Below are 72,089 nucleotides of genomic sequence, written 5' to 3'. Positions count from 1 at the left end.
CTTAATCACTGAAACAAATGTGTTTATAACACATTTGTTTCAGTGATTAAGAAAATGTTTCTTAATTCTTTGTCCTAGAGGGCTCATTCTCACACATAATAAAAACAGAATGGAGTAAAATACAATAATCATATATGAAATATATATTTGGATTTTTATGTCATAACTGTTTGCTTTGTTACTTTTAGGTCAAAGATTATTTGATCATCATGCATTATTCAAAATTGATGCTCTGCTTACTTTAGGAGTTCTTCTTTAGACAAGTTGTTCAGCAGCAGCAAAAGCGATGATAGCTGTGATATTACTAATCCCCTGCCCCAACCAGCACCTGCTGTGTGGATGTAAATTCAGATATGGCGGCGGTAGAAGTTCTTTTGGCATTCCCCAGACACCCAATATAACCCAGATGTCACAGTGTTGTTCCAAAACTACAATCACAAAACATATGGTAATGGCTGCAGAATGGATTGGAGCTGGAGTTTGGGAATAGAGCAGGGAGCCACCAATAAAATCAAGAATTCAGCTACTGGCTCTGTCCAGAGCAAGTGCTGGCCAAATCCAACGTCCGAAATATCCGATCCAGGTAAATCCATTAAAGGTCCTGAATTTATTCCTTGTCTTATTTAATCAAATTGTCTTTTCTGAATTCTTTAATTATCAGCATCAGTTACACAACAACACATAGCTAAGTGTATCTACCATTAATTTACCAACCACAACAATCACAGTTTACCACACACTTTATACCACAGAGTTTACCAACAATGAATTTTTTTTAAAGAGTAAAACCTTACATTCTTTATTCAATCTAATTACATTTAGCTGGTCTTTCTCTGAAAATTCATTAGAAAATAAAATGCACCAACGATAGCATTTTCTATCACAAAACTGCAAGTAACACAAAATCCTCTGTCATGAACATAAGTTCTTTGTATTGCCCTTAATCCAATGTACTGTGATAAACTGCTGACAGTGAAGACTCCTTTTATAAATGTTTCCTCACAGATCAATCACTCAAGTTATTTAATTAATTATTATTAATTATTTGCCTGTGAATAAGCTGTTCTTATAGATAAAAAATAATTATTCAACACCTTCTAATCAGATCTAGGATTTAACAGCACTGTGGTGTTTAAAGGTGATACATGAAATAGATGATTTTGACCCAAGTATGAGGGTTACAAGAAGCCGGAGAAAACGAGTTCTGTGGCAATTTATTCAGCAGATGTTCGTGAAGATGTCAGTGTGTTTGTAAGGTTTAATAGGCACTGCGCTGTTGTGTTGATACGTTTACCTGAGACATACTTGTGGCAAGATGGCAGGAGAGGGAGTAATAATAAAAGACAGTGGAAAAGTTATCAGTGTGTGTGTATATGTGTGTGTGTGTTATGCATACGTAAACGTGTGTACATATTTGGGTATGATCTGCAAAAGCTTTTACCACTTGTGTCTTTAATTGAACACAGGACACAAGTGTGTGTAAACTCAGCATGTTGTTTCTCAAAGCAAATCCCATCATACTCAGAGTCCATAATGTAATTCACTCAAAAGCAAACAAGGACAATTGAGGACCATTCAAAATGAGAACACTAGATAATGTGTAGAGTCAGTTGATCAGAGGGCCACCGTTTATCTCATCTTTTTTTAATTCATTTAGTTTTAAGTGTGCCTTTAGACAAATCATTTCTTGGCTCCATGTATTAATTTTGACACATGATCTATATTTACACAAAATTTTTTACAATGATTACTATTTTTAACGTGTGATTAAGTGAAATTATTTATTTATTTCTAGACGTGACTTTTGGTATTTATTAATAATTATTATAATATTAATATACTTATTAAGTATTTGAAAGATTCCATCTGATCACAAGTTCAATTCTTATTGTGAATTAACTTGTGAATGTACAAACACTTAGTTGTTATTATATCATATGTGACCTTTTAGCACACAATTTGTGAATAATTTATTCTTGAATTTATTTACACTGTTTAGTGATTTATTTTGATTTGTTTTACGCATGATTTACTGTGTAATAATATTTTACACATTATTTCATATAATTCATTTGACACTTAAAATCTCTTGATTTTTAAAACAGATTTTATTTCCTCACGTGATGAGTTTGATTCCTTTTTGACACAAGATTAATTTATTTTCACATATGTTTACATAGTTTAATCTTCATGAGATTATTTGACCCATGATCTATTTAAAAAATTTCTTTTTTCACACCCGATGGTACACGATACATTCCTTTTTTTTTACACATTTTTTTTTATATGAAAAATCACATTTGCCGAATGCAACATTCATTTTTATGCATGATTCATTAAAACATGATATAATGATTAATTTATTCACATTATTTATATTTCCATTACATATTTTTAACAATATGACTTGTAACAGTTTCACATGTTTTTATATATACTTAATGCATGGGTAGTTCACACATGGCTGCTTTCCAATTATTCTTTTATTTTATCTATGACTTTTATCATTTATTCACCTATTACTTTTTTTTTCCGAATGCATGATCCATTCACATGCACTTTTCGTTTAGTTTCTTCAATGCAATCATGCATTTCCTGCCTAAAGTCTCGGGTGTATATTTTCAGTCCTTACATTGAAGTGTGGATTTACATGTTTTGCACATGTGATCATGTACTCTATTACTCTCATGAAACAATTACAAGTGTGTGTTCCATCATGGCAGCCAGGTTAATATTCTTGGTGTAATAAGAGGGTGTTTATTTGACACTTTTAGTCCCTGTGCAAAACTTTGCCCAAATAACACATATTTCATAGCAGAGATGCTTCTGTGGCTTGGGCTGTGTTCAGCAAGATGATTGAGCTGAAGTCGGCCTTACTCGAAAAAAATGGCAGGGTGCCGGCAACACACGCACCGAGGCAATCTCACACTGCCGCTGTGTGTGTGTGTGTGTGTGTGTGTGTGTGTGTGTGTGTGTGTGTGTGTGTGTGTGTGTAATGGCAGGCAAGGTTGTTGATTTTCTCTGTCTGTGAGTGAGCAGTGTGATTCTGTTTCTGCACAGCTGAATCTGCGCATTATTCATCCTCACCTCCTCCTAAGCCCAGCGGCGGAGATGAAAATGAGAACTGTTTTCTGCTTCTTCAGTCAGGAGTTTTGCACACACACACACACACACACACATACATACACACAGGCCCAAACTCAGGCACTACAGTCAGTTTCTTTTGATTTTGTGGCGCCACCATTTGGCTGTTTTCATCCTGACAAGAAATCCAGAAAATCTAACCATTTGTAGAAATAAAGAAATATAAAAATGTCTATAATACAATTTTATAACTGTAAGAGAATAGAATAATTTTTATAAATTATAATGTATTTTTTGTTATTGTTCTAAATGTTCATGAATATATATATATATATATATATATATATATATATATATATATATATATATATATATATATATATATATATATATATATATATATATAATATGTATTTATTTGGTTGATATATATATTTTATTATTTCATTTATTCTTATTTATTTTTGCACATATGAAGAAAATACTTCCCAAAAGTATTATTTCATTTAATCACACTTTAATTTATAGCCAAAACAATTAGGTAAAAAAATGATGTAAATTTTCTCCATTTTCTGTATGTATGTGAAAAGTCAGTTCAGAATAAATATTTATAGTCGAGTTATTGTTGTGAATTGTAGCTAATTCTTATTTATACAAGCAGGTTTTTTTTTCACTTAGTATAATGCTGCATGCCTCCATCAGCTCGGAAAAGTCTGGCTTCATGGATTTATTGATCACTTGCTGATGAAAATGCCACGAAAATGTCAATTGTTAAGTCCTTTGATTAAACAGTAAACTTGGGAAATCCTGTTTACCCTGTGGGAATCTGCAACACTAAAATAAATTTGATTTATTTTAATGAAGCACAAAATAAAAATGATATGTTAAATACAGATGAGGAAAAAAGGAATGAAGGATTTTTTCTGACATCAGAGCGTTTGTGATGTATGAAATCGATGAAAAGAAATTTTACTTTGGTTCTGTATTCTGACAGTGATGTTTTATTATGATCAGGGAATTACTAAATAATTCCATAAAAGGCCAAGTGAATTTTAAGAATGTGTCAATTATAAAGACAAAAGAAAATCTAAAATTATCAAAGAAAACAATAAACATTAAATCTTTATTAAAAATGATAGGTTACGGTTAAAAAAGTTACTTATTAGCTATGCAATATGATAGTGGGTTCGAAAAAAGCTTATGAAATTAATAATAGATAAAAAAAAAAAAAGTTTATTAACACTAACCAATGGGTTCTCGAATAGATATGTAAAGCAACTACAATTGTTGTAGCAGTTTTTTTTTTTACACTTTAAAGTGAATAATTCCAACTGAACACTTGCCACTTTTTTGTTGTAAAATATATTCTTTATTTATTTACATAATTTAGAAAATACTGTTCCCTACAACAGCAGTATTATATTCCTCTTATATCACATAGCCTGACACTGGAAACTCCTTAATTGGACTGTTAATTAAGCATTTACTAAAGCCTAAAGTTCAACCCTTCAAAGAACCCTACTTTTTACTAATATTGTAACCACTTATTGTTTTCCTCTTCATTTCTGCATTTCAGAATAATATTATAACGTAAAGAAATTTCTGAACATTGGTTGTGTTCATTTGCACTATTTGATTTTTCACTTTATCCTGATGATAGAGATAACAGGGTCATGTGTTGCTGCTCAAGTGCTAAAAAGTGAAATGTAAATATTTGTGATTAATGTGAGTCATCAAAAATCAAACTTTTAGCATTTTTAAAAATTAATGTTTTATTAACACCAGGAATCCAGGCTAGTCTAGAACTGGAAAATCCCCATAAAGTACAAAAAAATTGCACAAACTGACTTAGACAACATTAGCTATTTAATGTTAACAAATGAGCAGTTTGCAACTTCAAATCTGATCTCAACATACTTCAAAGTGTGTTTTAATATTAGATGCCAAATTTTTCAATCCTACCAGTATCATGTCTTTAAAGAAGGTAAAGGAAACACCTCACTGTTTACAAGTATTCGCTTATTGAAATATTTTACTCAGGAAGGCCTGGAGGCACCCTTGAGTCATCCACCCACTGCATACTGCAGTCTGTTGCTGATTACATTAGCTACTGGAACTGATGCTAGTCCAAAATTGTAATAGGGGAAAAATGGCATGCGCAAATGAGCAAATATTACCTGTAAACTGAGGGAGAACACACCTTGTTCTCTCTTTATTTAGTTTTCTCTCAACAACAATTTATTTTGTTTTCTCTCCACAAGTTTTTATGCAGCAAAAACATAACATCTCAAAAAACACAGCTAGGCAGCATTGGGGATCAAAAATAATTTTCATGTGTGTCAGTGTAGAAAAGCAATTTTTGAAAAACATAAAAACGCCAACATAGACAGAAAACGCTTACAGTTTTCAGAGCTATTCTGATTACTGTAGATGTGGCTTTACTTTCAGGATTATGGACAAGAACTACAGTTCACTGCACATCACCTGATCCGAGCACTCACAGTCACATGACTGGTGCAATTGATTCATGTTTAGGATCAATTAGCGCTATGGTCTTTGTCATAATGATCAGGTTTTGCTTTCTTTGTACTTTGAGTTTTGTTTTTCTTGTGTTTTGTATGTATCTGCCCTTGCTTCCATCTCCCACTTCCTCATTACCTGACATTTACAGCATTGCCTAGCTATTTAAGTAAGCTATTGCGATCAATGGTAATCTAAAATCTAGACAAATATAGTTGGATAATGCTAGCAAATTAGCTAAATGTATTTCAAAATAGCAAAAGTTTGAATAAATGGAGATCTAGACTATCTGAGAGTATTGAATGTCTATACTGAGAAAGACCAGGGGGCTCTCGTCCTTGACTTCAGCACACAAATGCCTATAATACTAATTTGTTAAGTAAAAAAAAGGTCAAGGCTGGCTATAAACTGATTAACATTCATCCTACACTCATTAAGTTAATAAGAATAAAAGAGAACATACAAACATTAATTATATACATATTCTGATTATTTAAATTAGTTATTACATTTGTTTGTGATCATTTCGCCAAGTGTTAGTATCATATCATGCAAAATCATCATTAACTACACATTAGAAGTATATACACACACACACACACACACACACACACACACACACACACACACACACACACATATATGCACACAGAGGGATCAAGGCAAAAGTGTATTATGGCGGATGAAAAATAGAGGGTTGTATAGAAATTGATTGATTTGTCTCTTTCCCTGGAAGTTCCCTGGATACAGTTGCCATGTCACAAAACTGAGGTGTATTTTTAATTTGTTATTTCTTCTTATATTAATCTTAAAAGTGTATACAAATATATATATATATATAAAACAAAGGTTTATTTTAGCTTTACCTCAAACTCTTAACTATTGGCACCCCCTCAAAGAAAAAAATAAAATCAATCTCACTTCACTCACATTTTCTATAAGCAAATACAAAAATTATTATTCTTTTCTATATTTACTAATTAATTATTTTAACAGTATCTTGTCAATCTATTTATAGTATACATCTGATTGCATAATATAAGGATTCACTAATATATCTGATAACACATTATACCTAATCTTTCTTTCTTTCTTTCTTTCTTTCTTTCTTTCTTTCTTTCTTTCTTTCTTTCTTTCTTTCTTTCTTTCTTTCTTACTTTGTTTTCATTTTTGTTTTTCTTCTACTAATTAACTCTAAAATTATTAGCAGAATTTTTGTCTTTAAACAAATTAATTCATGCAACTCTTTTGTATGCAACTCTAATAAAATTGAATTTTTTTCACTAGATAATTAATTGATCAACTGTTGATTGGTTAATTGGTTAATTTGTTAATTGATTAAACAACATCTTGTGAAGTAATATGAATAAATGTTTGCATGTGTTAGGAGAGAAAGAAAAAAGCGTTGAGCCGAGTAAATGTTTTTAAAGAAGGTAAAGTAAATGTGTCCTTGTGGTCTTTGACACACGTAAAGTTGAGCTGCATGAAATAGGAAATTGTGTAAAAATTGAGTTTTAATTATTACTTTACTATCATTGAGGCTGGCAACATTCTGTGTATGTCTGTGTGTGTGTGTGTGTGTGTGTGTGTGTGTGTGTGTGTGTCTGTCTGTCTGTCTAAATTCCTTAGCTTCAAACTGCCAGAGAGGCCCTTTGCTATCAGAGCTGTGTTAGCGGAAGGAATAGAGAGAGAGAGAGAGAGAGAGAGAGAGAGAGAGAGAGAGAGAGAGAGAGAGAGAGAGAGAGAGAAAGAGAGAGAGAGAGAGAGAAAGAGAGAGAGAAAGAGAGATGTGAACCTGTTCATGCTTTTTTCACGCTTGAACATTTTCCCTTCTGTCTCCTCGAAATGCTTCATCATGACTCTTTCGCTTGAAAAAGTATTTGGATTTGTGCCAGCCAGGAAATCGCAACGTTCTCCATTAATAAATTTACATGTTCCACTTTTTACATGCAAAATACAGCCTCCTCCTCCCTCCTTTTCCACAAAAATGTTTTTCTTTCCTTCTACGAAGCTGCCCTTTGATGTGCAACATTCCGTTTGATTTGCTCATTTTAAATTACATGTGAATTATTTACACTGCTTGTTACAGTGTCTCCGGCAAATGCTGTGTGCGTTGTTCATTGTTGAGTGGATATTCATATTTACACTGCCAAATTCTGGCTTCTGATTGGTCAAAAGATGTCAGAGGAACATGTATGATGTATGTTTTGATAATAAGAAAGATTTATATAATAAAAAAGGTTTTAAAAGCATGTGCAATTGTTGATTTGAAAGGAGATGTTTTTGAAACATTTATGGAAGGAGTCACAAGTGTTACTGCTTCTAAGTGTCAACGGTAAATCTGTAACTGTAGATTTTTGGAAAATTTTCAAGATAGATGCGTTTACTTCTTTTTGAGAGAAAAGAGAGGATGATGTTTATAGCTGCTATAACATAAGTGACATCAGGAAATCTTAGATTGACAAAAATATGGCAACATTTATAATACATAATACATGTATATAATACATGTAAATAGTAATATTCTAATCATTTGCAAAATGCTATCGTATGAGAACACACCTCCAAGGATATGCTTTCATAGGAAATTTTAAAATAGCCTAAGTATTAAAAGGAACTACTCACCATTACTGCTTATTTTCCTATAACAGTATAACATATGCCTATTATTATTATTGTTGTTGTTATTATTTTGAATAATTCATTGATTTTACCATTTTCATCTAATAACCTAATAGGATAAGTGAAGACTGGAAAGTTTCAAACTTTTTATTGAATAGAAATCTCCATCTACAGCCACATTGTAACCTCCTAGCAGAGGTAGCCATGTTTTGTGTTAAAAGAGTCAAATTAAATCATATTTAGTCTTCATTTTACAGCAAACATACTGATGGTGTTCTCAAACGTTTCAGTTTTTTTAATCCAAAATGTAATCTGATTTATAGCTCAACACAAACCTCTGCAAGTTAACACTTCAGTCTCCATTATTTTAAGAGGCAAGGGGGTAAAAAGAAAGCAGCATAAAAGTTTTACCGATGGGTTTATCAAAAACAAGCAAAGATTTGCAATTGAAATGCTCAGGTGTCAGAGATATGGAAATGTGCATCAAGTCTATGTCGTGATGAGACTATGTAATCATAGTCATTTGATTTCAAGGATGTTCTGTAGCTCAAAGTCATTTATTTTTTTATATCAGAAATAATAAAGAATAAACTTGGGTGGACTTTCTAAGTTTAGGGTCAGGTCACCTTTCAGGTGAGAAAATGCACTAGATGGAAAATGCAAGTCGAGTTATTCGCTGGGTTTCTTTCCTTCTCTGTTTCAAGTCTTTAGGGGGGATAATGTGAAATTCCTCTCGTCCATGTTGTTATCTCAAGTTAGACGTGTCTGACCTGCAGTGTGTTTTCAACACACACTTGCCCTGACCTCAATTCTGAAGCACTCTCTCTTTTCTTATCACCCAAATGAGGATGGATTCCCCTTTTGAGTCTGGTTCCTCTAAAGGTTTCTTCCTCATAACATTTAAGGGAGTTCTTCCCTGCCACAGTCGCCATGGCTGCTCATTAGGGATAAATACACATCATTCACCTTAATTCTTAAATTCTGTAAAGCTGCTTTGAGACAATGTCCATTGTGAAAAGTGCTATAGAAATAAACTTGACTTGACTCCTTTGTAACATAAAAATAAAAAAACTAATAGAGCGTTTCTAGAAGATAATCTTAAAACCAATGTCATTCTTACAACAAATAATGTTTTTAATGACTGCTTTCAGAATATCTTTATTTTCAAATAAATTGTTATGATTTTTATTTTTGAATTGTATAAAAGTGGTGGAAGTTGAACAACAAACATGGGGTTCTCATGGAGTTGAGAACTTGTTTATTCTTCTCTACACTCAGACCCGACATTGCGTTCTGGAGAAATGAATTCCCAGGAGTGTGAACAGGTGCCACTGCTTGGGTTCCGCAATGAGAAGTGGAGTAACAGTCAGATTAAATAATTATAACTAAGTAACACTAGGGGTGTGAACATGGAGGAAAGAAAAACTGTCATAATTTTCTGCTAGACCTCAAATCCACTATTTGGATGAAGAGAAAGAAAGACAGAAAGGAAATATAAAGCAAAAGTGTTTTGTAATAACAAGGAGTCAGAGAACGTCAGGTGTCTGGATTTGTTTTAAGGCTCTCATGTGTACTCAGTTATTAGAGTGTTATTTGCTCATTTGTAAAGACAACATTTCCCATAAGTACACACTTAAAGCACTTTTGTCTAATGATCTATCTACAAGGGAATGATGATGAAGAAAAGGAGGAGGAGGAGGAGGAGGAGGAGGAGGAGGAGGAGGATGTGTTCATGTTTTGAGCTTGGTTCTCCTCCAGTGGATGATAAAGTGCTATTAAGCTTGCATGTAAATCAGAAGGTTTGAACATAGATTATTGTAATGCATGGTGTGTGTGTGTGTGTGTGTGTGTGTGTGTGTGTGTGTGTGTGTGTGTGTGTGTGTGTGTGTGTGTGTGTGTGTGTGTGTGTGTGTGTGTGTGTGTGTGTGTGTGTGTGTGAGGACAAATTGTTCAGGAGGATTGTAAAGGTGTTGGATTAATCAGTGACATCAGAAGAAATATGTGATGATAAGGAATGAATGGATGGATGGATGGATGGATGGATGGATGGATAGATGGATGGATGGATGGATGGATGGATGGATGGATGGATGGATGGATGGAGAAATTGTTAGATTTAATTAATATAATGTCTGTTTTTTGATTGATAAATCATTTAAAGGTTTAAAAAAAGCTGCTGCGTTTGCTGCTGATGCTTTTACTGAAAGTCTCCATTTTGTTTTGACGTCATTCCCAAAACTCAAGTTAAAGAAATTATCGGGATTTGGAGTTGACAAGTATTTTTGTTGTTTTCCTAGCTGTACACTGAAAATTACTATTTAGGTCCTTTGCAAAAATGCAGTATTATAGTCTATTTTAATAAAATAGCATTTAAAAAAGATGTTTTGTAGAAAAGAAAAGAAATACTATTTATTTAAAATGCCCCTCAAATAATAAATTTAAAGCAGAGTGTTATTGATGGACTCCAGTCCTGTTAATTAAGGATGACAGCATAAAGATTAATTTCCTATAAGCATATCGTTCCTCTTACACCACATTTCATTTGTTACCGAGCATTTTAATGACAGAAAAAAATACATCTACAGCTTTACCAATGACTTAGTAAGCACTGACACTGGAGACTCCTTCCATGAACATTAAATGAAGCTTTTCTCCCAGATCAAGCCCCTCTTAAGGAGCTGTTACTATATAAATTATAACCTATTAGAACAAACACATTAATTATAAATAAACTCTGATTTGCAGTTGTGCTACTGTCAGGGCTGCTGTTCTACAAAACTAACCAACACCGCTGTCTGACCAATCAGAATAAAAAAATTCAAAAGCACTGTGAGATAAATGAAAATTATTAAATGATAATAAACCAGCACAAGGTAATTAACTTTAGGTTTAATAAGCAGTTATATAAACAAAATTGAGTAATTAATTACAGGTTTTTTTTTGTTCTGATGAAAAAAATAATTTGCTGCAATTAAATGTTAATAATTGAAAGTGAAAGGGTTAACTGTTGTAAGTGTTAATTAAGTCTTGTTTTCCTTTTTTCCCTGTCGACTTCTTGACCAACTGTAACGGACCGAAAGACGAAATTCAAACGCCTTTTCTTCTGTAACATCAGCTAAATTTCAAAGAGCGCAGTCAGCCTTTGAAGTCCGATATTCTCTGTAGAATAGATATTATTTTAAGATCCTCCTTTGTTTAAAAATTTATTTTTTTATCATCCTGGTGTTAAAATGCATGCCCAATTCCCCACATCGCTAACCATCAGCGTAATTAACATCTTCGATCAAGACCATATTCTTGATAATTAATACAGACTTTAGGGCTCCCCTGTGATTCCTGGCAGGGGTTCGAGATTTTTTTTCTTGATTTATTTATTTTTTTACAGAATGAGATTCATCTTAATGAAAATGGAACGTGAAACTTTAATGATCATGGCCGCTTTATCCTAATAATAATAAAGAATTTGAAACAAGGCCGAGGCATGAAGCATGACTGAACTCATGTAACAACATCAAACCAATTACTCATGATGTTAACTAATAATACTGCTGTTGTTTTTTTTTTTTTTTTTTTTTTTTAAAGCCTTGATCAATACAGTAAATGTGTTTTTAAAGCATTCATATTTAAACTGAGGATTCGGATGAAGCACTCAGGACTCATAAACATCTCTGGTTTTGATCAAACAAACCTTTTTTTCTTTTTGGGTTATAATTACTGTTTACTAATATGTCTACTAAACATGTGCGTGTGTTGTTTTATTTTATTTTTTTTTTATTTTTTTTTGGGGGGGGGGCAATCATCTAATTTCAGCTTCATAATTATGATTAAATAAAACATTTGCATCTTGCAAGATTTTATACTTCAGGATTAGCAAAGCAATCTGTCAGATTATTATTCTTTTTTTTATCATTAATATCAGCAGAATGGTGGTTCTTTCATCGCATTAAAGATTAAAACCACATCCAATTTCACCTTTTAATTTATTTGCTTAGGTTTTCTACTCTTCCTTTACATGTAAACATGTACAAATCACTTGACCCCTTTTATCGCTACAAATATTTTGCAAGTAAATTGTATTTTTCAACCATTCACAAACAGATTTACACCAGAAATGTGTTGTGTTAGTTGGTATGCAATGAGATTGCAACCTGAGTTTGATTGATCATATAAATCGACCTGTGTATAGTTTGATGATTTCCTGTGGTTTTATGTATGGAATGTTACACTATCATGTTTTATCTATGCACGGATTTAATAAACATTCAATATTATAATAATGGCCTAAAAGAAAACTAATCTATAAGTTAGAAAAATTCAAATTTAATGGAAAATAACCCCCTCTAAAAGGAGGTGAGGTTTATGTGTGTCTTTGGAACTGACAAGCTACACTGGCTGAGCTGCATTAGTTGAAGATTAAATGCAAATAATCCAGTGTAGTTTTGTTGGTGTGGATAAATCAAAATACTGTAAAGGCACTTGACAGAATTTTACAGAGTAATTTACACTGCAAAGACTATGATTTGACTATGCTTTTACTGAAACTCAGTCTCATTGTAGCTACACAGTCTGTGTAACTGTACAATAAAATGTTCTTAATACAATTCAATTCTCTAAAATGTGGATGTTTTTTTTCACTGTAAAGATAGATTTTCCGAATCAGTTCATGATATTTACTGCATTTTGTCCTTTTGGTTCTAAAAATGCCTTTGTTTTTTACATGATTGTTGAATAATTGCATGATCCTGGCATACATTTAATGTTCATTTTAATGATAAACAAAATTTCATACTTAAAAGCATTTATTTTTATGCATTCGATGATCTGAATAATGTTGGAAAAAAGCTATGTTAAAAAACTATAGTAATAAAATTGAGATAAACTAAATTTATCATCAGTAGAGTGTTTTTTTTTATTTTTATTTTTTATGGGAACAGCCTTTCACAGAGTTTCTGTTGTTGTCTCAGGGCCTCTGTTACCAGTTCAAGCCTCTTAAGTGTTTTAAGTGGAGCTGTTTAAATCCCATGCCGATTCCATACGCATGAGCGCTAACTTCTTCATAGTCCAACGAGACCCTGCTAAGTGTTTCTACAACATTCTCAGACACAGTAAAGGATGATCCAGCAGAGTAAATACAACGCATGGGCTTCCATTTGTGTAGAAGAACACGATTGTCTGAAAGATTAACTGTTTTATTTTCACATTCTTCTTTCTTGTAACTGCTATAAAATAAAATTTGGATGAGCGGAAGTGATTGGTGTTTCATGTTGTTTTAAAAAAAATGGTGCAGTGAAGCAAATGTCTGTCGGCCGTCACACCAAAGAAGATTATTTTAATGTTACAGCTTTTTATTTGTATGTTTTTATTATAAAGATGTGTTTATTTAACACAGCGCTATTGAATTCTGGATTCTAAAAGTCATTTTGATACATGTTGTATTTCTAACTATTTGGAATAAAGTTTATTATTTTCAGAATACAAACACAGTGAAGTCTCCAACACTTTTTGGAGTTTTGTAATTTGTAGATAGATTGTGCACACAAAACACACTCACACACACACACACACACACACACACACACACACACACAGATACACAAACGCAGATAAGACGACTCCATGATGAAAAAGAGTTCAGTGTTTCTGTGACTTTTTCTATTTTTAATCTGAACTGTAGTTCATGACTTAAGAGGCAGTCCTGTCTGTCCTACCTTGCTTTACTCTTAAAAAAAATATATATATATAAAAAATCCAAGCTATGAAGTCCACATTGACTCCATATTGTCTTCAAGCCACACTTTTAACATCAAAGTGTCTGGTGTCTCTGGAGAAACATGCACTCGTGAACACAGACTGGTCTCGCCTTGTGCCTTTGACATGGTTAACTATCACCGCAGGCCTTGAGCCACAGCCACCTTCTGCTCTGCTTCAAATCCTGTAGATGGAATTTGAAATTTTTTCCAAGCAAAACTGTTGCCGGACAAACAGAGGTACGTCTGTGCACCGTTCTCACAAAGCCATGCTTGTTCCTTTACATGCACACTATAGGATGTGTTTAAACACACTGCCTAGCTGGTGGTGTGGGATTTAGAAACGAGTAGCAGAGGGGAAAATATTTTGGAAAATGATCACACAAGATTCAGTTGTTTTTACAATTTTTCCTAGTTGCACTGTACAAGATCTGTTCTCTAACAGGATGCAAGAAAGTCTGAGTTTGATACAGTTCAATACAATGAAGATTCACTTAAGATAGACCTACAATGAAATACATGCGGCTTATTTCATTGATAAGATTGGCATGATCTGGAAATCAGGTCACAAAGAAAACTATTCGCATAAACACACATATTAAGGGAAAGATTTTTTTACTCCGTTAACATTTGTTTTGTGTTTACCTCTTCCCATCTCCATCTCTATCTATTGAACAAAAGTGGACACCTGACTATGAGATTGATAAATGCTTTTTAAACATTCAAATTTAGTCCCCATTTGTGATTTATAATAAACTCCACTCTTTAGTTCTCCTGGTGTTTTCGAAGATTTGTGCTCATTTAGCCACAAGAGCATTAGTAAAGTCAGGTACCGATGTAGGGTGAGGAGGTTTGAGCATCAAATTTTTTAGAATTTTCATCCAAAATTGGGCACAAAATTGTGTCACATTATAAGTTGTAAGATCGCCATGCCAGGTTTACAATGTTTGCATGGGATACCATGTTTTCTTTTTCTATGTATTCTTACAAACATCTGCTAATCAGTCCAAGATGGCACTGATATGTTTGACAAGATGTTTGCAAATTATATGATTTTTTTGTTTTAGAAAGTCTCAGATTTTATCTGATATATAGACATCGATATGGACATCAAAAACAATTTAATGATGGCTCTGAGTCAAGATAATACATCATTTGCAGTGTCCTGGTCATGTCATGAAGCTCGTATGTGAGACGAATTACTCTAAATAAACATAGCGCTATGAGGAATGTAGCCATGTATCATTTGGACACTGAACACAGCACTGAAAGGAATGAAGGATGGAGGATGTTTTCCAGCAGGTGAGATTGAGCAGGGTCACATCAATAAAGATTTTTTTTCCTGCAGGTGCTGCTCAGACTCAAAGCGAACAATGCCGACATTTTGCTTAAGTATGAACAAAGCCTTTGTCTGGCGACTCAGGTCCAAAAGGTCCATCACAGGCTTTGAACTCACAGGTCAAAGACTTCACAGAACTGCCGGGGCCGTTTCACTCCGGTGCCCTGCTTGCTGCTTGTCCTTTTGATTGTCATCTGTTTCTTTAAAGTCCTGACCGCAAGTATAGGTCATTTAGCTTCTTTTATGTACAGATAGCAGACCTGAGTCATCTTTATTGTCTGTTTCTTCTCCGGACTTTCAGCTCATGTACTGATCATGCCTCTGAGGCCAACATGTCAGCAACCTGCTTTACACAATTGGGATTTATTTCCAGCAAGAAAAATAAGAAGTTTTTTTAATGCCATCATGGCAATATAGACAGGAGCATGAACCTGAACAAGAACTACGTGCTCATAAAAAATGCAAAGCAAAGGCACCACACAGAATAGCTGAAAACAGGTTCTTTTGATGTTAACTCCTTTGGTCATGCATGTCTGCATTTGAGTAGCTTGTGGATATTTTAAACCTTCTCTAAACCTCTCTGTCTCTCACTCTCTCTCTTTTTCTCTGCACATCAGAGCAACACTGTGCCACAGTCCGGCCACTGATTTTTATTTTATGAGTCTCTCTCTCTTTTTCTCTCTCTCTCTCTCTTTCTCTCTCTCTCTCTCTCTCTCTCTCTCTCTCTCTCTCTCTCTCTCTCTCTCTCTTTCTCTCTCTCTCTTTCTCTCTAGCCCAAAGCAGAATCTCTCTGTCCTCCACCTTCTACCACAGAGACTTTGCTAAACCTTTGTTGCTCTGTCGGTTCTCCATTGGGGTCGAGTCCCGTTGAGTGACTCTTCATAAGTACACCATCCATCAAAAGTTTCAGCATGCACTCTTTTAGAACCCTTAGAGGTTCTTCAGGGTTGTAGAACCCTACATATGATTGTTTCTCATATATTAGCTATAAGAAAGGTTGATGAGGAGAACCCATGGTACCTTTGGGCGGTTAAATAACTCTTTATTAACCAATAGACTTTTGAAGAATCAAAAAAAGAATGAAATGTTCTAATTATTTAATAATGTACACATGTTTTCGGAACCTTTTATAGTTATACTGAATCTTGTGGAACAAAACAGGTCATAAGAATGTGACATTTATGTAATGTTTTATAGAAAGAGTCTCCAGTGTGTGCACTTCACAACAGTTGGATGATTGGTTTATTATTAGCAACAAAGAGGGGGGAAAAAAAGAAAATCATTTTTTTTTACATAATTTACCAGAGAACAGGGGAAAAAATTGTTTCACAACATTAGAATGTAAGAATAGCCAGATATACCAAAAAAAAAAAAAAAGAAAATGAGGTGTTAATTTTTTGGCATAAGAGGAATAAAACACTGCAGGATGTGCTTCTGTAGACAAATAAACTATTTCAAGCTACATCACAGAATTCAGAATTCAGATGTTCATTATTTTTCTGTAACAGCACCACCCAGTGTTTTTCATTCTTTAATTAATTGTCTAAATCTGTTTTGATCAGTTTTGAAAAGAAATTTGACCAGTGTCAGGGCTGAGCAGCTCATGGCTGATGAGAAATTATGAGGAAAAAAAATTCAAATGTCACCGTTATTAGTATTCCACTGGCCGAGCAAGGCTTTGATGCGTGCAGCGTTCTCTTTTGCCCACAAGCCGCATCAACTTTTAATGAGATCTGATGTGTTGCTTTTTAACAGGCGTGAATATTTCACACACACAAAAAAAAAAAATCAAACTGCGTTTGTAAACCCAAAAGAATGTTTGGATGCAGAGGAGACATTCATAACATACAACTCTCTTAATCCAATTGAAACAAATATCCACAAGTATTTCTGATACGATACTAAAGAATTGCACAAAAAGAAAGTGGAAAACTTGTATATTAATGACATATTGCAGCATCAGTAGCCAATCAAAAAGAAGATCAGACGTAAACAGGATGTGTAATGACCACGACTAAGGTTAGTTATAAGTATCTGCTCTTTATAAGATTAGCTACTGTATATGGGAGCACTGTCATCAAATGTGTCAAAAACAAAACAATGTAATCGCTTGTATTTGTCATTATGCGTTTGTTTGCTCCTTTTAAGCTTTCACATAACCAAATTTGAATAATAAACAATGTTCAGTCTCAAAGCCACAGTGTATGGGGTATTTCTAATACTGTGGGTGTAGAGATTTGTGAACATTTAGCCACAAACGTGTTAGTAAAGTCAGGTACTGATATAGGGTGAGGAGGCCTGGGGTGCAGTCAGTGTTCCAATTCACCCCGAAGGTGTTCTATAGGGTTGAGGTCAGACCTCTATAGCAGGTCACTCAAGATCTTCTACTCCAAACCATGTAAAGCATATCTTAATGGGGTTAGCTTTGTTTACAGGGGTATTGTCATGTTGGAACAGATTTGAGTCTCCAAGGTTGATTAAAAAAAAGTTATGTAATGCTATTGCATCCAAAGTAATGTTATACAATTATATGATCCAACTTTGTGGTAACAGTTTGGGGAAGAACCACATATAGATGGAAAATTCAGTTGTCTCAATACTTTTTAAATAAACCTTTAATTATGTTAAATTTTTTAATTAAATCTTAAAATTTACATTTATGTAATGATTATGTTTAACGATGGTGGTGGGCATAACTATTGTCACAGTGTCCTATTCTGTCACATGTTAGTATGTCCTAGTTTTTGTATACACAGTAAAAATACAGATGCAGATTTTCTTCACAAAACATGTATGAGCATTTAGAGCATAGTATAACTATACCTGGCAGACAAAGTGTTAGAGAACACTTTAATTCTGTAACCACTGAGCACGAAGAGACTTTCTTTTGCACAACACTGTGGTTTTAAACAATCACACATGCTGAGAAAGCTCTGCACTCTCTATTATACACTCTAACATCATAAAACATAACACTCAGTTAATCACAAACAGCACATGACAACAACTAAAACAAAGCTAAATAAAGTGTTCATGACATGCCTGCTTGCTTTAATACTAAATTAGTAATTTGTTTCAGTGTTCACATCAACACTGTACCAAAGTACTCGATTTGAAAAAAGGTCCCAGTGAATTACTGGTTAGCCCATAAACTACAGTAACTCTTACACTGTATTCATTAAAACCAGTTTCAGGTCAAAGTAACTCAAAAAATTGTCACCAGTATTCTATCTAGCGGCTTTTTCAAAAGATTGTTTCATCTCGGCACAGAGAAACGACTCTCATTTGACATTCTGACACTAAAAGCATGGACACCGTACAGGTATTTAGGGCTCTGATGATGTAATTGGCCACGAGGGGAACAGAAGAGAGACACGTCCTCCTCTGAGATGCCTGCTGATCCGCCGCCGCTGATCCGCCGCCGCTGATCCTTCTCTACCTACTCTTATTGATTTTCTCGTTCTAGCACTAAGGAAAAATAATTGCCACATATAATGTATTATTTAATTATGAAACAGAGCTCTCAAGTTTTTTTTTTCTTTTTTTTGATGGTTCTTTTTGAATCACAGAAGCGTTATGGATAATTTAGCACACAAGACTCTTATTAACGGAGGCTGATATTAAATGCTCTGTGTTAGAGCTAAGATTTCTGAGAATCGCATACAGCTCAAACTTTTTTTTAATTGAGAGGAGAGAAAAAAAAACAGACAAAAGTTTCTGACTTTATTTATTTATATTTTTGGTGTGAGACTGTGAACTTGAGGTATCATAAATACTCAATGATTCAGTTTGTGTAAGGTCTTATGGAGAAATCTGAAGGCTTAGATGCAAACACAGTTCGGACCATAAGTATTTGAGCAGTGACACAATTTTAATCTTTGGACTCGAAGGTAAATGGAAACTTAATTGATTAGCCATTTAATAGCCAGCTGTATCCTCTCATTTTCATGTCTATTTAGAGAGATAAATAGTCTGAAATTGAGTTCAAGATGTTGAAATTGCATTTTGGAAACTGTTCAAGAGAACTTTCACCACTGCGGTCCATAGAGGTGTCTATAAAAACTAAGCATACCATTAGTAAATAATTTCACTAAAAAAGCAGCAGAAACTTTAGGAATAGCCAAATCAACAATTTGGTACGAAAAAAATAAAAGAATGCATTGGAGAGCCTAGCAGCACCAAAAAAATCTGTCACAAAATTATCTCATGGTGAAGACAAAACATTTTACAACATATAGCAAATTTCACAATGAAGACGTATCTTAATGAATGTATATACAGAGGTTTTACCTGGAGATGGAACCAATGAAAAGACTCAAGAGAAAAGGCCTTTTTATATCACTAGAAAATATATTAAAAGTCTGTCCAGTTCTGGAGCAAAATTATTATTATTAAAATGTAATAATAAAACAAATAAAAATTTAGCATATGTTTACCTCTAAGCATTTATTATTATTTAATATTTATAATATAATCTGAGATTCTGAAATTAAAATTAGTTGAAGATTTTCTGATAATTAATTTATTTAATTTATTTGTTCTTATGACAATTTTTTTGCTGTATTGCTGTTAATTTGTGAATATATAGCAATGTCTTGTTCAAAAGAAATTATTACTCATCTATCATCATTATAACCAAACTTGATCTACTGTATCTATACAGGATCATTTTGTGTGGAGTGATGACCAAGACAGATTCCAAGAAAATGAGCCCTGACCGTTGACCTCCACACCTGGGACCAGGTAACGTGAAGAGCAGATGTGAAGATCTCTGGAGCTCCAGAGTAACAGATGGACACAAAATGTACATATAAAAAAGGTTTAAAGCAGAAACAGAAGTTATGGTTGCACAGACACTATGGACAGAATGTAGTGAGAGCATAATAAATGGTGCATAATGAATACTATTTTAAATCAGATATTAATCCTTTTGACTGAAACAAACCTTCTACTAAAAATTTCTTCTCTGGTTGGAACATGCTTATAATATTATGACCTTATTAAGCTTCTAAACTACAATTTACAGACTGAGATATAAATACTCAGATCACATTTCTCCTCATCTTGTCTCCAGCATAATTCAGGTTAACACTCTTCAACTATGAATTCTGGATTCTGATTGGTCAAAAAGTGTTAATCGAATTGTGTATAACAGAATCTAAGTTAGTAAATGTTTTGTGCGATGTCAAATGATTCACTTGATTTACTAACTGTTGTGAATTATTAAATATATAATATACAATATATATAATGAGATCAATTCTTCAAATCACCTTGAACATTATTTTGCATAATAATGTCTGTGGAAAAATATAAACATAAATAGAAATAATATGTATGAGACTAACTAGAAATAATAAATCTAATAAAAATTACTCTTCTCACATATAATCAGGTTCATTAACATTTACTCATTTTTATTTACTCACAGCACTGCAGGATCCTGGATTTTGATTGGTCAGACATTATTGAATATTTTTTATTTTTTAAAGCAAAACTAACAATAGTGCAGGTTATGTTAATGCACTTGATCTTATATGTTATCTTTACTATAGGAACCGCTGGTTCAAGGGGGCTTGTACAATGCTAATAATAAATAGATCAATCAATAATGAATGCACTTTTTATTTATGACATTATTATTGCATTAGCAAAGGTGCTGTTCCTGTTACTAAATTTATTACTGATAATATTTAACTTTTTCTTCTTTCCGCGGCTTCCGTTAGAAGTTGCCACAGCGGATCATCCATCTCCATTCTACCCTGTCCTCTACATTTTCCTCTTTCAAACTAAACACCTGCATGTCTTTCTTCACCACATCCTTAATCCTCCTCTTTGGATTTCCTCTTTTCCTCCTTCCTTTAGGGGCTCCATCCTTGCCATTCTTCTACCGATATACTCCATGTACCTCTTCTGCACATGTCCAAACCATCTCAAATGGGTCTCTTTCACTTTGTCCCCAAAATGTCCTACATGCACGGTCCCTCTAATAAACCAATTTCTAATACTGTCTATCCTCATCACTCCCAATGAAAATCTCAGCATCTTCAATTCTGCCACCTCCAGCTTCACCTCCTGTCTTTTAATCAGTGCCCTGTCTCTGAACCATACAACATAGCAGGTCTCACCACAGTCCTATAAACTTTACCTTTTATTCTTGCAGATCACAAATAACAAATCACTCCTGCCACTCTTCTCCACCCACTCCACCCTGCCTGCACTCTTTTCTTCACTTCTCTAACACACTCTCCATTACTCTGCACGGTTGAACCCAGGTACGTGAACTCCACCTTCACCACCTCTTCTCCCTGCAACTGCACCACTCCACTGCCCTTCCTCTCATTCACACACATGTACTCTGTCTTTCTCCTACTGACTTTCATTCCCCTTCTCTCCAGCGCATACCTCCACCTCTCCAGGCTCTTCTCAACCTGCTCCCTACTCTCACCACAAATCACAATATTATCCACAAACATCATAGTCCATAAAATCCTGTCTGACCTTGTCCGTCAACCTGTCCATCACCACTGCAAACAGGAAAGGGCTCACAATGCAACTCCTTCTGACCTTCTCTATACTTCTCAATCAACATTCTCAAAGCAAATAATGCATCTGTGGTGCTCCTCAGCATGAAACAATACTGTTGCTCACAGATGGTCACCTCTTCTCTCAGCCTGGCTTCCACTAACTTTATTATCCTGTAGTTACTGCAGGTCTGCACATCTCCCTTATTCTTAAAAATTGGTACCAGCACACTCCTTCTCTATTCCTCAGGCAACTGATAATCATTGAACACTTGTAAAGTGTTATAAAAGATCTAAGGTGTCACAGAGAACATTCAAATATTACTTTACATTCATTATTTATGTTAGTAAAATTATATTTAGTAAAATATTAAATAAAAGCAAATAAAGTAACAATTAAATTTTATTTTATTTATTTATTTAAATATCCAATTGTAGTAGATTGTAGTTCTTGTTTAAATACTGACAATATATGAAATAGCTTGGGAGGTTCTATTGCTAGAACAACATTTCCTACACAGCAAATTATTACACACTCTTATTAGAAACCAGGACAAATTTATAATCCACCACATAGAGCGTGTACAGGAGATATTACACTAATAATAAAGTCTCTGAGACTGAATTGTGGGTTTCTGCTACCACCTTGAGGCACCGCAAGAAAACAGCAAGCAAACGAGGGAAATTGAACTTTTGTTTCAATGGAATTTTTAGTCTCTTGTAAGATAATTGTGTAGTTAAAACAAAACACAAACAGGAAAATCAAAAGATTCTAGAAATCTACAGAATTGGGTATGTATCTAGTTGAACCTTGTTACCTTCTGGCTCTCCATTAAAGTTATGCCGCCATAGCTAATCTTGCCTGAGTCCATACCTGCACCTTGGTCATACCGTACAGTGTACTTAAACAATGAGAATGCTTAACTATTTTTATTTTTCTTTTCCTCTCCCTCTCTCTCTCTCTCTCTCTCTCTCTCTCTCTCTCTCTCTCTCCCTCTCCCTCTCTTTCAATAAGCATAAGGTACCCCTGAGGTACCAGAGACCTGTGTTCCTGTCTTTTTCCTCCTCATCAGATCTGCCTGATTTATCCTTACGCCCTACCCCTACATGGATTTTCTTTAATTGGAGACCACTCTGCGCAGTTGGGGATGGTTCCACATCCTTCAGCTTCCATTATCCATTATAGCCTAAAGAGCCATGAAGTTAGTGACAAACTCAAAAACTTGAGGATGGATTTGGACTGTAATTACAGTTTTTCCTCAGTCGCTTTGGAGCATTTCTAGAATCATCCGTAAGATTTGCAAATCAGAAAAGTGCATTCTCAAAACAATGTGAACAAACAGCACAATACATTGGATTTCTTGCAAAAGCGTGTTTTTCACTTAAAATCCTTAGTACTTCTCTCAAAAGTAAGTATTTGTGTCAATGAGCATATCATTGTCATCAAAATACCAAGACCAAGAAAAAATTCTAAATGTTGAGTCATTTTTTCAATATAACATTGATTTATTTTAATATTTCCTGATGTAAATTATGTTTTTAATTACAAGTATTGAAAATGCACGGGGCTCAATTGGCAACTATGAATTTAAACAGCACAAATTTACACATTACTGTATGTGGGATATTGATTGTAAGAGACTGGACAGGATTCACACTTTTTTATTTTTCTTTACTAGTGGACTGACTAAAAAATTACAAAATAATGTCATTGTAATAGAAGATAAAAAGACACAAATTAAAATTCAAAAAGGTAAACATAAGAAACACTTCTTAGGCAGAACTGCGCATGCCGCACTATACAGTGCAATCAGTCTCTACCCCCTGACGTCCCAGTCTGTCAGGCCACTGATTTTCATCCACATCACAACAGATATCATACCTTGCAATACCATTGTGAGGCCATGATTGACAACATGGTCCACAATAGTGGCTCTAATTTCATCTGAAATGTGTTTATGTCTCTGGCCTCTTCTTCCTCTTCCTCTATTTTGCCTCCTTCCAGCATGCATCCTTATTCTTGGCTCTTGACCATGTTCATTTTCTAGTTGTTTATCCATTTTTAACAATTGTAAATCTGTGTTTTGCTCTTTTTATATACACTCGCCAATTACAGTAAAGGTTCACGAGATACAGCCTTGACCTATTTTAGAGAACTAGTTGATTATTGGTTGATCTAAAAGTGAACATGCCCCTTATTTAGTGACATTCAAGGTTCATCTGCACAATTCATCAGGACACATTTACCAAAAAAGTTTAATAGAACTGTGAAGAAGAAGAAGAGCTTGACAAATTTTGACAACTGGTTTAACCATTCTGCATTCATTGACTTATGCAATGAACTGATGCCTAAATGTTTTGAGGGTTAAGAGCAATTAGGTGAAACTAGTATAATACATTTTGACATAAACAACTGATAATGTAGGAAACAACAGACACTTGTACACAATTGATTGAATAATGTACAAAAGCATTCGCAATTTGATCAAAGCAACGAGAAATGTTCTTATGATGAGCACAAATGACTAAATTATGTGGAGTTTGAACAAGTAGTTTTGAGAATTTCATTTCTGATCTGAAAAATGCTCCAAAGCGACTGAAAAAACTGTAATATCAACAGTCTACTACAATGGCTTAGGACTGCAGTCTGCATGAACAGTTCTACATTTAGGCTTCCATCACTGAACAGTACACCTCAACAATGATAGAACTGTCTTGAATTGGTGCCACCCAGAAAAGAATAGGTTCCTCTTTGAGTCTGGTTCATTTCAAGGTTTCTCCTTCATGCCATCTCAGGGAGTTTTTCCATGCCAAAGTCACCACTGAGCAGGTGTGTCCAAACTTTTGGTCTGTACTGTATATATAATATATATAAACTTTTGGTCTGTACTCTATATATATACAGTGAGGAAAATAAGTATTTGAACACCCTGCTATTTTGCAAGTTCTCCCACTTAGAAATCATGAAGGGGTCTGAAATTGTCATCGTAGGTGCATGTCCACTGTGAGAGACATAATCTAAAAAAAAAATCCAGAAATCACAATGTATGATTTTTTAACTATTTATTTGTATGATACAGCTGCAAATAAGTATTTGAACACCTGAGAAAGTCAATGTTAATATTTGGTTCAGTAGCCTTTGTTTGCAATTACAGAGGTCAAACGTTTCCTGTAGTTTTTCACCAGGTTTGCACACACTGCAGGAGGGATTTTGGCCCACTCCTCCACACAGATCTTCTCTAGATCAGTCAGGTTTCTGGCCTGTCGCTGAGAAACACGGAGTTTGAGCTCCCTCCAAAGATTCTCTATTGGGTTTAGGTCTGGAGACTGGCTAGGCCACGCCAGAACCTTGATATGCTTCTTACAGAGCCACTCCTTGGTTATCCTGGCTGTGTGCTTCGGGTCATTGTCATGTTGGAAGACCCAGCCTCGACCCATCTTCAATGCTCTAACTGAGGAAAGTAGGTTGTTCCCCAAAATCTCGCAATATATGGTCCCGGTCATCCTCTCCTTAATACAGTGCAGTCGCCCTGTCCCATGTGCAGAAAAACACCCCCAAAGCATGATGCTACCACCCCCATGCTTCACAGTAGGGATGGTGTTCTTGGGATGGTACTCATCATTCTTCTTCCTCCAAACACGTTTAATGGAATTATGACCCAAAAGTTCTATTTTGGTCTCATCTGACCACATGACTTTCTCCCATGACTCCTCTGGATCATCCAAATGGTCATTGGCAAACTGAAGACGTGCCTGGACATGTGCTGGTTTAAGCAGGGGAACCTTCTGTGCCATGCATGATTTCAAACCATGACGTCTTAGTGTATTACCAACAGTAACCTTGGAAACGGTGGTCCCAGCTCTTTTCAGGTCATTGACCAGCTCCTCCCGTGTAGTTATGGGCTGATTTCTCACCTTCCTTAGGATCATTGAGACCCCACGAGGTGAGATCTTGCATGGAGCCCCAGTCCGAGGGAGATTGACAGTCATGTTTAGCTTCTTCCATTTTCTAATGATTGCTCCAACAGTGGACCTTTTTTCACCAAGCTGCTTGGCAATTTCCCCGTAGCCCTTTCCAGCCTTGTGGAGGTGTACAATTTTGTCTCTAGTGTCTTTGGACAGCTCTTTGGTCTTGGCCATGTTAGTAGTTGGATTCTTACTGATTGTATGGGGTGGACGGGTGTCTTTATGCAGCTAACGACCTCAAACAGGTGCATCTAATTTAGGATAATAAATGTAGTGGAGGTGGACATTTTAAAGGCAGACTAACAGGTCTTTGAGGGTCAGAATTTTAGCAGATAGACAGGTGTTCAAATACTTATTTGCAGCTGTATCATACAAATAAATAGTTTAAAAATCATACATTGTGATTTATGGATTTTTTTTTTTAGATTATGTCTCTCACAGTGGACATGGACCTACGATGACAATTTCAAACCCCTCCATGATTTCTAAGTGAGAGAACTTGCAAAATAGCAGGGTGTTCAAATACTTATTTTCCTCACTGTATATGTGACCCTGCTAAATCAGTCTTTATGAGTTTGCACCTCTGAGCTATTTCACAGAACTGGTTGATCATTGGTTAATCTAGAGTTGCACATGTTTCTCTTCGTTAACGAAGGTGAAGATTCACCTAAGAGCAATTTCATCATTCTGGACATATTTCTTAGCAAACATGTACTCACATTTGTAGATATCTGTACAGACATACAATTTTGAGAACATGTTCACTCATTTTGATAGTACAGACTTCCAACCTGAGAAAAAGACTAATTGGTTTGGTGGTTCAGTTCAGTTGTAAGAAATGACTGAAAGCAGTTGAGAAAAACTGTAAATGATTCATCTGGTGTGATGTCTGACTAGCATGCTTTATTACAGTGTAGGGTTTATGAGAAATTAATCGGATATGATAAAATACATAACCTTTTTAACGATAATTTAGGGAGATTTTCTTAAAATTAAGCTTAAAATTTTTTTTATATATAATTATTGTATAGGGTTTTTTTTTTTTTTATCCACAGCGCGCTTCTACACTCAAACCGGTAGGTGGCGGAAAAGTGTGTCGACCTTAGATCAAAGAAGAAGAAACACAAGCCGACAACAAGGGATAAAAAGCAGCAGAAGAAGTGTAGCATTTATTGAAACTGTGTGTTATTTTTGGCGATGTCTATTACGTCATGATTCAGTGGTAATTGATTGAATGTTTTATCTTTTATTGCTTTTTTATCACGCTCCGTAATGAGAGATACAAATACAGTGGTGGAGTTTAAAGAATCTGTAGGGATTTTTTCCGGAAGTGCAGTTAATGTTGTTGTTTTTTTTAAGGGGACCTTATAAAATGTTTAATTGCATGGAAAATTGTTGTTTATTCTTCATCTCTCTAAGTGGTTGATTTATAAAGTCCTTAGCGCACATACTGAAGCTTACAATTGCGTGATTGGTCAGGAACCTGCCAGACCCTCCGAAGATGTTCGGCTTCTCTCGGCTCTCAGCTGAAGGGAAAGTGGGCGTGGCCACGGGAGTGGTATTTTTCTCCATGCTCATATCCCGGACCGTGCTGTCGGAGCGCGTGGATGTGGGAACGCGCGCGAGCTTGTTCCGCGTGCAGTTCGTTCTGTTCGTGAACTCCCTGCTGCTGCTCGGCTCGCTCTACATCTGGAAGCGCGTGGTGACCCGGCTGTGCGGCGCGAGACACCTGGAGCCCGCGAGCACCTGGACGCACAGATTTTGGCGCGCGGCAGTGCTGCTGTTCCTCGCGTTTGCCCACTGCAGCTACCTGAGCATGTTTTACCTGGTGGACACGGAACCGCATTGGTTGTCCATGCTGAGCTTCAGCTGCCTTGGTATGTACGTCATCCTGCTGTTCTTGCTCGTGGTGTTCGGATGCGCCAGCCGCGTGCTCCAGATGTTCTCCAAGGGTTCCGCGGTGACGGTGAGCGACTCATCCAGGCAAACGGTTCTCGCGTTAATGATGACCGTACTGCTGGCCATGTACGGTCTGTTCAACGCCGCACAGCCACCGCGGGTGGTGGAGGTGGAGGTTCCTCTGGAGAAACTTCCGACTTCCATGGACGGCCTCAAGCTGGTTCTGCTCTCGGATATCCACTTAGGACCAACAGTTGGGCGGTCACAGCTACATCGCATTGTCACCATGGTCAATCAGCTCGAACCAGGTAACACATTATTTCCGCTAAAGTAAAACACTTGTGTGAATCAAAACGTGGTATTTTTTATTTAAAATAATTTGATGTGATTTTTTTTGTGCATGAGAAGTTAGCAGTTAGCAATTGTGTGAAGGTGTGCGTGTGTGTGCGTGCGTGTGTGTGTGTGTGTGTGTGTGTGTGTGTGTGTGTGTGTGTGTGTGTGTGTGTGTGTGTGTGTGTGTGTGTGTGTGTGTGTTGCCTTCAGATGTGGTGGTGATCGTAGGTGATTTGACTGACTCTCAGGTGACCCGTTTAAGGACCGCTGCAGAACCACTGGGTCTCCTCAAACCTCGGCTTGGCTCATACTTCGCAACAGGTCAGAACTGATGAATGACGAATGAGGAACCTGGTGTGCAGAAAGATTCACAAATAAGCTGTGTGTGTATGTGATAGGGAACCATGAGTACTACACTGCTGATGTGGACAGCTGGTTTGAGTTCCTGCGCTCAAAGGGGATAGAACCTCTTCACAACAGCAATGCTCGAGTGTTCAGACCAGGACAAACACAGGACTGGATCTGTCTCGCTGGCATCGATGACCTGGAAGCAAGCATTCTGCGGTGAGGTTTAGTCCTGATCTCATTTACTCCTCATTTACTCCTCCTCATATCTCTGATTAATTTTTTTTTTTTTATCTTTAATCGTAAGTGATCAAAGGGATTGAATTTCATGCTACATAAAAAATCATTATCTGAGGTATGTGTGAGCCTGAAGATGTGCTCATGTTCAATAGTCATAGAAATACAAATCTTTACAAATTGGGTGCATGTAGAAATTAGGTACGTGCATAGAGTTTCCTACGCTGTGAAGATCAGTTTAATTATGTTTATACAACAACTGCCTGTCTATTTAAATCGTTAGTGTGTATAATGATAATTATGTTTTTTGGGGGTTTTTTTTTTTTGGTGGTTCAGGTATCCTGGTCATGGGATGGATGTTCAGAAAGCTCTGAGCGATTGCAGTGAAAAATATCCGATTGTTCTTTTGGCTCATCAACCTCACGCTGCTAAACAAGCACTCCAGCAAAGACCAGACATCAACTTAGTGTTGTCAGGTAACCATTACAATCATTTCACACACATTTTGCCTGAATAATCATATTTTAATTATTACTAGTAGTAGCTCATTTTCTGCCTGAATTCATTGAAGTTACATTATTATTGTTATTATTATTGTTGTATACCGTTGTGTCATTGATTATATTTCATTAATATTAAGTTATACATAGTATTTATATTTTATAGTTAAGGGGTGGAGTTTATGAACCAGGGAAACAAGCCATGAGCCTTGATATTGCAAAATTAGTATTAAATTATCTGATTGGGGTTGTATAGGCAGTCTGTCACATATTTAAAATTTCATTTCCAAAAAAGAAAATAATCTTTTTGGGGAGTTAAATTTTTGACAGTGTTTGACAGTCTGTTCCACCTCAATTTCAAAAAGGTTTAAATGCTGTGGAAAAAAAAATAAAAGCAGAATGCAATGATTAGCAAATTTCAAAAACCCATATTTTATTCACAATAAAGCAAACAGCCATGAAGTTAATGGCTGTAAAATGTTTAAAAAAAATGTTGGGACAGGGCCATGTTTATTCAGCATCTGGACTCATTTACTATGAAGTTGTGCTGTTGTTATAGATGTTATGTAGTTCAGCATTGTCTTGCTGAAATATGCAAGGTCTTCCATAAAGATTTAATTGTTTTGCTGGAATCATATCAAAAACATGTATAGACCTTTCAGTATTGATGGTGTCTTTCCAATTGTTCAAGATGCCCATTTCATAGGCACTAATACACCCTCATACCATCAGAGATGCAGGCTTTAAACTGGGCACTGATGATAAACTAGATGGTCACTCTCCTCCTTAGTCCGAAAGGCTGGTCTGATGCACCTTACATGGTTTCTACAAAGAAATAACAAATTTCAATTCATCTGAACACAAAATAGTTTTCTACTTCGCCTCAGTCAATTTTAAATGAGTTTTCACTCAGCGTTTCCGGACCATGTACATCTGACGTACATTTGTATTCCTTTTTTGCATTATAGCGCTTTAACATGCACTTTGTAATGACATGGTGCTGACTGATTGTGCTTTATGGAGGTGTGTCTGAGACCATGCAGGGATTTCCATTACAGACTTATGCTTTTTTAAATGCATTGTCACCCGAGGGCCTGAGGGTCATGAGCATCCAATAGTGATTTTCACCTTTGTCCCTTTCACACAGATTTCTCCAGATTCTTGGAATCTTTTGATGATATTGTATACGGTACATGATAAGATATTCCAATCCTTTACAGTTGGATGTTAAGGAACATTATTCAAAAATGATTCCACAATTTGTAGAGACAGTTTGTTTGCAGTTTGGTGAAACTCTGTCCATTTTTATTTCTGAGAGACTCTGAGAAACTAATAAATCTAATTAGTTGCAAAATGTTACTCCAGCAATTTCTTTTTTAGTAACACTTACTTTTCCAGGCTTTGCTGCCTTTCCCAACTTCTTTAAAACATGTTGCAGCCATCAAATTTAAAATTACCCTTTTTTTTGTTCCTAAAATGGAATATTTCCTCAATTTAAACATTTCATATGTTTTCCATGTTCTGTTGTGAATAAAATATGGGTTAATGTAATGCAAATAATTGCATTGTTTTTATTTTAACATGTTGAAATTTCTTTATACTTTATTATGTCTTCAGGTCACACTCATGCTGGTCAGTTTTTCCCTCTCACTATCCTGGCGTTCCTGGTGAATCCCTACTTCTGTGGACTTTACCGCATCTCGGAGCACACCAGCATTTACGTTACTCCAGGGACTGTTTATTACGGCATTCCTATGAGAATCGGCAGCCATGCGGAGATCACACAGATCACACTAATGTCTGCCTAAGTGTATATAGAGTACCGACACGGATGTACATACTCGCACACGTCTGATTGTATGCTAGAGGATACCACTAACTGCAATTTTCACGGTTTTTATGCATCACAAACCATATATCTCCACATCATATTTTTTCATTCATTCATGGTTTCACCATAAAGTGCATATAAGCTCTCATTAAATGTGTATAGAGACATTGCAAAGAAAAATGTAAGTTTGGAAGCAAGTTTGCTGGTGTCTTTGTTGAGGGGACATCGAGTACAGTCCGGTTGCTTTGATAATCCATTCTGAGAACAAAGCGAGCTTGAAGTTCAATTTCTATTTGCATAAATTTTACAGTGGATGTATTATTTGCTCTTAGAACAAAATATATATTTATATGTGAGTGTTAAAAGACAGGCAATGCTCACAATCCAAAACAGGAAAACCACACTAAGTCAATTGATAGCGTGAATATACGTGAACAAGGAAGCTCATTGGTAGAGCAGGTAGTGTTGCTGCCTCCGATCCTGAGTTTCAATTACCACTGATGTTCTTGCTGCGTTTTCTAACTTCCAAAAAAAATGCCATATGCCTTAATGCTTAAATTAACTGCAGGCGTAAATGCGTGTACTTGTGGTGAACTTGCAGCCCATCTGTGGTGATTTCCCACCTCACACCCAGATGAAGTGGATTATTATTCTTCCTGCTCCTGTTAGTTCTTTTTATCATTAGTTTAAGATTCAATTTGGGACTGTTTGCCTTTTATCCAGGCTTGGGATTGGTGCAGAGATCACTGCACAGGCTTATGCGACACCAGTGGATTGTTTGGTTGTTAGTTTTTTTCTAAGAATTGAATTCATACAATATATGGTGAGAGTTAAGGACCCGTAGCTGCTAACCCACCAGAGAAATACGGCTAAGTTACTGAAATCTACTGAAAATAAGTGAATGGATAGAATAGATTTAGGATATACATTTTCCTAAATTTATCCCTTTGTTTGTATGTCAGTAACAATCCAGTTGTGCTAGAATGCGCCTTGATCTTTTTTGGTTTGACATTTGTGCATTACACAATTGTTTTCCCAAATCAGATACCGACTCTACACTAAACCACAGAAATGTTATACGCACAGGACTAATTTAACTTGACTCAGGCTTTTTAGTAGATAGGATTATTTAATTGTCATTGTTTTGATTATTGCTGACTAATTAAATTATAATCATGTGAAGGAACCGTCATTATCTGACAGCAGACAGCAAGATTTAGAGAATAGACACCTTCAAATGTGTCTCAGTAACTGTAGTTTGGTGATGCTGTAGAAGCTCTTGAATAAAATCTGGACAAACTTAAACAGCGTGTATGATTGTGCAAGTTCTCTGTCAGATTATACTGGTGAGCCTCTAGAGCTGCAATTAAGGAGAATTATTGTTCTTTAGAACGCTTACTGTGATTTTTGCCTGTTTTGTTCACATTTCTTTGTCATGTTAATCCTCACAAGAGTAGGATTTTTGTTGTCCATTTCTGTTCACATGAGCACGTTATGACTTTAAAATGGCTGATGGAACCAAATCATTTTATAGTTTTGGTTTATAATTTGGACTCAAAGTTCAAGTTGGTTAAAAGCTCAGTGGCTTATAAATATGTATGCAAATAGGTATAACTTTACCGCATGTTAGCCAGCTGGCTAAAATTTTTATTAAATGTTATTGATATTTTTTAATTTGTTATACTTTAAGGAAGTTTGGCAAGAAGCTTTTGATTGCTTTGTTGTAAATAGCGTTTTGTTTTTCTATGCTTTTTTTTTTGCATATAAAATTAAAACCTTATTACGTGTGCTTTTTGCCTTTTTTGCCAAATAAAATTGCCAGTTAAATCCCTTAACCAATTTTAGTGTTTTTATTATTTCTTAGTGTTTTCTACTTCTTATATTCTCGTGGTTTAATTAAATATGCATGCAAAAATTGCTCAAAAATTAAGTTCCAGACATCACATTTGGCCACTGTTTTAACAAGTCAATGATGCGTTGTTATTTTAAAGATCAACTTTCTACAACGGATTATGTGAAATGATATTTAATATTTCATCATCGTTGCGGTAGAAAAAATTGGAAAAGTGACACCAAAAAAAAAAAGCAAAAAAAGAATGCAGAGTTATTTTTCAGGTGGAGGTGCTGCTTTCTTTTTAACTGCCCGCAGTATGGCTTGTTGCACCACCGGGTACAGCCTGTGACAGCCCTCGACGCACGTTCTGACGGCGGCCGTTAACGAGTCCTCGCGCATCTCGCCGTCCGCTTGCAGCCCGGAAATCTGGTTGAGGTTGGGGAGAAGCGCCACCACGACGCGGCCCTGGTTCTCCGCGCTGCTCTCGGCGCGCTCCTCCGCGAGGTCCGGGTCCACGAGGCACCGCTCTTCGTCCTGCCTGAGCGCGCAGCCCAGCACCGTGTCGTACATCTCGATCCCGGCGTCCGCGAGCGCCATGGACGCGCATGTTACCGCGTGCGCCAGAGCCGAGCCGTCGTTCTCCAGCACCACGACGTTCGGGTAGCGGTGCAGACACGCGCCGGGCTGCAGACTCTCCGCCGGCGCCGTGGACAGGTCGCGCTCCTCGGCGTTTTGGATCCACGCGCTGCGCTTCGGGCAGGAAAACGGTGCGACAGGCGGAAGTCGCACACAAGGCGTCCGCTCTTCCTGTCGGTTTCATCCTTGCGCTCGGTCTCGCGCGGGCCGTACACCGAGCAGATGATCTTCGCGCTGATGACCCCAGGTACCTGAACTACTCCACCTTCTCCACCTCTTCTCCCTGCAACCGCACCTTGTGCTTCATTATTATAATAAAAATTGTATTGAAATCTTTCAAGTCACTCGTTTTTCACTCAGTTCTTATGCTTCCAATTCAGTTGTAGTTTATTTCTATAGCACTTTTTACACTGGTCATAGTCTCAGAGCAGCTTTACAGAATGTAATAATTATAGAACAAAAAAATGAAATATAACAGAATTATGTGTAATTATTCATAATGAGTGAGCCTGGGCCACTGTGGCAAGGAAAAAGTCCCTTAGTATTAAGAAGAAACCAGGAAACAGTTGTCAGGTCATAGTTTACTAATTAATCAGTGAAAACCTTCCACTTCTGATCATGTTCCAGGGCCCCAATGCTTTCTGCTAGGTCTGATCTGATGGTGCTGCTGGACATCAAGTCCAGTCAAGAAGCTTTTATTGTTATTTCAACCATATATAGCTGACGCAGTACACAGTGAAATGAAACGTTCCTCCAGAACCCTGGTGCTACATAAAACAACATAGAGCGACATAACCACTGACTGAAAAGTGATTTCAGTGTGTTGTGTATTACATGTGCTCCATTAATTTCCTTGGTTTGACCACTGCGTCCTCAACGCTGTTCAGTTCTTTGAGCTTCTGCAGGAGATCTTATTGAGGTGAGCTTGATGATGCAGTCCTCATGTATTGTTGCTGTGCTCAATCTTCTCAATCTTATATTTATTTATCTATTTATTTATTTATATTTTTGGTTGAGAGACAGTGGCATTGAGTATAAGACAGTAGGTGGAGCTGGAGGTAGCTGAGCTGAAGATGAGGTTTTCGTTGGGAGTGACGAGGTTGGACAGGATCAGAAACCAGTTTATTAGAGGGACAGTGCATGTAGGACGTTTTTGAGACAAGGTGAGGGAGGCGTGATTGAGATGGTTTGGACATGTTCAGAGGAGGGACATGGGGTATATCGGTAGGAGAATGCTGAGGATGGAGCCACCAGGAAGGAGAAAAAGAGGAAGACCAAGGAGGAGGTTTATGGATGTGGTGAGAGAAGACATGCAGGTAGTTGGGTTGAAAGAGGCAGATGTAGAGGACAGGGGGGTATGGAGAAGGATGATCCGCTGTGGCGACCCCCAATGGGAGAAGCCGAAAGAAGAAGAAGAAACTGTCTCTATGTTAGAAGAGCATGCCTGGTTCATGCCAGTTTTGTTCCTCTTACAAAACTGTTTCAGTTTCAGGTAATGATAAATTAGCAGAATCCCTGACTTGATACAGAATTGATTAAACTATGCAAAAAGAGTTTTCACAGCAAATCACTGGTTTTTTTACAGGTTTACACACTTTGCATGCTCTAACTTGCCCCCCTTTGTACTTGAAATTATACCTCTCCACTTTTCAGTGCATCTTCCACCCAGTTTCCAACACGTTCTGTAACAGTAATGATGTCTGCGTCTTGACCCTTGAATCCATATTGTAATTCATCAGTGGGACAGCTTAAACTTTTGTACAATTAAGCCCCTCTCCACCCAGGTGTTCCTTTCAGAACAGGAGGCAGGAGGAGTGAGCAGAGCAATCGGTGTAGAAATAGTAAGTTCTGCCTCTCAAACCATTTAAAACATCTACAGTATGAGTTCAAACCGACTTTATTACATTTGCATGAATGATCATAATCATGCACCATAAACATTGGGAAACTCCTCATGTTTTCCAGTCTTTATCACGTACACAGTCATGTTTACAGTATCTGAGACTTGGTTCTCATCTTTTCGTGGATTGACAGCAGTTTCTGACAGCAGCCCAACTTAAAGACTTTAAATTTCATGCAAACATCATGTTGATTTTATGTCAAAGAATATCAGTATGTGCAGTCTCTGAGGAATTCAATGTCCCAAAATTACCTATTCATATATGTGTTTACAAAGAGAAAGAGAGGGAGGGGGGGGGGGTGTATGTAAGTGTGTGTTTCACATTAGGGTGTATATTGCATGGTGTTCTTTACATGCTATTACTAATAAAGTTAATGTGTGTGTGTATGTGTGGGGTGAAGTCAGCATTCCAATTCATCCCATAGGTGTTCAATGGGGTTGAGGTCAGAGCTCTATGGCAGATCTTTCACTCCAACCCATGTAAACAGTAGTGACCTCAGTAGTGATGAAGTGCTTCGAGAGACTGGTCAGAGACTTCATCACTGCATAACTACCAGACACACTGGACCCACTACAGTTTGCGTACCGTCAGAACCGCTCTACTGAGGACGCCATTGCTCATCTTCTCCACACCACGATGAGCCACCTGGACCAAAGAAATGGGAATTATGCAAAGATGTTGTTCGTGGACTACAGTTCAGCGTTTAACACCATAATTCCCTCCACACTCACCTCTAAGTTGGAGGTCCTGGGACTCAGCCAGCCGCTGTGTCAATGGATCTCTAACTTCCTGACAGACAGACCACAAGCCGTACGGGTGGGAAAACACACCTCATCCACCCTCACCCTCAGCACTGGCGCCCCCCCAGGGTTGTGTTCTGAGCCCCCTGCTTTACTCAATGTACACACATGACTGTGTGGCCACATCCAACTCCACCACCATCATCAAGTTTGCTGACGACACTGTTGTGGTGGGTCTGATCTCCAACAATGACGAGACGGCCTACCTACAGGAGGTTAAAAACCTGGAGAGATGGTGCCAGGAGAACAACCTTCTCCTGAACGTCAGCAAGACTAAGGAGTTGATCGTGGACTTCAGCACAAAGCGGGAGCGGTCATACCAACCTATAAACATCAGCGGGACCCCAGTGGAGAGAGTGGACAGTTTCCGGTACCTTGGTGTTAACATCACACAGGATCTGTCTTGGTCCTGTCACACCAACACCCTGGTGAAGAAGGCCCGGCAGCGTCTGTACCATCTGAGACGCTTAAGGGACTTTAAACTACCCTCTCAGGTGCTTAAGACCTTCTACACTTGCACCATTGAGAGCGTCCGGACGGGTAGCATCACTTCCTGGTTCGGGAACAGCACCATGAAGGACAGACGAGCCCTCCAGAGGGTGGTGCGTTCAGCTGAACGTACCATCCACACTGAGCTCCCTAACCTGCAGGACATCTATAGCACGCGGTGCTGGACAAGTGCTAGGAAGATTATGAAGGACCTCAGCCATCCCAACAATGGACTCTTTTCTCTGTTGCGTTCAGGAAAACGCTTCCGCTCCCTGAAAGCGAACACAGAGAGAATGAGGAGGAGCTTCTTCCCGCAGGCCATCCGGTGTTTAAACCAGGAAACACCCAGGATCTAGAACTGGCCCACTCTCTCCATCATCATCACACTTCTCTGTACATATATTCACCTTCGCACCACGTCACTTTAAACATATCTCACCGTTCGCACCCCGACACTTTAAACTCTGGACTTGCACAGCACAGTGCACTTTTTATTTTATTCATACCACACCATATTGCACATGGACACTTTACGGACCCTTACACCACACCATACCGCACACGGACACTTTATGGACACCCCACCACAAATTGCCTATTGTTTACATTTTTTACTACACATTGTTTACTGTTTATATGTATATGTTTCATACATTATCTTTTTATATATCTTTATACCTTATATTCTTTTATTTTATTTTATTTATTTTTGTTTTATTTTATATAGTTTTCTTATACCTTATACTTATTTATCTGCCTCCTTTTCTTTTCCCCCATCCTATTTCCTCATGCCGGACCATCGTATAAAACATTTCACTACATGTCATACCCTGTATGTATGTGTATGTGATGAATAAAATTTGATTTGATTGATTGATTTGATTTTGAAGTATATCTTCATAGAGTTTAAAGCAGGTTTGGGTCTCCTAGTTCAAGCGAAGGGGAAAATTTCATGCTAATGCATCCAAAGACACCCTGTACAATTGTGTGCCTATTAGCTTTGAGAGAACAGTTTAGGAACCACATATGGCTAGGAAATGCAGGTGTCCCAATACTTTTGTCCACATAGTGTATATTAAAAGTGAGTGTTTTCTAAGTCCCTTTTTTTCTCCCCTACGGGTATCTCTGCTCTTCCTGATTAGCGGCCTGGTCATTCTCGGCTACTCCTTGTCTATCAGCCGTCAGAGCACGTATCATGACGTGGTGAGAGAAGTGTGCGGCCGAAGAATCGGTTATCTTTGTGCAGTCTGCTTCAACTTTAACCTCTTCATGATCTCTGTGGCATTCCTTGTGGTGGTGCAGGACCAGCTGGAGAAGTGTATGTGAGATGGAGGAATTTTATGTAGTAGTAATGCATTTACAAGTGAGTCAATTCTTTAAAATGACTCATTTCACTGCATATTGAGAGCCAACTTGCATGTAGTGTCTGTTTTTTTTTTTTGGTTGTTTTTTTTTCTTTCTTTTGGTAAAAAATAATTTGTCAGTTTTCAAAAGGAGGAGTCAATCCAAATAATCTATTTATAATTTATGTGCATGTACATTTTATTTTGCTCTGTTGTTCTAATGCTAGCACTGAAACTAATTTATTGAAACTAAATTAATTACACCGGCTGCTTACTATTTGTTTGTTTATACAAATAATGCTGTTATTTGGATCAGATTGGTGATGAGTTGGTGCTGAACTAAGTAGATTTATTAACAGTAAAGCTTATTAATGAATTTATATATATATATATATATATATATATATATATATATATATATATATATGATTAATAATAAATAAAATATTTAGAAATCTCCCATCTTTTTAGCTGAAGAAATAAAGAGTTATTGTTACTGTTGATATTTATATTAATTCTGGTGACAGATTGTAAAATTTGTAATTCAATAAAAACTTGGTAGCATCCAAAATAAATTAATGATACACACAGAAAATAATCTAACAAAAAAGGAATTAATTGGTCACATAATCAAAACATTCTTTATTGTTTAATCTGCCCTTTAAAAAACCTCTAATTGTAGCAAAAAAGTTTCTTTTTGTTGCATGATTTTTGACCCTCTAATTGGTGTTCTTTGAATCGCTTTGCACCCTTATCTTAGAAATCTAAATCTAGCTAATTTCATTGTGTTAAAGACTGTGTTTGGGTAATTATGAGATCTGAAGTTCACCATCTTGTATGTGTTATAGGAGTTCAACAGGGAAAAAAGCGTTTAAGTTCATGGAACTAATGGAATGTCCTGTCTTTGTGTGTGTTTTAGTGTGTTTGTCCTTAAGTGAAATGGTGACAGGAGAAAAAGTTGTGCCTCATCACTGGTATACGGATCAGAGCTTTGCACTCTTTGTCATATGCCTCATCATCATCCTTCCTTTGTCTATCCCAAAAGAAATCAGTATCCAAAAATACACCAGGTATTCAATCAAATGACTTTTTTATTTATTTACTGTAATGGTTCATTACTATAACAAATTATAAATTATAATTGTGTGTTTAATTCATTTAAATTCAGCTTTATTTGTGTAGCACACTGGATATTGTCCCAAACAGCTTTATAGAGATAAAAAGGTTATGGAGCCGGATTGTATAAGTGTACTAGCTGAAAGTACCCGTGCTTCGCTACGGAAGGCAGAACGCTAATCTATATATATATAAAGCTCAAATACCACTGACTGACTCACTCACTCATCACGAAATCTCAAAAACCACTGAACGGATTGCAATGAAATTTGGAACATACCTTCCTCTTGGGTCTTAGGTGCTCACTAAGAAAGGGTTTTGAAAAATTCGCCCTGGATCGCGGCTAACACGCGAAAAACGCGATTTCTCACGCATTGTAAATTCTTCGAAATAACATTACGGATCCTAATGAAACTTAGTACATTGTTTCTTATTAGATGTTAGATGCACGGTAAAAATTATTTTCAAAGTAGTTTGCCCTGTATCGGTACTACAAAGGGGTAGTACGTTATTTGTTGACGTTACGTTCTGATCTCTGATCATCCAGTCCTGCTCAGTGCTTACTGCTTATTGCCATATTGCTTAGCGTTCTGCCTTCCGTAGCAAAGCACGGGTAATTTCAGCTAGTACACTTATACAACCCGGCTCCATAACCTCTTTATCTCTTTATCTCGATGCCTAGAAGTGTGTTTCTTTAAAGTTTATTCCTAATGAATAAGCAGTTGTAACTGTGGAAAGGAAAAACTCCATGAGACCTGTATGAGGAAGAAACCTTGAGAGTAACCAAACCCAAAAGGAAACCCATCCTCATTTGAGCTAAATAGAGGATTGTTTTCCTGTGGTTTAAATCAGTGGTCCCCAACCACCGGGCCGCGGACCGGAACTGGTCCGTGGGTCAGTTGGTACCGGGCCGCACAGAAAGAATATTTAACTTGCATTATTTCCGTTTTATTTATTATATGATTCTGAACGATGTTTTATTTTGGAGAATTACCGGATTCTCTTCGCCACATCTGTCTATGACTATCTATGACTTGATGCATGTCAAGATGCTTGCCTCGGTCACATGTCTTACCTACATCTGCTACCTTCTTAAAGGGGCTGCTCCAGCCGGTAACACATAATACATTACCACTAAATTGAAACCCCCAAGCTAGCAAAATGAACAAAAAACAACATAGTGGCTTCATGTTTATTATTATATTTAGAAAATACCATGCAGGTTGTATCATTTTATTTTGTTGTATTTATTTGCCACACCTTAATGGCCAGTCCGTGAAAATATTGTCCGACATTAATCCGATCCATGATGAAAAAAGGTTGGGGACCGCTGGTTTAAATTTATCTGAATGTGGTTCAAAAATTAAATTGTCCCTGAGCAGAACTTATTCAGTGAGCTCTTTCATTTAGACAGTGAAAATCACAGCTTTAATAATAACTTTCAGTCACACTTCACTGTGGTTCTCTTTCATCATCTCGTGTTCGAGATCCACCTATGGAAAGGGCATCTGTACCTGACCTCTGCAGAAGCATTCAATTGCACCAATCTGGCTTGACAGACAGGAGCACGTGCCAAATAGCAGGTAAGGGAACGCCCCTTACCCGAGTGCATAAAGCACTTGCACGTGCTACCTTTCCTCAGTTAACATTCGCTTCTCGCGGATTCTGTTATCCTACCTCACAGCTTCCTGGTTCTTGGACAGCACTAGTTGTCTTCAGGGGGACACATCTTCTGATCAGCCTCTGCCGGACGTGCTCGTCCTTAGCCAGGTTAACTTTCGTGAGGCGCCCACGCTCGCACCTTTTTCTATATCCTGCCTGCCTACTTCTTAACCTTTTTCATGGCGCTATCTAAGTCAGCACCGGCTACACCGGTGGACAATCTGTTGCGAGCCTGCCTGGCCATTTGTGCGCCGCTAGGGATTCCCATACCATTGGCTGCTTCTACCTCTAACAGATTATCCAAGGATGTTATGCTTAATCCAGGCACATTTTGCTCATAAAAAGACTGGGAAATGGTTGTTACTTGGGACCCTGTGTCAAGTAGACAAGGAAAAGGGTTTCCTTCAATGTTCACTTGAGCAGTGCACTTCGTGCCAATTAATCCTTTGGGTAGGCCAACTGGATGGCATTTTCCATAAGACTTGAAATTGCTCACATTGTTTGACTTCTTGAGACTTGCTTGACAATTCACAGCCCTTGTATGTCTCGCTACAAGGACTGGCTGGTGTTTAAAGATTCTGAAACACTTGGACCATGCTGAATGTCCCACAAGGGTTGACGCTCTTTCATCTGCTTCCTCTTATCAGCTACCAGGAACGGATTTGGATCATTATCGCAAATTGAAGCAACATGCCCATCCTCACCACATCGAAAACAATAGCCTGGCCTGGGCCTGTGATGCAGCTTGCGGTCAGCAATAGTGGGGTTCTCCTTGGCAGATCTTATGTTTGTGTGCTTCATTTTGCTTGAATTTCCTTTTGGCTCTATGTTCTTTTGCACTTTGAGCTTAGACATTTGACTCTGGAGCCCTGTGACTTGTTGCTTGAGCTCAAGGACAGCGTTGGTTGACGGTGACACGCTTTGAAATGTCTGTTTACTCCTTTGCTTAGCAAGCTGGCTCTGGAGCTTGGCAACTTGCCATTTTAATTCAGCGACCTCAGTCTCTTCTGACATTTCATTCTGACGTTGATCAAGAGGGTTAGCATTGACAATATGGGAACTTGCTTTTTGTCTCTGTGTGCCTAGGTGCTGTCTCATGCGACTTTCCTTGGCAAAGTGTTTGTTCTCTTCACTGTGCAACTGCAAAAGTAAATCAGGAAACGGAGGTGGTCTGTTCCTCTTATGTTCAAGCTGAAGATTTGCTATTAGGGTGTTGTCCCAACAGCCTCGACAGAATTGTTTCAGAAGTTGTCAGTCAGCTTCATTCGCAGAAATACCACCTCTTTTTATCACTTTGAGAAGGTTAGTGTGCAGCCGTTGTAAGTACAAGGAAGGCTTTTCGCTTATGTTTTGCAGCATATTCAGAAACTTTGCAAAAAGGTCATCTACCGTATCAAAAGCTGAGTCTAAGATATTAAGGTAAGCAAATGGTGAGGCTTTGTACCTAACTGCTTGACAATTTCTGATGCTGGCGGCAGTAGGCTGTCTAAGATTCTCCTAGACCGATGCAAGTCAGAGAGTGAAGGGTCTCGAAGAATTAACTCTACACTGTTTCGCCAGGTGTTGTAATCAGCTTCGCCAGTAGGACGGGGAACTTTACCTGAGAATACCCTTAGCCTAAACGATGCATTAGAAGGTGAAATGCAATCACTTTTCACAATGTGCTCCACAACCATTCTTTGGACTTCAGGTGGGTTCACATCCTTTACCTCAAATGTTGGTGAAAAGTTTCCTGTAACCAAACTGTGGACTGTATCAGAGTTGTGTTCTCTTTTGAATAATCGGTCCGCTTGGGTGGAAAAGGAATGTCAGAGGAAGAAGGATTGATCATATGGGATGAATCAGTCAGATTGTCAGCAACAGAAACAGTGGCTGAGAGAAGCTGCTCTTTTACAAGTTCATCAAAAGTTCTGCCACTGAGCTTTGCTATTCTTTTCAGTTCATCAAAGTAATGGGCTCGCCACTTTTGTGTAGCCGGTAACAGTATCAATATGTAGGATACACGGTTATGGACCAGATCGCTAGGTTCGCTAGGGAGGGCAAGGAATAGAGAATGCACCTTAATAATCAGACAGACCAGGAAAATGACTTTTACCAAGATGAAGCAGAGTTGAGGACACTCAACTCTGCTGATGAATGTCTAGAGAACTGTCAAAGTTCTGATGAGGATGACTATGCACCTTAAATCTCTGAAGTTCCAGCCATTACCTCAGAAAAGTTAATCCGGGAGTACAATGTTATAAGGAAGCCTACAGAGGTTCCTCTGAACTATGATCCCACAAACCGAATTTCACCTAACTTAGCACTTGTCCCAAGTGATTATTTAGATACTGTGAATGTGGGAGATGTGTCGAGAGACGATCCATCTGAACCTGAATACTTCCCCGGTACTGAATACTCACCTGAAACGCAGTACTTACCTGAAGTTGAATCCTCATGCAGTCCTGCAGAACCTGTAAAGGAAACCGTGAAAGAAAGAAAGCACTTACCTCAAGTAGAACAGCAGACACTTGATGTACTTGGTAAAAGCCATAGGAAACAAGACAATGAAACGCATGTAGTGCAAACTGAGGAAACTATACCCGATTTTCCAGTGCAGAGAAGCAGACTGGAGTCGATTGAATCTGATGACCATGAGGATGAAACTGATCAAGATGAGAGTGAAGATGAAAGTCATCTAAGAAGGTCTAAAAGACTGAAGCAGAAGTCGAAAAGACTAACTTATCCAGAATTGGGAAACCCCATGATATTAATCATTCAATCTTTGCTTCAGGGGTTGAACACCGCTTTTGTCGAATCACTTGCCGAACAACCCAGATCAATTAGAAACTCCAAACCCTATAACCTTAGGTCACAGCCATGCAAAGGGACTTGCATAAACTTAAGAGGGGAGGGTGTAACACAGGTCAGAATTGAGCTGATGAGAAGAAAAACATATAATTTGCAATAATTATATTTTCACCTAAAACACTAACAAAAGTAATATAATGTTTTGTAAAAGTTAAAATAAATAGTTAAAATAAATAAATAAAAACGCTATTATTATGACGGGCGCTGTCCATGACGTCACAGAGGTGAGACGAAGTAATCACACGGAGAGCACGTGCTTCGCAGATCGCGAGTGTTTTTCAAAGAAGATTAAAAGGCAAATATAACAATAATAATTTTTTAATATGCATAAATAATGTTGCATAATGTTATAACTTTTGCATAAGACTTATTTGGGTTATTTTAGTGCGATGATTGATGATATTGAAGTGGATGATAGTCGATTGTGGATCCAGTAGCACCTGATTTGATTGATTAATTGTGTTGAAACCCCCCCGGATTCGGTGAGTTTCACAATAATATGTTTAGTTCTCTGAAATGGAACGATTGAGTTTATTTATGTTTAGAAGTGTTTTTTTGTGAGTTTATATCCATTTATTGTTGGTATACAAAAATTTGTCTGGTTGGAATGTGTGATGTATTGTGGCTGTGTCCATGTGTATTGAGTTGAAATAGTATTTTTCACCTAGTTTAGTTGATGTGTTTCATTACATTTCTGAAGAGATTAAATGCTTTTCAATGGATTATCATTTATTATTATCATTATGATTTAAGAATTGCGTTCATTATGATTATTATAATTATCATTTATGATTATCATTTATCACCTCAAGTAATTGCACCCATCATTCCAAGACTTTTACATTTATTTAGATTCAAAGGACTATTTTCCCTAAACACATATACATTTGTTCCATAGGCTGAGACCTATTCATTTAAGTTACCTTTTGACCAGTTTTGAATTATTTTTATGTATATTTATTTTCCTTGATGTAATGTTTTTGAGTATCTATTTCTTTGTGGGTTAAAGAAATTGAACAACTTCATAGGAAACAGCTCCAAAATTAGAAATTATAAAGCAAGTTGAATTAAATTAAATACAAATTGATAACAAATATAGCAAGTATAATACAAATAGAAACAAACCATAATATAATTAGATCAAATTACTACAAAGTAGCTCAACATATTTAAAGTTTCTCTTAAAGGAAAGAAGGGGAAAACTATTTTTTTGCATTATACTGTTTTATTGTGTCATTGCCATTTGATTTCATTGTTTTATGTTTCACATGCATGTCCATTTAAACCTTTTTCCTTATAAGTAAACAAAACCATCTTGGTAAAAGTCATTTTCCTGGTTTTTAAGGTGCATTCTCTATTCCTTGCCCTCCCTAGCGAACCTAGCGATCTGGTCCATAACCGTGTATCCTACATATTGATACCGTTACCGGCTACACAAAAGTGGCGAGCCAGCCAGGAGGGCATTATAGTCCTTTTTTTTTTTTCCAGAAATCTTAGACACAAGACCAGGAGAATAGCTTAAAATTTGTAAGTGGTGCAAATAGTGTCAACATGGAAGTAGTTGAGCTTGAAAAAATCATAATTGAAAACTCAGTGATAATTAGCAGATTGACAAACACAGAAATTGATGAAGACCTGACTGAATTTCTAAACAAGTATGGTCATGTTCATAGACACATTCGCATAAACGATCCTAAATCACCTTACCATAAAGAAGCAATTGTAGAGTACAGTAGTTGTTCTGCATTTGTGACTCTTAAACCCTTGTTGCCTTTCAATAGTCCCCACAACGTTGCTTACCACATAAGGCTTCTGTCAAATGTTTATACGTCGTCAGTAACTGAACATGCTACACATGGATAACCTTAGGTGTGTTACAGTATGTGTAACAGTAAGTCTACAGTATTACTGTACTATACAGTACATTACATACCTGTTCTCTCTACGAAATGATTGAATTATTGATGACACAGTTGTTCTTCCAAGATTTGCCTGCACCCTTCGACCAGCCTCTTCCATTGTAAGGCCGTGATTGATAACGTGATCCACCAGTGTGGCCCTGATTTCATCTGGAATCTCTGTGTATCTTTGGCATCTTATACCCCTTCCTCCGTTGTGTCTCTGTACTCTTCCACCACGCAGTCTTAATCCTCTTCTTCTTCCTTCAGCTTCCATTATCAGAAAGGGGAACACTTGTGTTGTGCACTGTATATATATATATATATATATGTGACCCTGCCAAATCAGTCTTCATGAGTTTGCACCTCTGAGCTATTTCACAGAACTGGTTGATCATTGGTTAATCTAGAGTTGCACATGTTTCTCTTCGTTAACGAAGGTGAAAACTCACCTGAGAGCAATTTCTCAATTCTGGACATATTTCTCAGCAAACATGTACACACAATTTGTAGAAATCTGTACAGACATACAATTCTGAGAACATGTTCACTCATTTTGATAGTACAGACTTCCAACCTGAGAAAAAGACTAATTGGTTTGGTGGTTGTGACATTTCAGCTGAGAACCAAGACAAATTATTTTGCACAGCAGGACAAAAGAAAAGAATTGTCCAAAGCAGCTGACAGATGTACAGAACCATTTGCATGTTGTCCGAAAGCAATTGCAATTTGATGAAAACAACAAGATTGCTGATATGATGTGAAAAACTGACAACAGGATCTGACTGTGGAACGAGTAGTTTTGAGAAATGCAGTTCAGTTGTGAGAAATGATTGAAAGCAGTGAGAAAAACTGTAAATGATTCATCTGGTGTGATGTCTGACTAGCATGCTTTATTACAGTGTAGGGTTTGTGAGAAATAATTGGATATTATAAAATACATAACTTTTTTAGGGATAATTTAGGGAGATTTTCTTAAAATTAAGCTTAAAAAATTTTAAATATATAATTATTGTATAGTTTTATTTTTTTTTTTTATCCACAGCGTGCTTCTACACTCAGACAGGTAGGTGGCAGAAAAGTGTGTCGACCTTAGATCAAAGAAGAAGAAACACAAGCCGACAACAAGGGATAAAAAGCAGCAGAAGTGTAGCATTTATTGAAACTGTGTGTTATTTTTGGCCATTTCTATTTCGTCATGATTCAGTGGTAATTGATTTAATATTTTATCTTTTATTGCTTTTTTATCACGATCCGTAATGAGAGATACAAATACAGTGGTGGAGTTTAAAGAATCTGTAGGGATTTTTTCCGGAAGTGCAGTTAATGTTGTTGTTTTTTTTTTAAGAGGACCTTATAAAGTGTTTAATTGCATGGAAAATTGTTGTTTATTCTTCATCTCTCTAAGTGGTTGATTTATGAAGTCCTTAACGCACATACTGAAGCTTACAATTGCATGATTGGTCAGGAACCTGCCAGACCCTCGGAAGATGTTCGGCTTCTCTCGGCTCTCAGCTGAAGGGAAAGTGGGCGTGGCCACGGGGGTGGTATTTTTCTCCATACTCATATCCCGGACCGTGCTGTCGGAGCGCGTGGACGTGGGAACGCGCGCGAGCTTGTTCCGCGTGCAGTTCGTTCTGTTCGTGAACTCCCTGCTGCTGCTCGGCTCGCTCTACATCTGGAAGCGCGTGGTGACCCGGCTGTGCGGCGCGAGACACCTGGAGCCCGCGAGCACCTGGACGCACAGATGTTGGCGCGCGGCAGTGCTGCTGTTCCTCGCGCTCGCCCACTGCAGCTACCTGAGCATGTTTTACCTGGTAGACACGGAACCGCATTGGTTGTCCATGCTGAGCTTCAGCTGCCTTGGTATGTACGTCATCCTGCTGTTCTTGCTCGTGGTGTTCAGATGCGCCAGCCGCGTGCTCCAGATGTTCTCCAAGGGTTCCGCGGTGACGGTGAGCGACTCATCCAGGCAAACGGTTCTCGCGTTAATGATGACCGTACTGCTGGCCATGTACGGTCTGTTCAACGCCGCACAGCCACCGCGGGTGGTGGAGGTGGAGGTTCCTCTGGAGAAACTTCCGACTTCCATGGACGGCCTCAAGCTGGTTCTGCTCTCAGATATCCACTTAGGACCAACAGTTGGGCGGTCACAGCTACATCGCATTGTCATCATGGTCAATCAGCTCGAACCAGGTAACACAAGGGTTTGGATGTATAAGGTGATGGAGCGTCTGCCTCTTTCACAATGCCACCAACCCTGGTTTCATTATTTCCGTTAAAGTAAAACTCCACTGAGTGAATCAAAACGTGGTGTTTTTTATTTAAAATGATTTGATGTGATTGTTTTTTGTGCATGAGAAGTTAGCAATTGTGTGAAGGTGGGTGTGTGCGTGCGTGTGTGTTGCTGTCAGATGTGGTGGTGATCGTAGGTGATTTGACTGACTCTCAGGTGACCCGTTTAAGGACCGCTGCAGAACCACTGGGTCTCCTCAAACCTCGGCTTGGCTCATACTTCGCAACAGGTCAGAACTGATGAACGACGAATGAGGAACCTGGTGTGCAGAAAGATTCACAAATAAGCTGTGTGTGTATGTGATAGGGAACCATGAGTACTACACTGCTGATGTGGACAGCTGGTTTGAGTTCCTGCGCTCAAAGGGGATAGAACCTCTTCACAACAGCAATGCTCGAGTGTTCAGACCAGGACAAACACAGGACTGGATCTGTCTCGCTGGCATCGATGACCTGGAAGCAAGCATTCTGCGGTGAGGTTTAGTCCTGATCTCATTTACTCCTCTTTTCATTCATATCTCTGATTAATTTTTTTTTTTTATCTTTAATCGTAAGTGATCAAAGGGATTGAATTTCATGCTACATAAAAAATCATTATCTGAGGTATGTGTGAGCCTGAAGATGTGCTCATGTTCAAAAGTCATAGAAATACAAATCTTTACAAATTGGGTGCATGTAGAAATTAGGTACGTGCATAGAGTTTCCTACGCTGTGAAGATCAGTTTAATTATGTTTATACAACAACTGCCTGTCTATTTAAATCGTTAGTGTGTATAATGATAATTATGTTTTTTTTGGGGTTTTTTTTTTTGGTGGTTCAGGTATCCTGGTCATGGGATGGATGTTCAGAAAGCTCTGAGCAATTGCAGTGAAAAATATCCGATTGTTCTTTTGGCTCATCAACCTCACGCTGCTAAACGAGCGCTCCAGCAAAGACCAGACATCAACTTAGTGTTGTCAGGTAACCATTACAATCATTTCACACACATTTTGCCTGAATAATCATATTTTAATTATTACTAGTAGTAGCTCATTTTCTGCCTAAATTCATTGAAGTTACATTATTATTGTTATTATTATTGTTGTATACCATTGTCATTGATTATATTTCATTAATATTAAGTTATACATAGTATTTATATTTTATAGTTAAATAAGGGGTGGAGTTTATGAACCAGGGAAACAAGCCATGAGCCTTGATATTGCAAAATTAGTATTAAATTATCTGATTGGGGTTGTATAGGCAGTCTGTCACATATTTAAAATTTTATTTCCAAAAAAGAAAATAATCTTTTTGGGGAGTTAAATTTTTGACAGTGTTTGACAGTCTGTTCCACCTCAATTTCAAAAAGGTTTAAATGCTGTGGAAAAAAATAAAAGCAGAATGCAATGATTAGCAAATTTCAAAAACCCATATTTTATTCACAATAAAGCAAACAGCCATGAAGTTAATGGCTGTAAAATGTTTAAAAAAAAATGTTGGGACAGGGCCATGTTTATTCAGCATCTGGACTCATTTACTATGAAGTTGTGCTGTTGTTATAGATGTTATGTAGTTCAGCATTGTCTTGCTGAAATATGCAAGGTCTTCCATAAAGATTTAATTGTTTTGCTGGAATCATATCTAAAACATGTATAGACCTTTCAGTATTGATGGTGTCTTTCCAATTGTTCAAGATGCCCATTTCATAGGCACTAATACACCCTCATACCATCAGAGATGCAGGCTTTAAACTGGGCACTGATGATAAACTAGATGGTCACTCTCCTCCTTAGTCCGAAAGGCTGGTCTGATGCACCTTACATGGTTTCTACAAAAAAATAACAAATTTCAATTCATCTGAACACAAAATAGTTTTCTACTTCGCCTCAGTCAATTTTAAATGAGTTTTCACTCAGCGTTTCCGGACCATGTACATCTGACGTACATTTGTATTCCTTTTTTGCATTATAGCGCTTTAACATGCACTTTGTAATGACATGGTGCTGACTGATTATGCTTTATGGAGGTGTGTCTGAGACCATGCAGGGATTTCCATTACAGACTTATGCTTTTTTAAATGCATTGTCACCCGAGGGCCTGAGGGTCATGAGCATCCAATAGTGATTTTCACCTTTGTCCCTTTCACACAGATTTCTCCAGATTCTTGGAATCTTTTGATGATATTGTATACGGTACATGATAAGATATTCCAATCCTTTACAGTTAAATGTTAAGGAACATTATTCCAAAATGATTCCACAATTTGTAGAGACAGTTTGTTTGCAGTTTGGTGAAACTCTGTCCATTTTTATTTCTGAGAGACTCTGAGAAACTAATAAATCTAATTAGTTGCAAAATGTTACTCCAGCAATTTTTTTTTAGTAACACTTACTTTTCCAGGCTTTGCTGCCTTTCCCAACTTCTTTAAAACATGTTGCAGCCATCAAATTTAAAATGACCCTTTTTTTTGTTCCTAAAATGGAATATTTCCTCAATTTAAACATTTCATATGTTTTCCATGTTCTGTTGTGAATAAAATATGGGTTAATGTAATGCAAATAATTGCATTGTTTTTATTTTAACATGTTGAAATTTCTTTATACTTTATGTCTTCAGGTCACACTCATGCTGGTCAGTTTTTCCCTCTCACTATCCTGGTGTACCTGGTGAATCCCTACTTCTGTGGACTTTACCGCATCTCGGAGCACACCAGCATTTACGTTACTCCAGGGACTGTTTATTACGGCATTCCTATGAGAATCGGCAGCCATGCGGAGATCACACAGATCACACTAATGTCTGCCTAAGTGTATATAGAGTACCGACACGGATGTACATACTCGCACACGTCTGATTGTATGCTAGAGGATACCACTAACTGCAATTTGTTCACGGTTTTTATGCATCACAAACCATATATCTCCACATCATATTTTTTCATTCATTCATGGTTTCACCATATAGTGCATATAAGCTCTCATTAAATGTGTATAGAGACATTGCAAAGAAAAATGTCTCTAAAAATGCGGCAGCACGTCTTCTCACCAACACTTTTAAACACTCACACATCACCCCTGTCCTTCGCTCGCTTCATTGGCTTCCGGTGCGGTTTAGAGTGGAGTATAAGGTCCTGCTGTTTGTGTTCAAGGCAAACAATGGTCTGGCCCCACCGTACCTCGCCGAATTATTAAAGAGCTACCAACCAGCCAGAACTCTCCGCTCCTCTGGACATACCTCTCTAGTTGCTCCTAAATGCAACTATAAAAAGTTTGGAGGCCGGTCTTTTGCTGTCCAGGGACCAAAGCTGTGGAACGCACTTCCAGCACACATACGATGTGTCACTGTGCTGAGTATTTTTAAATCGCAGTTGAAAACTCATTTATTCAGACAAGCTTTTAACACGTAGCCCTGATTCAACTGCTATTTTATGTATATTGTGCTTTTTATTTTTATTTATTTATATTTATTTATTTTTGTATTATTTTTTATTATTAAAATTTTTTTACTTTTAATTAATTATTTTTAGTGATTTTTTTTTTTTTATTCTTTTTTTTTTTTTTTTTTTTTTTTTTTCTTTACTGGAAAGCGCCTTGTGCCCTTTTTGGTGGTTGTAATGCGCTTTATAAATAAAATTTGATTGATTGATTAAAAAATTTAAGTTTGGAAGCAAGTTTGCTGGTGTCTTTGTTGAGGGGACATCGAGTACAGTCCGGTTGCTTTGATAATCCATTCTGAGAACAAAGCGAGCTTGAAGTTCAATTTCTATTTTTAAGTGCATAAATTTTACAGTGGATGTATTATTTGCTCTTAGAACAAAATATATATTTATATGTGAGTGTTAAAAGACAGGCAATGCTCACAATCCAAAACAGGAAAACCACACTAAGTCAATTGATAGCGTGAATATACGTGAACAAGGAAGCTCATTGGTAGAGCAGGTAGTGTTGCTGCCTCCGATCCTGAGTTTCAATTACCACTGATGTTCTTGCTGCGTTTTCTAACTTCCAAAAAAAATGCCATATGCCTTAATGCTTAAATTAACTGCAGGCGTAAATGCGTGTACTTGTGGTGAACTTGCAGCCCATCTGTGGTGATTTCCCACCTCACACCCAGATGAAGTGGATTATTATTCTTCCTGCTCCTGTTAGTTCTTTTTATCATTAGTTTAAGATTCGATTTGGGACTGTTTGCCTTTTATCCAGGCTTGGGATTGGTGCAGAGATCACTGCACAGGCTTATGCGACACCAGTGGATTGTTTGGTTGTTAGTTTTTTTCTAAGAATTGAATTCATACAATATATGGTGAGAGTTAAGGACCCGTAGCTGCTAACCCACCAGAGAAATACGGCTAAGTTACTGAAATCTACTGAAAATAAGTGAATGGATAGAATAGATTTAGGATATACATTTTCCTAAATTTATCCCTTTGTTTGTATGTCAGTAACAATCCAGTTGTGCTAGAATGCGCCTTGATCTTTTTTGGTTTGACATTTGTGCATTACACAATTGTTTTCCCAAATCAGATACCGACTCTACACTAAACCACAGAAATGTTATACGCACAGGACTAATTTAACTTGACTCAGGCTTTTTAGTAGATAGGATTATTTAATTGTCATTGTTTTGATTATTGCTGACTAATTAAATTATAATCATGTGAAGGAACCGTCATTATCTGACAGCAGACAGCAAGATTTAGAGAATAGACACCTTCAAATGTGTCTCAGTAACTGTAGTTTGGTGATGCTGTAGAAGCTCTTGAATAAAATCTGGACAAACTTCTTAAACAGCGTGTATGATTGTGCAAGTTCTCTGTCAGATTATACTGGTGAGCCTCTAGAGCTGCAATTAAGGAGAATTATTGTTCTTTAGAACGCTTACTGTGATTTTTGCCTGTTTTGTTCACATTTCTTTGTCATGTTAATCCTCACAAGAGTAGGATTTTTGTTGTCCATTTCTGTTCACATGAGCACGTTATGACTTTAAAATGGCTGATGGAACCAAATCATTTTATAGTTTTGGTTTATAATTTGGACTCAAAGTTCAAGTTGGTTAAAAGCTCAGTGGCTTATAAATATGTATGCAAATAGGTATAACTTTACCGCATGTTAGCCAGCTGGCTAAAATTTGTATTAAATGTTATTGATATTTTTTAATTTGTTATACTTTAAGGAAGTTTGGCAAGAAGCTTTTGATTGCTTTGTTGTAAATAGCGTTTTGTTTTTCTATGCTTTTTTTTTGCATATAAAATTAAAACCTTATTACGTGTGCTTTTTGCCTTTTTTGCCAAATAAAATTGCCAGTTAAATCCCTTAACCAATTTTAGTGTTTTTATTATTTCTTAGTGTTTTCTACTTCTTATATTCTCGTGGTTTAATTAAATATGCATGCAAAAATTGCTCAAAAATTAAGTTCCAGACATCACATTTGGCCACTGTTTTAACAAGTCAATGATGCGTTGTTATTTTAAAGATCAACTTTCTACAACGGATTATGTGAAATGATATTTAATATTTCATCATCGTTGCGGTAGAAAAAATTGGAAAAGTGACACCAAAAAAAAAAAGAAAAAAAAGAATGCAGAGTTATTTTTCAGGTGGAGGTGCTGCTTTCTTTTTAACTGCCCGCAGTATGGCTTGTTGCACCACCGGGTACAGCCTGTGACAGCCCTCGACGCACGTTCTGACGGCGGCCGTTAACGAGTCCTCGCGCATCTCGCCGTCCGCTTGCAGCCCGGAAATCTGGTTGAGGTTGGGGAGAAGCGCCACCACGACGCGGCCCTGGTTCTCCGCGCTGCTCTCGGCGCGCTCCTCCGCGAGGTCCGGGTCCACGAGGCACCGCTCTTCGTCCTACCTGAGCGCGCAGCCCAGCACCGTGTCGTACATCTCGATCCCGGCGTCCGCGAGCGCCATGGACGCGCATGTTACCGCGTGCGCCAGAGCCGAGCCGTCGTTCTCCAGCACCACGACGTTCGGGTAGCGGTGCAGACACGCGCCGGGCTGCAGACTCTCCGCCGGCGCCGTGGACAGGTCGCGCTCCTCGGCGTTTTGGATCCACGCGCTGCGCTTCGGGCAGGAAAACGGTGCGACAGGCGGAAGTCGCACACAAGGCGTCCGCTCTTCCTGTCGGTTTCATCCTTGCGCTCGGTCTCGCGCGGGCCGTACACCGAGCAGATGATCTTCGCGCGCCCTGTCTCCGCTACTGCTGCTGACTTTGGAAATCTGTGAGTCCGGGGGAAGAAATAATAACGGGGACTGAGATACCTCCGGTCCGCGGACACGTTTATTATCTACCGGCATGTTTGAGATTTCACTGCGAACATGAAACATGAAAACATGCGATCACCATCAGGAACATAGACAATGGTTCAACATTCTCCTACCGATATACCCCATGTCCCTCCTCTGAACATGTCCAAACCATCTCAATCACGCCTCACTCACCTTGTCTCCAAAACGTCCTACATGCACTGTCCCTCTAATAAACTCGTTTCTAATTCTGTCCATCCTCGTCACTCCCAACGAAAACCTCATCTTCAGCTCTGCTACCTCCAGCTCCACCTCCTGTCTTTTACTCAGTGCCACTGTCTCTAAACCATACAACATCTCAGGTCTCACCACAGTCCTATAAACGTTCCCTTTTACTCTTACAGATACTCTTCTATCACAAATCACTCCTGCTATCACTCTTCTCCACCCACTCCACCCTGCCTGCACTCTTTTCTTCACTTCTCTAACACACTCTCCATTACATTGCACTGTTGACCCCAGGTACCTGAACTACTCCACCTTCTCCACCTCTTCTCCCTGCAACCGCACCTTGTGCTTCATTATTATAATAAAAATTGTATTGAAATCTTTCAAGTCACTTGTTTTTCACTCAGTTCTTATGCTTCCAATTCAGTTGTAGTTTATTTCTATAGCACTTTTTACACTGGTCATAGTCTCAGAGCAGCTTTACAGAATGTAATAATTATAGAACAAAAAAATGAAATATAACAGAATTATGTGTAATTATTTATAATGAGTGAGCCTGGGCCACTGTGGCAAGGAAAAAGTCCCTTAGTATTAAGAAGAAACCAGGAAACAGTTGTCAGGTCATAGTTTACTAATTAATCAGTGAAAACCTTCCACTTCTGATCATGTTCCAGGGCCCCAATGCTTTCTGCTAGGTCTGATCTGATGGTGCTGCTGGACGTCAAGTCCAGTCAAGAAGCTTTTATTGTTATTTCAACCATATATAGCTGACGCAGTACACAATGCAATAAAACGTTCCTCCAGAACCCTGGTGCTACATAAAACAACATAGAGCGACATAACCACTGACTGAAAAGTGATTTCAGTGTGTTGTGTATTACATGTGCTCCATTAATTTCCTTGGTTTGACCACTGCGTCCTCAACGCTGTTCAGTTTTTTGAGCTTCTGCAGGAGATCTTATTGAGGTGAGCTTGATGATGCAGTCCCCATGTATTGTTGCTGTGCTCAATCTTCTCAATCTTATATTTATTTATCTATTTATTTATTTATATTTTTGGTTGAGAGACAGTGGCATTGAGTATAAGACAGTAGGTGGAGCTGGAGGTAGCTGAGCTGAAGATGAGGTTTTCGTTGGGAGTGACGAGGTTGGACAGGATCAGAAACCAGTTTATTAGAGGGACAGTGCATGTAGGACGTTTTGGAGACAAGGTGAGGGAGGCGTGATTGAGATGGTTTGGACATGTTCAGAGGAGGGACATGGGGTATATCGGTAGGAGAATGCTGAGGATGGAGCCACCAGGAAGGAGAAAAAGAGGAAGGCCAAGGAGGAGGTTTATGGATGTGGTGAGAGAAGACATGCAGGTAGTTGGGTTGAAAGAGGCAGATGTAGAGGACAGGGGGGTATGGAGAAGGATGATCCGCTGTGGCGACCCCTAATGGGAGAAGCCGAAAGAAGAAGAAGAAACTGTCTCTATGTTAGAAGAGCATGCCTGGTTCATGCCAGTTTTGTTCCTCTTACAAAACTGTTTCAGTTTCAGGTAATGATAAATTAGCAGAATCCCTGACTTGATACAGAATTGATTAAACTATGCAAAAAGAGTTTTCACAGCAAATCACTGGTTTTTTTACAGGTTTACACACTTTGCATGCTCTAACTTGCCCCCCTTTGTACTTGAAATTATACCTCTCCACTTTTCAGTGCATCTTCCACCCAGTTTCCAACACGTTCTGTAACAGTAATGATGTCTGCGTCTTGACCCTTGAATCCATATTGTAATTCATCAGTGGGACAGCTTAAACTTTTGTACAATTAAGCCCCTCTCCACCCAGGTGTTCCTTTCACGTCCACGTCACGTTCTGCACATTGCACATATGTTGCACATTCACACATGCCGACGACACAAGCCTCAATAGTGCTCGTGACCCACGCAGTTTACATCGCGTGCAGCGAAACATCTTCAAATAAACGACTCACGAGCCACGGGTAATGTCCAAAACTGGCGCATCATTTCAAAATTTTTCATCCGAGTGTGACTTTGTGTGTGCGTGTGTGTATAAGTGCTTTAAGCTGGAGCGCGCGCTCTGTGTAATGAAGAGCCGTTTAGCTGTTAGGGTGGACTGGACCGGAGTGACTTCGCGCCCGCACACCGCTTCACTCCACAGTATTAAACCAGGCCGCAAGGTCCTCGGTGTGTCCGGTGTCGTCTCTGTCCGGTTGCACATCTCCATAACCTTCAACAACAACAGGGTTTTGGAAAGCTGAGCACGAGACAGCATGGAGGAAATGGCGCGCAAAAGCATCCGCAGCATCAGCTGTCCAAACCTGCGCGAGGCACCGAAGCTCGTTCGGTGCGGTTTTCATCATGCTCAAGTCTGCACTCGGTGCCGGACTCCTCAACTTTCCCTGGGCTTTTGAGAAGGCAGGAGGAGTGAGCAGAGCAATCGGTGTAGAAATAGTAAGTTCTGCCTCTCAAACCATTTAAAACATCTACAGTATGAGTTCAAACCGACTTTATTACATTTGCATGAATGATCATAATCATGCACCATAAACATTGGGAAACTCCTCATGTTTTCCAGTCTTTATCACGTACACAGTCATGTTTACAGTATCTGAGACTTGGTTCTCATCTTTTCGTGGTTTGACAGCAGTTTCTGACAGCAGCCCAACTTAAAGACTTTAAATTTCATGCAAACATCATGTTGATTTTATGTCAAAGAATATCAGTATGTGCAGTCTCTGAGGAATTCAATGTCCCAAAATTACCTATTCATATATGTGTTTACAAAGAGAAAGAGAGGGAGGGGGGAGGGGGGGGGTGTATGTAAGTGTGTGTTTCACATTAGGGTGTATATTGCATGGTGTTCTTTACATGCTATTACTAATAAAGTTAATGTGTGTGTGTATGTGTGGGGTGAAGTCAGCATTCCAATTCATCCCATAGGTGTTCAATGGGGTTGAGGTCAGAGCTCTATGGCAGATCTTTCACTCCAACCCATGTAAACAGTAGTGACCTCAGTAGTGATGAAGTGCTTCGAGAGACTGGTCAGAGACTTCATCACTGCATAACTACCAGACACACTGGACCCACTACAGTTTGCGTACCGTCAGAACCGCTCTACTGAGGACGCCATTGCTCATCTTCTCCACACCACGATGAGCCACCTGGACCAAAGAAATGGGAATTATGCAAAGATGTTGTTCGTGGACTACAGTTCAGCGTTTAACACCATAATTCCCTCCACACTCACCTCTAAGTTGGAGGTCCTGGGACTCAGCCAGCCGCTGTGTCAATGGATCTCTAACTTCCTGACAGACAGACCACAAGCCGTACGGGTGGGAAAACACACCTCATCCACCCTCACCCTCAGCACTGGCGCCCCCCCAGGGTTGTGTTCTGAGCCCCCTGCTTTACTCAATGTACACACATGACTGTGTGGCCACATCCAACTCCACCACCATCATCAAGTTTGCTGACGACACTGTTGTGGTGGGTCTGATCTCCAACAATGACGAGACGGCCTACCTACAGGAGGTTAAAAACCTGGAGAGATGATGCCAGGAGAACAACCTTCTCCTGAACGTCAGCAAGACTAAGGAGTTGATCGTGGACTTCAGCACAAAGCGGGAGCGGTCATACCAACCTATAAACATCAGCGGGACCCCAGTGGAGAGAGTGGACAGTTTCCGGTACCTTGGTGTTAACATCACACAGGATCTGTCTTGGTCCTGTCACACCAACACCCTGGTGAAGAAGGCCCGGCAGCGTCTGTACCATCTGAGACGCTTATGGGACTTTAAACTACCCTCTCAGGTGCTTAAGACCTTCTACACTTGCACCATTGAGAGCGTCTGGATGGGTAGCATCACTTCCTGGTTCGGGAACAGCACCATGAAGGACAGACGAGCCCTCCAGAGGGTGGTGCGTTCAGCTGAACGTACCATCCACACTGAGCTCCCTAACCTGCAGGACATCTATAGCACGCGGTGCTGGACAAGTGCTAGGAAGATTATGAAGGACCTCAGCCGGAGCCGGATTGTATAAGTGTACTAGCTGAAAGTACCCGTGCTTCGCTACGGAAGGCAGAACGCTAATCTATATATATAAAGCTCAAATACCACTGACTGACTCACTCACTCATCACGAAATCTCAAAAACCACTGAACGGATTGCAATGAAATTTGGAACATACCTTCCTCTTGGGTCTTAGGTGCTCACTAAGAAAGGGTTTTGAAAAATTCGCCCTGGATCGCGGCTAACACGCGAAAAACGCGATTTCTCACGCATTGTAAATTCTTCGAAATAACATTACGGATCCTAATGAAACTTAGTACATTGTTTCTTATTAGATGTTAGATGCACGGTAAAAATTATTTTCAAAGTAGTTTGCCCTGTATCGGTACTACAAAGGGGTAGTACGTTATTTGTTGACGTTACGTTCTGATCTCTGATCATCCAGTCCTGCTCAGTGCTTACTGCTTATTGCCATATTGCTTAGCGTTCTGCCTTCCGTAGCGAAGCACGGGTAATTTCAGCTAGTACACTTATACAACCCGGCTCCATAACCTCTTTATCTCTTTATCTCGATGCCTAGAAGTGTGTTTCTTTAAAGTTTATTCCTAATGAATAAGCAGTTGTAACTGTGGAAAGGAAAAACTCCATGAGACCTGTATGAGGAAGAAACCTTGAGAGTAACCAAACCCAAAAGGAAACCCATCCTCATTTGAGCTAAATAGAGGATTGTTTTCCTGTGGTTTAAATCAGTGGTCCCCAACCACCGGGCCGCGGACCGGAACTGGTCCGTGGGTCAGTTGGTACCGGGCCGCACAGAAAGAATATTTAACTTGCATTATTTCCGTTTTATTTATTATATGATTCTGAACGATGTTTTATTTTGGAGAATTACCGGATTCTCTTCGCCACATCTGTCTATGACTATCTATGACTTGATGCATGTCAAGATGCTTGCCTCGGTCACATGTCTTACCTACATCTGCTACCTTCTTAAAGGGGCTGCTCCAGCCGGTAACACATAATACATTACCACTAAATTGAAACCCCCAAGCTAGCAAAATGAACAAAAAACAACATAGTGGCTTCATGTTTATTATTATATTTAGAAAATACCATGCAGGTTGTATCATTTTATTTTGTTGTATTTATTTGCCACACCTTAATGGCCAGTCCGTGAAAATATTGTCCGACATTAATCCGATCCATGATGAAAAAAGGTTGGGGACCGCTGGTTTAAATTTATCTGAATGTGGTTCAAAAATTAAATTGTCCCTGAGCAGAACTTATTCAGTGAGCTCTTTCATTTAGACAGTGAAAATCACAGCTTTAATAATAACTTTCAGTCACACTTCACTGTGGTTCTCTTTCATCATCTCGTGTTCGAGATCCACCTATGGAAAGGGCATCTGTACCTGACCTCTGCAGAAGCATTCAATTGCACCAATCTGGCTTGACAGACAGGAGCACGTGCCAAATAGCAGGTAAGGGAACGCCCCTTACCCGAGTGCATAAAGCACTTGCACGTGCTACCTTTCCTCAGTTAACATTCGCTTCTCGCGGATTCTGTTATCCTACCTCACAGCTTCCTGGTTCTTGGACAGCACTAGTTGTCTTCAGGGGGACACATCTTCTGATCAGCCTCTGCCGGACGTGCTCGTCCTTAGCCAGGTTAACTTTCGTGAGGCGCCCACGCTCGCACCTTTTTCTATATCCTGCCTGCCTACTTCTTAACCTTTTTCATGGCGCTATCTAAGTCAGCACCGGCTACACCGGTGGACAATCTGTTGCGAGCCTGCCTGGCCATTTGTGCGCCGCTAGGGATTCCCATACCATTGGCTGCTTCTACCTCTAACAGATTATCCAAGGATGTTATGCTTAATCCAGGCACATTTTGCTCATAAAAAGACTGGGAAATGGTTGTTACTTGGGACCCTGTGTCAAGTAGACAAGGACAAGGGTTTCCTTCAATGTTCACTTGAGCAGTGCACTTCGTGCCAATTAATCCTTTGGGTAGGCCAACTGGATGGCATTTTCCATAAGACTTGAAATTGCTCACATTGTTTGACTTCTTGAGACTTGCTTGACAATTCACAGCCCTTGTATGTCTCGCTACAAGGACTGGCTGGTGTTTAAAGATTCTGAAACACTTGGACCATGCTGAATGTCCCACAAGGGTTGACGCTCTTTCATCTGCTTCCTCTTATCAGCTACCAGGAACGGATTTGGATCATTATCGCAAATTGAAGCAACATGCCCATCCTCACCACATCGAAAACAATAGCCTGGCCTGGGCCTGTGATGCAGCTTGTGGTCAGCTATAGGGGGGTTCTCCTTGGCAGATCTTATGTTTGTGTGCTTCATTTTGCTTGAATTTCCTTTTGGCTCTATGTTCTTTTGCACTTTGAGCTTAGACATTTGACTCTGGAGCCCTGTGACTTGTTGCTTGAGCTCAAGGACAGCGTTGGTTGACGGTGACACGCTTTGAAATGTCTGTTTACTCCTTTGCTTAGCAAGCTGGCTCTGGAGCTTGGCAACTTGCCATTTTAATTCAGCGACCTCAGTCTCTTCTGACATTTCATTCTGACGTTGATCAAGAGGGTTAGCATTGACAATATGGGAACTTGCTTTTTGTCTCTGTGTGCCTAGGTGCTGTCTCATGCGACTTTCCTTGGCAAAGTGTTTGTTCTCTTCACTGTGCAACTGCAAAAGTAAATCAGGAAACGGAGGTGGTCTGTTCCTCTTATGTTCAAGCTGAAGATTTGCTATTAGGGTGTTGTCCCAACAGCCTCGACAGAATTGTTTCAGAAGTTGTCGGTCAGCTTCATTCGCAGAATTACCACCTCTTTTTATCACTTTGAGAAGGTTAGTGTGCAGCCGTTGTAAGTACAAGGAAGGCTTTTCGCTTATGTTTTGCAGCATATTCAGAAACTTTGCAAAAAGGTCATCTACCGTATCAAAAGCTGAGTCTAAGATATTAAGGTAAGCAAATGGTGAGGCTTTGTACCTAACTGCTTGACAATTTCTGATGCTGGCGGCAGTAGGCTGTCTAAGATTCTCCTAGACCGATGCAAGTCAGAGAGTGAAGGGTCTCGAAGAATTAACTCTACACTGTTTCGCCAGGTGTTGTAATCAGCTTCGCCAGTAGGACGGGGAACTTTACCTGAGAATACCCTTAGCCTAAACGATGCATTAGAAGGTGAAATGCAATCACTTTTCACAATGTGCTCCACAACCATTCTTTGGACTTCAGGTGGGTTCACATCCTTTACCTCAAATGTTGGTGAAAAGTTTCCTGTAACCAAACTGTGGACTGTATCAGAGTTGTGTTCTCTTTTGAATAATCGGTCCGCTTGGGTGGAAAAGGAATGTCAGAGGAAGAAGGATTGATCATATGGGATGAATCAGTCAGATTGTCAGCAACAGAAACAGTGGCTGAGAGAAGCTGCTCTTTTACAAGTTCATCAAAAGTTCTGCCACTGAGCTTTGCTATTCTTTTCAGTTCATCAAAGTAATGGGCTCGCCACTTTTGTGTAGCCGGTAACAGTATCAATATGTAGGATACACGGTTATGGACCAGATCGCTAGGTTCGCTAGGGAGGGCAAGGAATAGAGAATGCACCTTAATAATCAGACAGACCAGGAAAATGACTTTTACCAAGATGAAGCAGAGTTGAGGACACTCAACTCTGCTGATGAATGTCTAGAGAACTGTCAAAGTTCTGATGAGGATGACTATGCACCTCAAATCTCTGAAGTTCCAGCCATTACCTCAGAAAAGTTAATCCGGGAGTACAATGTTATAAGGAAGCCTACAGAGGTTCCTCTGAACTATGATCCCACAAACCGAATTTCACCTAACTTAGCACTTGTCCCAAGTGATTATTTAGATACTGTGAATGTGGGAGATGTGTCGAGAGACGATCCATCTGAACCTGAATACTTCCCCGGTACTGAATACTCACCTGAAACGCAGTACTTACCTGAAGTTGAATCCTCATGCAGTCCTGCAGAACCTGTAAAGGAAACCGTGAAAGAAAGAAAGCACTTACCTCAAGTAGAACAGCAGACACTTGATGTACTTGGTAAAAGCCATAGGAAACAAGACAATGAAACGCATGTAGTGCAAACTGAGGAAACTATACCCGATTTTCCAGTGCAGAGAAGCAGACTGGAGTCGATTGAATCTGATGACCATGAGGATGAAACTGATCAAGATGAGAGTGAAGATGAAAGTCATCTAAGAAGGTCTAAAAGACTGAAGCAGAAGTCGAAAAGACTAACTTATCCAGAATTGGGAAACCCCATGATATCAATCATTCAATCTTTGCTTCAGGGGTTGAACACCGCTTTTGTCGAATCACTTGCCGAACAACCCAGATCAATTAGAAACTCCAAACCCTATAACCTTAGGTCACAGCCATGCAAAGGGACTTGCATAAACTTAAGAGGGGAGGGTGTAACACAGGTCAGAATTGAGCTGATGAGAAGAAAAACATATAATTTGCAATAATTATATTTTCACCTAAAACACTAACAAAAGTAATATAATGTTTTGTAAAAGTTAAAATAAATAGTTAAAATAAATAAATAAAAACGCTATTATTATGACGGGCGCTGTCCATGACGTCACAGAGGTGAGACGAAGTAATCACACGGAGAGCACGTGCTTCGCAGATCGCGAGTGTTTTTCAAAGAAGATTAAAAGGCAAATATAACAATAATAATTTTTTAATATGCATAAATAATGTTGCATAATGTTATAACTTTTGCATAAAACTTATTTGGGTTATTTTAGTGCGATGATTGATGATATTGAAGTGGATGATAGTCGATTGTGGATCCAGTAGCACCTGATTTGATTGATTAATTGAGTTGAAACCCCCCCGGATTCGGTGAGTTTCACAATAATATGTTTAGTTCTCTGAAATGGAACGATTGAGTTTATTTATGTTTAGAAGTGTTTTTTTGTGAGTTTATATCCATTTATTGTTGGTATACAAAAATTTGTCTGGTTGGAATGTGTGATGTATTGTGGCTGTGTCCATGTGTATTGAGTTGAAATAGTATTTTTCACCTAGTTTAGTTGATGTGTTTCATTACATTTCTGAAGAGATTAAATGCTTTTCAATGGATTATCATTTATTATTATCATTATGATTTAAGAATTGCGTTCATTATGATTATTATAATTATCATTTATGATTATCATTTATCACCTCAAGCAATTGCACCCATCATTCCAAGACTTTTACATTTATTTAGATTCAAAGGACTATTTTCCCTAAACACATATACATTTGTTCCATAGGCTGAGACCTATTCATTTAAGTTACCTTTTGACCAGTTTTGAATTATTTTTATGTATATTTATTTTCCTTGATGTAATGTTTTTGAGTATCTATTTCTTTGTGGGTTAAAGAAATTGAACAACTTCATAGGAAACAGCTCCAAAATTAGAAATTATAAAGCAAGTTGAATTAAATTAAATACAAATTGATAACAAATATAGCAAGTATAATACAAATAGAAACAAACCATAATATAATTAGATCAAATTACTACAAAGTAGCTCAACATATTTAAAGTTTCTCTTAAAGGAAAGAAGGGGAAAACTATTTTTTTGCATTATACTGTTTTATTGTGTCATTGCCATTTGATTTCATTGTTTTATGTTTCACATGCATGTCCATTTAAACCTTTTTCCTTATAAGTAAACAAAACCATCTTGGTAAAAGTCATTTTCCTGGTTTTTAAGGTGCATTCTCTATTCCTTGCCCTCCCTAGCGAACCTAGCGATCTGGTCCATAACCGTGTATCCTACATATTGATACCGTTACCGGCTACACAAAAGTGGCGAGCCAGCCAGGAGGGCATTATAGTCCTTTTTTTTTTTTCCAGAAATCTTAGACACAAGACCAGGAGAATAGCTTAAAATTTGTAAGTGGTGCAAATAGTGTCAACATGGAAGTAGTTGAGCTTGAAAAAATCATAATTGAAAACTCAGTGATAATTAGCAGATTGACAAACACAGAAATTGATGAAGACCTGACTGAATTTCTAAACAAGTATGGTCATGTTCATAGACACATTCGCATAAACGATCCTAAATCACCTTACCATAAAGAAGCAATTGTAGAGTACAGTAGTTGTTCTGCATTTGTGACTCTTAAACCCTTGTTGCCTTTCAATAGTCCCCACAACGTTGCTTACCACATAAGGCTTCTGTCAAATGTTTATACGTCGTCAGTAACTGAACATGCTACACATGGATAACCTTAGGTGTGTTACAGTATGTGTAACAGTAAGTCTACAGTATTACTGTACTATACAGTACATTACATACCTGTTCTCTCTACGAAATGATTGAATTATTGATGACACAGTTGTTCTTCCAAGATTTGCCTGCACCCTTCGACCAGCCTCTTCCATTGTAAGGCCGTGATTGATAACGTGATCCACCAGTGTGGCCCTGATTTCATCTGGAATCTCTGTGTATCTTTGGCATCTTATACCCCTTCCTCCGTTGTGTCTCTGTACTCTTCCACCACGCAGTCTTAATCCTCTTCTTCTTCCTTCAGCTTCCATTATCAGAAAGGGGAACACTTGTGTTGTGCACTGTATATATATATATATATATATATATATATGTGACCCTGCCAAATCAGTCTTCATGAGTTTGCACCTCTGAGCTATTTCACAGAACTGGTTGATCATTGGTTAATCTAGAGTTGCACATGTTTCTCTTCGTTAACGAAGGTGAAAACTCACCTGAGAGCAATTTCTCAATTCTGGACATATTTCTCAGCAAACATGTACACACAATTTGTAGAAATCTGTACAGACATACAATTCTGAGAACATGTTCACTCATTTTGATAGTACAGACTTCCAACCTGAGAAAAAGACTAATTGGTTTGGTGGTTGTGACATTTCAGCTGAGAACCAAGACAAATTATTTTGCACAGCAGGACAAAAGAAAAGAATTGTCCAAAGCAGCTGACAGATGTACAGAACCATTTGCATGTTGTCCGAAAGCAATTGCAATTTGATGAAAACAACAAGATTGCTGATATGATGTGAAAAACTGACAACAGGATCTGACTGTGGAACGAGTAGTTTTGAGAAATGCAGTTCAGTTGTGAGAAATGATTGAAAGCAGTGAGAAAAACTGTAAATGATTCATCTGGTGTGATGTCTGACTAGCATGCTTTATTACAGTGTAGGGTTTGTGAGAAATAATTGGATATTATAAAATACATAACTTTTTTAGGGATAATTTAGGGAGATTTTCTTAAAATTAAGCTTAAAAAATTTTAAATATATAATTATTGTATAGTTTTTTTTTTTTTTTTTTATCCACAGCGTGCTTCTACACTCAGACAGGTAGGTGGCAGAAAAGTGTGTCGACCTTAGATCAAAGAAGAAGAAACACAAGCCGACAACAAGGGATAAAAAGCAGCAGAAGTGTAGCATTTATTGAAACTGTGTGTTATTTTTGGCCATTTCTATTTCGTCATGATTCAGTGGTAATTGATTTAATATTTTATCTTTTATTGCTTTTCTATCACAATCCGTAATGAGAGATACAAATACAGTGGTGGAGTTTAAAGAATCTGTAGGGATTTTTTCCGGAAGTGCAGTTAATGTTGTTGTTTTTTTTTAAGAGGACCTTATAAAGTGTTTAATTGCATGGAAAATTGTTGTTTATTCTTCATCTCTCTAAGTGGTTGATTTATGAAGTCCTTAGCGCACATACTGAAGCTTACAATTGCATGATTGGTCAGGAACCTGCCAGACCCTCGGAAGATGTTCGGCTTCTCTCGGCTCTCAGCTGAAGGGAAAGTGGGCGTGGCCACGGGGGTGGTATTTTTCTCCATACTCATATCCCGGACCGTGCTGTCGGAGCGCGTGGACGTGGGAACGCGCGCGAGCTTGTTCCGCGTGCAGTTCGTTCTGTTCGTGAACTCCCTGCTGCTGCTCGGCTCGCTCTACATCTGGAAGCGCGTGGTGACCCGGCTGTGCGGCGCGAGACACCTGGAGCCTGCGAGCACCTGGACGCACAGATGTTGGCGCGCGGCAGTGCTGCTGTTCCTCGCGCTCGCCCACTGCAGCTACCTGAGCATGTTTTACCTGGTAGACACGGAACCGCATTGGTTGTCCATGCTGAGCTTCAGCTGCCTTGGTATGTACGTCATCCTGCTGTTCTTGCTCGTGGTGTTCGGATGCGCCAGCCGCGTGCTCCAGATGTTCTCCAAGGGTTCCGCGGTGACGGTGAGCGACTCATCCAGGCAAACAGTTCTCGCGTTAATGATGACCGTACTGCTGGCCATGTACGGTCTGTTCAACGCCGCACAGCCACCGCGGGTGGTGGAGGTGGAGGTTCCTCTGGAGAAACTTCCGACTTCCATGGACGGCCTCAAGCTGGTTCTGCTCTCAGATATCCACTTAGGACCAACAGTTGGGCGGTCACAGCTACATCGCATTGTCACCATGGTCAATCAGCTCGAACCAGGTAACACAAGGGTTTGGATGTATAAGGTGATGGAGCGTCTGCCTCTTTCACAATGCCACCAACCCTGGTTTCATTATTTCCGTTAAAGTAAAACTCCACTGAGTGAATCAAAACGTGGTGTTTTTTATTTAAAATGATTTGATGTGATTGTTTTTTGTGCATGAGAAGTTAGCAATTGTGTGAAGGTGGGTGTGTGCGTGCGTGTGTGTTGCTGTCAGATGTGGTGGTGATCGTAGGTGATTTGACTGACTCTCAGGTGACCCGTTTAAGGACCGCTGCAGAACCACTGGGTCTCCTCAAACCTCGGCTTGGCTCATACTTCGCAACAGGTCAGAACTGATGAACGACGAATGAGGAACCTGGTGTGCAGAAAGATTCACAAATAAGCTGTGTGTGTATGTGATAGGGAACCATGAGTACTACACTGCTGATGTGGACAGCTGGTTTGAGTTCCTGCGCTCAAAGGGGATAGAACCTCTTCACAACAGCAATGCTCGAGTGTTCAGACCAGGACAAACACAGGACTGGATCTGTCTCGCTGGCATCGATGACCTGGAAGCAAGCATTCTGCGGTGAGGTTTAGTCCTGATCTCATTTACTCCTCTTTTCATTCATATCTCTGATTAATTTTTTTTTTTTATCTTTAATCGTAAGTGATCAAAGGGATTGAATTTCATGCTACATAAAAAATCATTATCTGAGGTATGTGTGAGCCTGAAGATGTGCTCATGTTCAAAAGTCATAGAAATACAAATCTTTACAAATTGGGTGCATGTAGAAATTAGGTACGTGCATAGAGTTTCCTACGCTGTGAAGATCAGTTTAATTATGTTTATACAACAACTGCCTGTCTATTTAAATCGTTAGTGTGTATAATGATAATTATGTTTTTTTGGGGGTTTTTTTTTTGGTGGTTCAGGTATCCTGGTCATGGGATGGATGTTCAGAAAGCTCTGAGCAATTGCAGTGAAAAATATCCGATTGTTCTCTTGGCTCATCAACCTCACGCTGCTAAACGAGCGCTCCAGCAAAGACCAGACATCAACTTAGTGTTGTCAGGTAACCATTACAATCATTTCACACACATTTTGCCTGAATAATCATATTTTAATTATTACTAGTAGTAGCTCATTTTCTGCCTAAATTCATTGAAGTTACATTATTATTGTTATTATTATTGTTGTATACCATTGTCATTGATTATATTTCATTAATATTAAGTTATACATAGTATTTATATTTTATAGTTAAATAAGGGGTGGAGTTTATGAACCAGGGAAACAAGCCATGAGCCTTGATATTGCAAAATTAGTATTAAATTATCTGATTGGGGTTGTATAGGCAGTCTGTCACATATTTAAAATTTTATTTCCAAAAAAGAAAATAATCTTTTTGGGGAGTTAAATTTTTGACAGTGTTTGACAGTCTGTTCCACCTCAATTTCAAAAAGGTTTAAATGCTGTGGAAAAAAATAAAAGCAGAATGCAATGATTAGCAAATTTCAAAAACCCATATTTTATTCACAATAAAGCAAACAGCCATGAAGTTAATGGCTGTAAAATGTTTAAAAAAAAATGTTGGGACAGGGCCATGTTTATTCAGCATCTGGACTCATTTACTATGAAGTTGTGCTGTTGTTATAGATGTTATGTAGTTCAGCATTGTCTTGCTGAAATATGCAAGGTCTTCCATAAAGATTTAATTGTTTTGCTGGAATCATATCTAAAACATGTATAGACCTTTCAGTATTGATGGTGTCTTTCCAATTGTTCAAGATGCCCATTTCATAGGCACTAATACACCCTCATACCATCAGAGATGCAGGCTTTAAACTGGGCACTGATGATAAACTAGATGGTCACTCTCCTCCTTAGTCCGAAAGGCTAGTCTGATGCACCTTACATGGTTTCTACAAAAAAATAACAAATTTCAATTCATCTGAACACAAAATAGTTTTCTACTTCGCCTCAGTCAATTTTAAATGAGTTTTCACTCAGCGTTTCCGGACCATGTACATCTGACGTACATTTGTATTCCTTTTTTTGCATTATAGCGCTTTAACATGCACTTTGTAATGACATGGTGCTGACCGATTATGCTTTATGGAGGTGTGTCTGAGACCATGCAGGGATTTCCATTACAGACTTATGCTTTTTTAAATGCATTGTCACCCGAGGGCCTGAGGGTCATGAGCATCCAATAGTGATTTTCACCTTTGTCCCTTTCACACAGATTTCTCCAGATTCTTGGAATCTTTTGATGATATTGTATACGGTACATGATAAGATATTCCAATCCTTTACAGTTAAATGTTAAGGAACATTATTCCAAAATGATTCCACAATTTGTAGAGACAGTTTGTTTGCAGTTTGGTGAAACTCTGTCCATTTTTATTTCTGAGAGACTCTGAGAAACTAATAAATCTAATTAGTTGCAAAATGTTACTCCAGCAATTTCTTTTTTAGTAACACTTACTTTTCCAGGCTTTGCTGCCTTTCCCAACTTCTTTAAAACATGTTGCAGCCATCAAATTTAAAATGACCCTTTTTTTTGTTCCTAAAATGGAATATTTCCTCAATTTAAACATTTCATATGTTTTCCATGTTCTGTTGTGAATAAAATATGGGTTAATGTAATGCAAATAATTGCATTGTTTTTATTTTAACATGTTGAAATTTCTTTATACTTTGTCTTCAGGTCACACTCATGCTGGTCAGTTTTTCCCTCTCACTATCCTGGTGTACCTGGTGAATCCCTACTTCTGTGGACTTTACCGCATCTCGGAGCACACCAGCATTTACGTTACTCCAGGGACTGTTTATTACGGCATTCCTATGAGAATCGGCAGCCATGCGGAGATCACACAGATCACACTAATGTCTGCCTAAGTGTATATAGAGTACCGACACGGATGTACATACTCGCACACGTCTGATTGTATGCTAGAGGATACCACTAACTGCAATTTTTCACGGTTTTTATGCATCACAAACCATATATCTCCACATCATATTTTTTCATTCATTCATGGTTTCACCATATAGTGCATATAAGCTCTCATTAAATGTGTATAGAGACATTGCAAAGAAAAATGTCTCTAAAAATGCGGCAGCACGTCTTCTCACCAACACTTTTAAACACTCACACATCACCCCTGTCCTTCGCTCGCTTCATTGGCTTCCGGTGCGGTTTAGAGTGGAGTATAAGGTCCTGCTGTTTGTGTTCAAGGCAAACAATGGTCTGGCCCCACCGTAAGCCGAATTATTAAAGAGCTACCAACCAGCCAGAACTCTCCGCTCCTCTGGACATACCTCTCTAGTTGCTCCTAAATGCAACTATAAAAAGTTTGGAGGCCGGTCTTTTGCTGTCCAGGGACCAAAGCTGTGGAACGCACTTCCAGCACACATACGATGTGTCACTGTGCTGAGTATTTTTAAATCGCAGTTGAAAACTCATTTATTCAGACAAGCTTTTAACACGTAGCCCTGATTCAACTGCTATTTTATGTACATTGTGCTTTTTATTTTTATTTATTTATATTTATTTATTTTTGTATTATTTTTTATTATTTTAAATTTTTTACTTTTAATTAATTATTTTTAGTGATTTTTTTTTTTATTCTTTTTTTTATTTTATTTTTTAATTTTTTCTGCTTTACTGGAAAGCGCCTTGTGCCCTTTTTGGTGGTTGTAATGCGCTTTATAAATAAAATTTGATTGATTGATTAAAAAATTAAAGTTTGGAAGCAAGTTTGCTGGTGTCTTTGTTGAGGGGACATCGAGCACAGTCCGGTTGCTTTGATAATCCATTCTGAGAACAAAGCGAGCTTGAAGTTCAATTTCTATTTTTAAGTGCATAAATTGTACAGTGGATGTATTATTTGCTCTTAGAACAAAATATATATTTATATGTGAGTGTTAAAAGACAGGCAATGCTCACAATCCAAAACAGGAAAACCACACTAAGTCAATTGATAGCGTGAATATACGTGAACAAGGAAGCTCATTGGTAGAGCAGGTAGTGTTGCTGCCTCCGATCCTGAGTTTCAATTACCACTGATGTTCTTGCTGCGTTTTCTAACTTCCAAAAAAAATGCCATATGCCTTAATGCTTAAATTAACTGCAGGCGTAAATGCGTGTACTTGTGGTGAACTTGCAGCCCATCTGTGGTGATTTCCCACCTCACACCCAGATGAAGTGGATTATTATTCTTCCTGCTCCTGTTAGTTCTTTTTATCATTAGTTTAACATTCGATTTGGGACTGTTTGCCTTTTATCCAGGCTTGGGATTGGTGCAGAGATCACTGCACAGGCTTATGCGACACCAGTGGATTGTTTGGTTGTTAGTTTTTTTCTAAGAATTGAATTCATACAATATATGGTGAAAGTTAAGGACCCGTAGCTGCTAACCCACCAGAGAAATACGGCTAAGTTACTGAAATCTACTGAAAATAAGTGAATGGATAGAATAGATTTAGGATATACATTTTCCTAAATTTATCCCTTTGTTTGTATGTCAGTAACAATCCAGTTGTGCTAGAATGCGCCTTGATCTTTTTTGGTTTGACATTTGTGCATTACACAATTGTTTTCCCAAATCAGATACCGACTCTACACTAAACCACAGAAATGTTATACGCACAGGACTAATTTAACTTGACTCAGGCTTTTTAGTAGATAGGATTATTTAATTGTCATTGTTTTGATTATTGCTGACTAATTAAATTATAATCATGTGAAGGAACCGTCATTATCTGACAGCAGACAGCAAGATTTAGAGAATAGACACCTTCAAATGTGTCTCAGTAACTGTAGTTTGGTGATGCTGTAGAAGCTCTTGAATAAAATCTGGACAAACTTAAACAGCGTGTATGATTGTGCAAGTTCTCTGTCAGATTATACTGGTGAGCCTCTAGAGCTGCAATTAAGGAGAATTATTGTTCTTTAGAACGCTTACTGTGATTTTTGCCTGTTTTGTTCACATTTCTTTGTCATGTTAATCCTCACAAGAGTAGGATTTTTGTTGTCCATTTCTGTTCACATGAGCACGTTATGACTTTAAAATGGCTGATGGAACCAAATCATTTTATAGTTTTGGTTTATAATTTGGACTCAAAGTTCAAGTTGGTTAAAAGCTCAGTGGCTTATAAATATGTATGCAAATAGGTATAACTTTACCGCATGTTAGCCAGCTGGCTAAAATTTGTATTAAATGTTATTGATATTTTTTAATTTGTTATACTTTAAGAAAGTTTGGCAAGAAGCTTTTGATTGCTTTGTTGTAAATAGCGTTTTGTTTTTCTATGCTTTTTTTGCATATAAAATTAAAA

The 72,089-nt window shown here is 38.3% G+C and overlaps 2 protein-coding genes and 1 pseudogene across 3 annotated transcripts in view; 2 read left to right on the top strand and 1 right to left on the bottom strand.

Annotated features, from left to right (window-relative positions):
* The first annotated feature begins 26,840 nt into the window (after positions 1–26,840).
* LOC310736189 (uncharacterized protein) lies at positions 26,841–50,767 on the top strand. The gene is made up of 13 exons (XM_083559562.1): positions 26,841–27,024; positions 27,282–28,009; positions 28,245–28,355; positions 28,433–28,598; positions 28,953–29,092; positions 30,734–30,921; positions 33,199–33,664; positions 40,709–40,836; positions 46,943–47,672; positions 47,891–48,001; positions 48,079–48,244; positions 48,593–48,732; positions 50,371–50,767. Exons 1-13 carry the CDS (start codon positions 27,014–27,016, stop codon positions 50,559–50,561), a joined length of 3,276 nt encoding a protein of 1,091 aa, XP_083415688.1. The 5' UTR covers positions 26,841–27,013; the 3' UTR covers positions 50,562–50,767.
* A 2,478-nt stretch (positions 50,768–53,245) lies between these two features.
* Positions 53,246–54,077, bottom strand: LOC310735658 (exosome complex component MTR3 pseudogene; annotated as a pseudogene). The gene has a single exon. The product of its transcript is annotated as an exosome complex component MTR3 pseudogene (transcript).
* Positions 54,078–65,450: 11,373 nt separating this feature from the next.
* tmppe (transmembrane protein with metallophosphoesterase domain) overlaps positions 65,451–72,089 on the top strand; it is a 7,830-nt gene continuing 1,191 nt past the window's right edge. The window contains exons 1-7 of the mRNA XM_083558256.1: positions 65,451–65,773; positions 66,032–66,759; positions 66,978–67,088; positions 67,166–67,331; positions 67,679–67,818; positions 69,457–69,852; positions 70,498–72,089. The exon at positions 70,498–72,089 is cut by the window's right edge and continues 1,191 nt beyond it. Of these exons, the coding sequence (XP_083414382.1) occupies positions 65,763–65,773; positions 66,032–66,759; positions 66,978–67,088; positions 67,166–67,331; positions 67,679–67,818; positions 69,457–69,647 (1,347 nt within the window). The 5' untranslated portion in view covers positions 65,451–65,762 and the 3' untranslated portion in view covers positions 69,648–69,852; positions 70,498–72,089. The remainder of the gene's footprint in view (positions 65,774–66,031; positions 66,760–66,977; positions 67,089–67,165; positions 67,332–67,678; positions 67,819–69,456; positions 69,853–70,497) is intronic.

This window comes from Silurus aristotelis (assembly GCF_946808225.1).
Source record: "Silurus aristotelis genome assembly, chromosome: 13".
NCBI lineage: Eukaryota > Metazoa > Chordata > Actinopteri > Siluriformes > Siluridae > Silurus > Silurus aristotelis.
The sequence above is the reverse complement of the archived record's forward strand: the minus strand, read 5'-3'. Positions and strand labels throughout refer to the sequence as shown.

Excerpts from the sequence above, each read along its gene's own strand:
- LOC310736189 (XM_083559562.1), top strand. Across the intron at positions 28,599-28,952 it reads CTGGAAGCAAGCATTCTGCG|GTATCCTGGTCATGGGATGG; the intron begins GTGAGGTTTAGT and ends TTGGTGGTTCAG. Across the intron at positions 47,673-47,890 it reads GGTCAATCAGCTCGAACCAG|ATGTGGTGGTGATCGTAGGT; the intron begins GTAACACAAGGG and ends TGTTGCTGTCAG.